This window comes from Oncorhynchus kisutch, linkage group LG8 (assembly GCF_002021735.2).
Source record: "Oncorhynchus kisutch isolate 150728-3 linkage group LG8, Okis_V2, whole genome shotgun sequence".
Taxonomy (NCBI): Eukaryota; Metazoa; Chordata; class Actinopteri; order Salmoniformes; family Salmonidae; genus Oncorhynchus; species Oncorhynchus kisutch.
In genome coordinates this window covers 16,697,926-16,769,795 of record NC_034181.2, presented here as the reverse complement: position 1 = coordinate 16,769,795, position 71,870 = coordinate 16,697,926, and the positions used below count along the sequence as shown (strand labels likewise).

Here is a 71,870-nt window from a genome sequence, read left to right as displayed (position 1 = left end):
TTAATGCCCCTGGGATAATGTACATTTTATAAAGCATTATAAAACTCAGCAACACAATGGTAGGGATTAACTGAGCTGGGCTTCATAATGGCTTCATAAACTCATCCTCATAATGCTTTGAAAGGATACAGGAACCCATTTATTTTGAGTGGATCCCATCCTCCTTATAAAACAAGCTTTGTTTCCAGAAGGTATATCAAAATTGTCATTAAATGTTACACCCACAGAGCTGCAATAGTCTTGTAGTCAGTTATGGAGGGATAAAAGTCTGCTGAAACATTCAATGCCACGTTTGTTGGCGTCAAGCAGAGACCCAATCAGTTCTTTAAAATCCATCTTTAGCTGTTCTGAGCTGCCCTTCATAATGTCATTGAAGTCCACATGAACTATGATAGACTCAATTTCCTGTTGCAGGTCTAAAATGTTTGGGAGCAGCTAATTGATGTCCTGTTGCAGGTTTAAAATGTTTGGGAGCAGCTTATTGATGTCCTGTTGTAGGTCTAAAATGTTTGGGAGCAGCTTATCGATGTCCTGTTGCAGGTTTAAAATGTTTGGGAGCATCTTATTGATGTTCTGTTGCAGGTTTAAAATGTTTGGGAGCAGCTTATTGATGTCCTGTTGCAGGTTTAAAATGTTTGGGAGCAGCTTATTGATGTCCTGTTGCAGGTCTAAAATGTTTGGGAGCTGCTTATTGATATCCTGTTGCAGGTCTAAAATGTTTGGGAGCAGCTTATTGATGTCCTGTTGCAGGTCTAAAATGTTTGGGAGCAGCTTATTGATGTCCTGTACTCGTGATCCTGGATAGCACAAAGTTTTTGCTCCAGTGACAGGCATTTCTCATCATTGAACTGCCCAATACAATGGCCGGAGAACAGAATGGAGAAATCCGCATATTTCTAACCCTCACACAATTCGTTGAACCCTTCACATGCCAATGAGAAGAAGGACAGCATATGTCCTCTGCTCCTGACAATAGGTCTACAGCAGGCATTTGATCACAAATAAGGATGAAACAGCCTATAGAGAGGAGGTCAGAGACCTGACCGCAAGGCACTACAGAGGGTAGTTACTATGGCCCAGTTCATCACTTTTGCCAAGCCTCCTGCCATCCGTGGACTTCTATACCAGGCGGTGTCAGAAGAAGGACCTAAAACTTGTTAAAGACTCCAGCCACCCTAGTCATAGACTGTTCTTTCTGCTACCGCACAGCAAGCTGTAACGGAGCGTCAAGTCTAGGTCGAAAAGGCTTCTTAACAGCTTCTACCCCCAAGCCATAAGACTCCTGAACAGTTAATCAAAGGGCTACCCAGACCCATCTATGTATAGTCACTTTGTCTCTATCTACATGTACATATTACCTTAATTACCTTGACTAACAGGTGCCCCCGCACATTGACTCTGTACCGGTGCCCCCTGTATATTGCCTCGCTATTGTTATTTTACTGCTGATGTTTAATTATTTGTAATTAAACTTTAATTAATTTTAATTTTAACATTTTTTACTTATCAATTTTTCCTTCAATTTTTTTTTTCTTAAAACTTCTTAAAGCATTGTTGGTTAAGGGCTTGTAAGTAACCATTTCCCTGTAAGGTCTACACTTGTATTCAGTGCGTGACAAATACAATTAGATTTGATTTAAAAAGAATGTAACCTTTATTTAACTAGGCAAGTCAGTTTTTGATTTGATTTGATTCAAGTTCAAATCTTATTCTGATCAGCTCTTCACCCCATCCTACGGGGACGGGAACTGGGTTTAAAAATTAAAGATAATATATAAATATAGGACAAAACACACATCACGACTAGAGAGACAACACAACACTACATAAAGAGAGACCTAAGGCAACAACGTAGCAAGGCAGCAACACATGACAACACAGCATGGTAGCAACACAACATGACAACAACATGGTAGCAACACAACATGGTAGCAGCACAAAACATGGTACAGACATTATTGGGCACAGACCTCAGCACAAAGGGAAGGAAGGTAGAGACAACAATACATCACGCAAAGCAGCCACAACTGTCAGTAAGAGTGTCCATGATTGAGTCTTTCTGATCCTAACTGATCAAACTCCTCTATCCTCTGAAGGTGTTTCATATGATTGTTCTAATCAAGTCTGCTGGGTTATTGTTCACGTCCTTTGTTCTTTATCTGGAATGTTCACAGAGATATGGTCATTCTGATGGTGTGGATGACCACTTGTGTCTGTCTAGTCTATATCTCTACGTTCATTTGTCAGTAATGCTTTATTTTACAGTCCTGATTCAGATGGAATTTACCTTATTGTTTTTGTGGATACTTTCTGAGACTTACTTCAAGCCTGGCAGTGCCAGTATAATAAAAGTAATAATACTGTAGTTTCTGAACATGTATACCAGGTGTATGCTATTTGTCTTTACTTGGTCACATTTACATAGCCTATGGATGATCTGTTCTGTTGACAAACAGTAAAAACAGCACTGATAACACCCCAGGCCTCGTGTACCTCACAAGGCCTGGAGAAATGCCCATATAATGTTGCTTTGGCCGGGATTCCGTGACTCAGAGCAAAGTGGTGGGGATTAGAACATTGTATGTGTGTATAACCCCAAGAGGTGTGTGTCTTTAACCCCAATAGAAGGGGTCATAGCAGTAGGGGGATTGGGGTCAGTCCTTTTTGGAAATGTGAAATATTTGTCCAACAGATTCCAGAGAGGCCTGTCTGTCTGTTCCTCGGGCCCACAGCCCCTATTGTCCCTGTCCTTTCACCACTCAGCTCTTTATTCTCCACTACTGTGCGTCTCAATTAACACACAGTGGAGCTTTGTGTGGCCAGAGTGCTGTGTGTGTGCGTATGTGTCTGTTAGTGTGTGTTTGTGTGTGTGTGCGTGCGTGTGTGTCTGTGTGTGTGTGTGTGTGTGTGTGTGTGTGTGTGTGTGTGTGTGTGTGTGTGTGTGTGTGTGTGTGTGTGTGTGTGTGTGTGTGTGTGTGTGTGTGTGTGTGTGTGTGTGTGTGTGTGTGTGTGTGTGTGTGTGAAAGAGATAAAATGACAGTGAAAATTACAGACATACACAGGCAGACCAAGAGAGAGAATGCAGAGAGGGAGTGAGAGATAACTCAGAGAGAGAGAGAGAGAGATAAAAAGAAAGAGAAAGTGAGGGAGAAGAGAGAGTGAGAGAGACATGGAAAGAAAGAGAAAGTGAGAGAGAAGAGAATTTTACCCAGAGGAAGAGGAGGATCCCTTTCATAAAGAGCATTTCCCCATAGCTACCTGGCGTTGTGAGCTGCAGTACCAGTGTCCCTCTCAAGTAAAGGACATCCTCTCATACAACTGGTAGCCTACATGTAGGTAGAGTGCAGTGCACTTCAGATCTGTGTTACGTGCTCTGTATCGATTCTTATGTTATGGTTATCATCATTGTTATTGCAGAATAAAGGAAGAGGATGTGATGCTAGGAGCCTGATCAGCAGAGGTTGGACCAGCTCTCTACCACTGATCACCTTAAAGGATCCTTAGCCACTGTCTGCTGCTATTGGACTGGTGAGTTGACATGTAGCCTCCTCTCCACATGGCTTGTGAATGTCTATTGCCGTGCTGATTTCATCCGATGTAGGTAGTACCATAAAAAAAGGTAGCATCATTTAGCTAGGCAGTTCTCTCTCTCTCTCTCTCTCTCTCTCTCTCTCTCTCTCTCTCTCTCTCTCTCTCTCTCTCTCTCTCTCTCTCTCTCTCACTCTACATAACAGTGGATGGTTCATTATCATGGTCCAGTCAACAAAGTTGTTGTGCAGTAGGGGGATTGGGGTCAGTCCTTTTTGGAAATGTGAAATGTTTGTCCAACTGGTTGAGGGTTGACAAAAGATAAACTGCTTCTCTTCTATTTTTTCATGAGTATTTTCAGAGTGTCTGCATAATCAAACAACTTACAGCTCAGACACCCATACGTACCCCACAAGACATGCCACCAGGGGTCTCTTCACAGTCCGAATTCACGATCAACGAACAATATTATACAGAGCCATGATCACATGGAACTCCCTTCCATCTCGAATACTCAAGCAAACCTCAAAATTACTTTTCATTTTCAATTTAAAGTTTGATTCAGTTTTCTTGTTTTTAAAACAACAAACTAAACACATTCCACATTCCCAGAGGTGGCAGACATAAATAATATAATCCAATAAAAACAATCAAACAAACTTGCAGCAGCACTCTCTGTGATCATGTTATCTATGTCCAGCTTTAGCTGAGACAATGAGCAAATAATTCATTTTACAGCACCTTACACAACATGCATGTACACACATATTTCCTTAGTCACCCCATTCACTCTGTCGTTTGAAATATACTTGAGTAGTGGAGACCAGAGTCTATCAAACCTGGGATGTCTGTTGTGGAGGTCATAACTGAGCTTTTCAAACGAAGAAAGTCAACAATCTGTTCAATCCACATTTTAAATGTAGGAGAGGAATTAGAAGTATGTGATAGTCATAAACAAATGTTCTCTGTCTGAATCAAGAACAAAGTCCTGCTGGGCATTAAGAAGATAGATACACAGGGTCATATCAAACTGTACATTCAATATTTTCTGTGCAGAAGTATGTATAGATTGCCAAAATCTGGTAATCGCTCTACAACTCCAAAATACATGCATATAGGTTCCACTTTCAGAGGTACATTTTTTACAAGCAGGATAAATGTCTGTATTCATTCTATGGAATCTCACTGGGGTATGATAACATTTTTACAAAAATGTGTAATTATAATCATTTTTATATTAGTAGAGGAGCAGTATATCTTGTCGCAAAAACATCCGCCCATAGCTCATCACTGACAAAGGTCCTTTTCCCAGATTACTTTCAAAGGAGTAAAGGAGTAGCCCACATTCTCAGAAAGGAGTCTGTATAATTTGCCTTTGATGGATTGTGCTGTAGCAAGAAGGGTCTTCAACTTCATTCAGCTGAGCTCTAAACCTCCCCTTGGAAGTGAATGAGGAAATTACATGTGTAATTTGAAGATATATATTTTAAAAATGTATCTTGGCACATTGAATTCACTGCAGAGCTCTTGAGAGTATTTCAGTGTAGTTATGTTCTGATGAAACAGGTCTGAAAAGGTCCTGATCCCTAGAGAATGCCAAAGATGAAAGTTGGCATCACTCAGGGCTTTTGGCAAGTCTGGCTTGCATACTATAGGCGAGTGAGAGCATATCTGGGAGGAAATGCCAAGGTATTTCCTGCAGTCCTTGTCTCTCGAGTGAGCCATGTTTCCGTGAATTGATTTGATTTGATTTACAGTCCTTCCATGCTACTAGGGTTTTGTAAATCACAAAGATTTTGGGTATGTTTCCCACTTCACTAAAGTTATTAATGAATATAATTGAGCATAGGGGCAATGAACCACAGGATTGGGTTCTGAATCTACTTTGAATCTTGCAGCCGAAACGTGTCAGTTTTAAGTTTTGTTTCCATTGAACATGCCATACAAATAAATGCATGTTAATTAAATATATAAAGAGTGCTTTGGTCCTCCTTTCTTTTTGATGACCACATTGAATCTTGTCTGTTTGTGATCCTTGTTGCGGATTTGGGCAGACCTGTAGTACAATTGAAGGCAGGGAATGGCAAGACCAACCTTAGATTCAGGTTTCGATAGAGTGGAGAACTTGATCCTAGGTTTTTTATTGCCCCATATAAATTTGGTGATACTTTGGTTGTTTGTTTTGAAAAAAGAAACTGGGAGATACCATGGGAGCATCTGAAATAAATAGTTAAATCTAGGGAGGATGTTCATATGGATGACATTGATTCTTTCCGACTAAGCTAATTGGGAGGAAGATCCAGGTTCGGAGATCATTCTTGATTCGATCCAGGAGTGAGAGAGATTTTTTCTTGAAAAGCCAATTCAGATCTGGTGCTACAAAAATTCCAAGGTATTGAAACCCCTGTGTCTTCCATTGGAACAGCTAAAGTGTCTTCATAGAGCTGGTGAGTGATAGGGCAAACAATGGACTTGTTAAAATGTATCTGAGCAATTGTGTCTGAATTGGGAGGGAGGGATTTCTCAGGATTGGATATGTAGAGCAAGACATCATCCTCGTTGAGCGACATCTTGTGCTGAAGGTTTCCTGCAGAAACCCCTCAACTCTGCTTAAGGCTCTGCCCCCAACAAGTAGAGCAGGGGGGACAGCGAGCATACTTGTCTTGTGCATGTCCCAAAGGGAATCTGTCAGAGTTCAGACCGTTAGTAGACACCATTGCATTTGGATGAGAATATAGGTACATAAACCATCTAATAAAGTTTGTGCCCATATTGAACTTTTCTAAGACTGAGAACAGAAAGCTCCACTCCATCCTGACAAACGACTTCTCAGTATCCAGGAAAGCCAAGAGGACAGGGGTCTTCTGTGCGTTTACTTGATCAATAATATCAAAAGACGGTAAATGTTTTCAGAAGAGTATCTGTCTCTAATAAATCCAGTCCACTTTTATTATTTTGGGATGAACAGTGTTTAGTCTTTTGGCAAGCAATTTGGTAATTATTTTGTAGTTGAAACCCAACAAGCTTATGGGCCGGAAGGACGAACAGGATAGAGGGTCCTTGTCTTTTTTGAGCAACACTGTAATGTGGGCTGTGTACATAGAGTCTGGGAGAGCTCCGGTTTAGCAAAAATCCTCCAACATTGGCATGAAGATAGGGCTGAGATGGGGCCAAAAAGCTGTGTAGAACACTCTGGGGAATCCATCTGGGCCTGGGGACTTATTAGGTGACATGGAGGTATTTGCCTCCAGGATCTCCTCAGGAGTGAAGGCGGAGTTGAGATTTTCTTGGTTGGTCTCTGATAGTTTGGTAGCGAGATTTCCTCTATGATTTCCTCTTCTGCATCTGTATGTTTTCTCTCAGAAGTATAGAATTTGCAGTAAAAATCATGAAAAGTTAAATGTAATTATTTGGATCAAATGTGACCTTGTCATCTGCTGTTTGGATTACCCATGATTGTACGCTTTGATTGCTCTTTTTTGAAACGGTATGCAAGCACTCTGCTAGGCCTACTGCTATACTTATGCTATTTCTGTTTCGTAAAGAAAACGTTTTATTTTATGTCTCGAGTATAGTCCAGGTTTAGTTTGGCTGGCTGCTTTAAGTTGACTCCAGGAGGCGCTGTCTGGGGATTGTTTATTTACTCCAGCTCCCTCTCAAGATCTAACCGGTGCTGTTATTGCTTTTTCTTAGAGGAAGCATATTGTGGCCAGAGAAACAGGAGAGTCTTTGTTGTTTTGTGTGTAGTTGTCTAACCATGTAGTGACCAATGTACAGAATGGTTCATTTGATTAATGAACCAAGCTCTTTGACCTTGGTTGTTTTTACAGTGGACAAAGGCATGTTCTGAAAGTGCTATGGGTCCAATTGTACAAGTGGCAGAATTTATGAAAATGTTTGGGATGAAAGTGTAATCTATACGAGAGTAGGTGTTATGGATATTTGAGTAGTGTTTGTAGTCCATAGATAAGCCATTAGTCTCTCTCCAGATATCTATCAGTCCCAACTTTTTAGTAAGAGAGTTCAACATCTTTGCCGATCTAGGGTTTGTGGTGGGGACTTGAGATGATTTGTCGAGAGTTGAGTTGAAGGTACAATTAAAATCTCTAGCCAGCACTCCAAAGGAAACACACAGGGCTATATTTTTTTTGACATGAAGGCAGCAGTATCTGTGTTAGGGGCATATATATTTAAGATAGTAATTTATTATTTGAGTAAATCTCCACTCTGGATCAGATATGTTTTTGTAAATTTTTAATGGAACATGCTTATGGTTAGGTGTAGCTGTGCCTCTACTATCAGATTTGAAATATTAGAAATACACCTGTCCCACCCAAGCTCTGCGGAGTCTAGTATGTTTGGCATCACAGATGTGTGTCTCTTGAAATAGCACAATGTCTGATTTTTCCTTTCTGAGAGCATATTTTATATTTTTCTGTTTAATTGCATGACCGAGCCCATGGAAGTTCCATGTCAGTAGATTTAAGGTACTAGTCAACGTCATCGTATTCAGCTCTGCGTATTCGTCGATAATAGTTACAGCTGCATTCACATCAAATTAAAATAAATGGTGTACATAAAATAGCAATCTCTGAACACCCCAGACGAGTTCCCAACAACTCAGTCACAATTCGGTGTTCCAAAAAACGGGAACAGCAACGCACAACGTCTCCCGAGAGAGAGAAAGAAAAAGTCTCATCCTCTCCATTAAATGAGTGACCATGTAGCCCCCGTCCAGACCACACGAAAAGAGAGAGGGAGGAATAAAGTACATCAAATCAATATCCTACAAATACATCCCCCATATGATGTAGGCCGAATCATTTGGACTTAAAACACAGAAATTTGTGAGCAAAGGTTTAATAGAACACAGTTATTCCTTCGCTCCTATATTCAAGGTCCTCTGTTTTCTCATCCAGATGCTCTATTTGCTATTGTTTCCATGGCATCTGCCAGTGAGCCTCATCCAGGTACTCCACGTGTATGGTTATCTTGTTGTTGATGTCAGGCAAGGCATTTTTCAGGGTTGTCACCTTGCCCCCAATCACACTGAGCTGAGAGTTAATGCCATCTAGTTTGATGTTGAGTTCTGTACGTTGGGATCTCAGCTCAGAAAGGATGACTTCAAGAGAGGATTTTTTTTTAAAGGCACACGTAGCCTACATCTCAATACATACACACAAACAATCTAGGTCAAATAGGGGAGAGGCGTTGTGCCGTGAGGTGTTGCTTTATCTGTTTTTTGAAACCAGGTGTGCTGTTTATTTGAGCAATATGATATTGAACGGAGTTCCATGCAATAATGACTCTATATAATAACTTAATCCAGAATAGAGACAAACATGCTCACTGTCCATCGCCAAGCAACCAAGTGGAGTTGTCAAACATACTCTAAACAGAAACATTTCCAATTGATTTACTGAGGTGACTTTTTTATATAATCTGTACTCTCCGGTGTATTAGCTGCTAAATAAAATGCATAAACAACTCATTTTCAGTGTGTGTGTGTGTGGGTGTGTGTGTGTGTGTTTGCGTGTCTGCCTATGTTTTGCACCACATGTGCCGTGTCTGCACGCTCACATAAAAGGCTAATTTGCAGAACAGTGTTCGCTTTGTGCTGTAAAAGCGGAGGCCTCTTCTCTCTTGGTGAGTCCTTTTAGCCTCCCTCAGATCAATGGCTAGATATTCATGCCAGAGAGACACAGGAAGGCAGGGAGGTGTTTGAAGGTTGGGCAGACGGGAGAGCTCACAAAGGGAATCACTTTGATTTGCTATGCTCCACCTCCATTACTCCCCTTCAGTAGAAACAAGTGATATCCTGTATTGCGATATCACTCATTATAATGAGGTGTTTATATAAGATTATTATTATTTAGATTTAGATTGGTTATGGCTGCGGAATTTTACGACAGTTGTATATCCTCAAAATTAAAACTAAGATAGTCAATGCCGAGGATTGGACTGAAAACCTTGATATACAGGCATCCCTCATCTATTGACTTAGTGATTCCGCTTTGTTTTGTCTGTGAAGGTGTATGGCTGGTCATGTCTGAGATACATCAGTGTTGTATTAGAGACCACCAGTCTGGTTGTGTGGTGCTTACGCTGATGATAGAGGAACTAACCCCCACCTATGGTGGAGAGCATCAGGCTGCATTACTTCAGGATGCGTTACTTCTGCTCATTTAGAAGCTATAGGGGTTATAGATAGTGATGGGGGAAAAATTGATTACATGACATATCACAATATTATTAGGGACAATATTATATTGATACTGTGACACCATGTATCAAAACATGTTTTGCAAAGCTTTGTTAGCTAGTGCTAATCAGATGTACCTGAATGAAATTTGAATGAGTTACATTTTTGAATGAATGAAATTGTATTTTCGTGTCAAATCTCCAATTGGCAACCCATCCCTTATGGGATTAATTTACACATAAACAAACATTACAATAATCCACTATGGTAATTAAATGATAATTCTTATTCCGGTGTTCTCTGCTTTCGCATAAAGAGTAAAACATTTAAAAATTAAATAAAGAAAAAGTAAGGTAAAAATCAATACATAATAGTAAATTACATCCCTAGAGCAGTGAAATAATATACTGTACATACATACATATAACGCAACGCAACGCAACGAAAAAAAAGAAACAGAAGTCACTTAGAGTGAATTAAATAATTTTGAAAAAGCAATTAAGGGAATAAACTGGAATGATCTCTTGTCCTATACAGACGTGGAAGATGATAGTCAGGTTTTTCTATCCACAATCCAGACTACAATAAATGGCTTCCTAAAGAAAATCAAATCCAAACCTGGCCAAAAGAGCACTCTTCCTTGGCTAAATGGAGAAATCTGGAAATTGATGAAAGAACGAGATTATGCTCTAAAAATAGCCCTAAAATCTAAATTAGAGCATGACAGACGTATGTTTACCATGTTGAGAAATAAGGTGATGAAAGAAATCAGACAGGCCAAGGCAAACTTTTTTATTAACATAATTGGTGAAGCAAAGGGAAATTCTAAATTGATATGGGAGAATCTAAAAAAGTTAACAGGGAAAGACCATAGTAACACTGCAAAAAGACTAGAAATCATGGTGAATAACAATCTAACACAGGATGCAGTCGAAATAGCAATAGCCTTCAATTCCTACTTTATTGACTCTGTCAGGGTACTGACACAGAACCCCTCCACTTGTTTCTTGGGCTCAGTGCTAGTGAATGACACTCAACCTGTCTTCATCATAAGGGAGGTTTCTGAGTCAAAGGTGAACAAGGTGATTAGCTCACTAAAGAACTCTAAAGCCAAAGATGTGTTTGGGATGGACTCTACCTTTCTTAAAAACTACAAAGAGTCACTCATTGGCCCCATTACTAAGGTCACCAACACATCTATTGGTCTCGGTGTGTTTCCAAGGGTATGGAAGTCGGCCATAATAACGGCCATCTTTAAATCAGGAGACCCTGCTAACGTGAGTAACTACAGGCCCATTAGTATATTACCTGTGGTGTCAAAGGTTGTTGAAAAGTGTGTAGCAGAACAACTGATTGCCCACCTCAACAACAGCCCCTTCACATTACACTCCATGCAGTTTGGCTTCAGAGCGAAACACTCCACAGAAACGGCCAACTGCTTTCTTCTGGAAAATGTGAAGTCCAAGATGGACAAAGGGGGTGCTGTTGGGGCTGTGTTTCTGGACCTAAGGAAGGCTTTTGATACTGTTAACCATGAGATTCTCATCACAAAATTGTCCAAGTTCAACTTTTCCCCTGATGCCTTGAGATGGATGAAATCATACCTTGAAGGCAGAACTCAGTGTGTCAGAGTGAGCAATGAGCTGTCGCCCACTCGTAGCTATGATGTGGGCGTGCCCCAAGGGTCAATACTGGGGCCCCTCCTGTTCAGCCTGTACATTAATGATCTGCCTTCTGTCTGTACTGGGTCTGAAGTTCAAATGTATGCAGATGATACAGTGATATATGTGCATGCAAAGAGCAAACAACAAGCTGCACAAGAACTCACTACTGTAATGGTCCAGGTTACAAAGTGGCTCAGTGACTCGTGTTTGCATCTCAATGTGAAAAAAACTGTTTGCATGTTCTTCACAAAGAGGGCAACAGATGCTACTGAGCCAGATGTCTATGTGTCAGGGGAGAAGCTCCAGGTGGTATCCGATTTTAAGTACCTTGGCATCATACTTGATTCCAACCTCTCTTTTAAAAAGCATGTGAAAAAGGTAATTCAAATAACCAAATTCAACCTAGCTAATTTCCAATTTATACGAAATTGTTTGACTACAGAGGTTGCAAAACTGTACTTCAAATCTATGATACTCCCCCACTTAACATACTGCTTGACTAGTTGGGCCCAAGCTTGCTGTACAACATTAAAACCTATTCAGTCTGTCTACAAACAGGCTCTCAAAGTGCTTGATAGGAAGCCCAATAGCCATCATCATTGTCACATCCTTAGAAAGCATGAGCTCTTGAGTTGGGAAAATCTTGTGCAATACACCGACGCATGTCTTGTATTCAAGATCCTCAATGGCCTGGCTCCCCCTCCACTCAATATTTTTGTTAAACAGAAAACCCAGACATATGGCAGCAGATCCACAAGGTCTGCCATGAGAGGTGACTGTATAGTTCACCTAAGGAAAAGCACCTTTAGTAAATCTGCATTCTCTGTGAGAGCTTCCCATGTCTGGAATACACTGCCATCAGACACACATAACTGCACCACATATCACACTTTCACAAAATGCTTGAAGACATGGCTAAAGGTCAATCAGATTTGTGAACATGGTCCCTAGCTGTGTGTTGCCACTCCATGTTGTCTGTTGTCTGTAGCTTGTGAGGTGTGGAAACACTTTGTTGCTTTTATGAATTTTGTCTTGCTGCTTTTTGTTTTATGCTGCTCTGTCTGTATGCTACGTCTTGCTTGTCCTATGTTGCTCTGTCTGTATGCTATGTCTTGCTTGTTCTATGTTGCTATTGTCTATATTGTAATTGTTTTTAATAACCTGCCCAGGGACTGCGGTTGAAAATTAGCCGGTTGGCTAAAACCGGCACTTTTACTGAAATGTTGATTAATGTGCACTGTCCCTGTAAAAATAAAAATAAATAAACTCAAAATAAACTTGAACCCAGTCTGGCACAAAGACAAGTTTCATGTGGGAAACAAGTCTAAACACATTCTATATACACATGCCATTAACTTCTTAGGGCTAGGTGTTCTGCTAGCGATGGGAAACAAGTCTAAACACATTCTATATACACATGCCATTAACTTCTTAGGGCTAGGTGTTCTGCTAGCGATGGGAAACAAGTCTAAACACATTCTATATACACATGCCATTAACTTCTGAGGGCTAGGTGTTCTGCTAGCGATGGGAAACAAGTCTAAACACATTCTATATACACATGCCATTAACTTCTTAGGGCTAGGTGTTCTGCTAGCGATGGGAAACAAGTCTAAACACATTCTATATACACATGCCATTAACTTCTGAGGGCTAGGTGTTCTGCTAGCGATGGGAAACAAGCCTATACACATTCTATATACACATGCCATTAACTTCTTAGGGCTAGGTGTTCTGCTAGCGATGGGAAACAAGCCTATACACATTCTATATACACATGCCATTAACTTCTTAGGGCTAGGTGTTCTGCTAGCGATGGGAAACAAGCCTATACACATTCTATATACACATGCCATTAACTTCTGAGGGCTAGGTGTTCTGCTAGCGATGGGAAACAAGCCTATACACATTCTATATACACATGCCATTAACTTCTTAGGGCTAGGTGTTCTGCTAGCGATGGGAAACAAGCCTATACACATTCTATATACACATGCCATTAACTTCTTAGGGCTAGGTGTTCTGCTAGCGATGGGAAACAAGCCTATACACATTCTATATACACATGCCATTAACTTCTTAGGGCTAGGTGTTCTGCTAGCGATGGGAAACAAGCCTATACACATTCTATATACACATGCCATTAACTTCTTAGGGCTAGGTGTTCTGCTAGCGATGGGAAACAAGCCTATACACATTCTATATACACATGCCATTAACTTCTGAGGGCTAGGTGTTCTGCTAGCGATGGGAAACAAGCCTATACACATTCTATATACACATGCCATTAACTTCTGAGGGCTAGGTGTTCTGCTAGCGATGGGAAACAAGCCTATACACATTCTATATACACATGCCATTAACCACGTAGAAGAAAGATATTTTTTACAATTGAATTACAGGTAGCCCTTTTCTTTTATTCCAGGCTTTATGTAAATATTAATCAAACAGAAATACACAATACATTTTCTCATGCTCTCTCTTGTCTCTTTGCAGTAAACATAATAAAATCGCAGTATCGAATCGCAATACATATAGAATTGTGAGAATCACAATACATAACAAATCAAATACATTTTTCACATGCGCCAAATACAACAGATGTAGACTTTATCATGAAATGCTAACGTACGAGCCCTTTCCCAACAATTCAGAGTTAAAAAGTAAGAACAATTAGCAAATAAGACAAAATAGTAACACAATAACATAACAATAATGAGGCAATATACATGCAGTACCAGTACCGAGTCAATGTGCAGGGGTATGAGGCAGTTGGGGTAATTGAGGTAATATGTCCATGTAGCACAGGAGGTTGGTGGCACCTTAATTGGGGAGGAAGGGCTCGTAATGGCTGGAGCAGAAAGAGAGTAATGGTATCAAGTACATCAAACACATGGTCTCCATGTGTTCGATTCCATTCCATTAGCTCCGTTCCAGCCATTATTATTAGCCGTCCTCCCCTCAGCAGCCTCCACTGACATTTAGGTAAGGGTAAAAGTGACTAGGCAATCATGATAGACAATAAACAGAATATCAGCAGAAAATAGTGAAAATAAAGAAAATCCCTTGAATGAGTAAGTGAGTCCAAACTTTTGACTGGTACTCTATGTACACCTAAACAAACAAATTATGCCCATGCACTTATACTGTTTTGTTTGCTCAAACACCCCACCCCTGCTCACACACATGATTAACAAAGCCGGGATTTAAAGATGTAGTAATTGTCTTCATTAATCCCTACAGTAAGTGTGTCAGAGAGAAGAGAGGAGAGAGTGGGAGAAAAGTTCATTATTCGACTGACTTCATTGTTCAAGAGAGGGACAACCTCATGGGGCATTTAAGGCAGTACCCCATGACAGTACCTTAACGTCAGTCATATCCCCTTACTCCATCCTCCCCCCTCCTTCCCCTGCCTCCCCACTACTCCCCCAAAAGTGGGCTATATATAGAATCAAAGAGCCAATTAAAATGCAGCAGCACTGATGTGAGGGCCAGTGGACTGAGAAACTGTTGCTCGCTCTCGACCAACTAACAGTCTTTATTAAGCCATCCTCTGTTTCAAGGAACTGTCAGGGGTTCACCTTGGGGTCATGATAAGGGCTGTACCAAATGTTTGATGTATTATAATAATTGATTATGCTTATCTTGTATTGATAGAAGGGGAGGGGGTAAAAGACCCCTCCCTCCTTACATTTATAGGGTCCTAGACTACAGATTAACAATATATATATTCATTATAAAGGTTTAATATTGTTCCACAGTCTTTTCTAATCTCTGCCTCTTATAAAGAAACGGTCTGAGAAATGTGTGACTGTGAGACAGGACTCTGCAGGGAGTGTAAGAGATAAGAGCCTAGTCAGACATTCACTATAAATCAACTTGGACATTTACTGCTGAGCTTTTAGATAACACTAAAACTCTTGTTTATATAGCTGTGTAGGCATGATTTTGGTCTCATGAGTGGAAGGTAATGACATAGGCAGTGACATCACTGCCTCATAATAAAACAACTCGGACCCTTTTCTATTTTGCAGAACTTACTCGGAAACATGCGTGCTATGTTCCTGTTCTGTCTGCAATTGCATTAATAAAGGTTTTTGAATGATTTAATTAAAGATATTGTCTGAATGCTAATTTCACCAATGAGCCAATGATTGACAAGGAACAAGGAACGAACCCCAAAAGAATGATATTGAGGAACAAGCTGTGCTTACAAACATTCTGGAGATACCTTCCTTGAACATACTTGAGCTACGGATCAAAAACCAACATAAACTGTTAACGGTTAAGGCAGTATTTTCATACTGCAGTCCATTGAAGGTCTGGAGAAAGAGACTAGTAGCCTCTGTTTTGGACCCTGGCTGTGACCCCATTCACCCTAGGGTTTCTTCGGGAGAGTTGGGATATGCAAGAAACACATTTCCAATTCACACATGCATGAAATAGGACAAATATAAGCACCCGCCAAATTATCATAAATTATTTCTTATCTGTCATTGTATGGACACTTGGTGAAGCAGCAAAGCTCTCTACATGGACCCTATGTATAAAGGTGAGATTCCCACATTTAACATGTTTTTGGTGCGATTGTGAATACAATACAAGAAATTTGCATTTTGCAGCGCAGATAATGGGTTTGACAGGATGAATTGAACAGGGCTCTGGGTAGTTCCCTCATCAACACAACAAGTTATTGTCTGTGTCTTCATCCATAGGTGGTGCCTTGCACCAGAACCCCTTCCAGCCATGAGCTAAGCCTTCCCTATCCTAGGCATCCTGGGTAGGATGACGGCTGTGTGCCCCGCTGGGGTGGGACCTGCTGGGGCTACAGTGGGGTGCTCCAGGGGGTCTGGGGCTGGGGTTTTGACTGGGAGCACAGCGGGTCAGGACAAGAGATACGCACGCTGGAGCCGCTTGGAGAGCTCGGACATCACTACAGATGACGAGGGGGTCCCTGGCCACCGCATCACCCCCCTGGAGAGGCTAAACCTGGACATGTGCCAGGATGACAGGTAGGGCAAGGATGACAGGTAGGGCCAGGACGACAGGTAGGGCCAGGACGACAGGTAGGAGCAGGATGACAGGTAGGAGAAGAATGACAGGTAGGAGAAGGACGACAGGTAGGAGAAGAATGACAGGTAGGAGCAGGATGACAGGTAGAGGAAGGATGACAGGTAGGAGCAGGATGACAGGAGCAAGACAATGCTCTCTAAGAAAAAAACATGAAAGAAGATTAATTCCCACATGTATTGTTATTCTGGATCATTTGTAAGGGCTGTTTATTTTATTAACAGGGTGGTCCGTGAGCTTACCTTGGGCCGGCGTATCAGCTTCTACAAGGTCCGTGGAGAGATCGGCTGTGGAAACTTTTCCCACGTCAAACTGGGGATCCACGCCCTCACAAAAGGTAAGGAAGACACCTGCCAGGCAGGAAACACATTAACTGATATTTAACATAACACACACAGCCCTGCTGTACTGCAGATGCTCACCAAACCTTTGAATCTTTGAATTATGCATTCATGGACAATAAAAAAGTGAAAAGATATGTAGGCCGCCTGGCCAATCTTCACTAAATATGCTGGCTTGAGTTAAATATTTATTGGAAAACCCAGCTCCTCTGCTCCAGCAAAATCTCAAAGCGTAGTGATGACTGACAAGCTGTTTTCATCAAGGAGCTAATAATACATTTCCTTGGATAGCTGTTTGCTATTGAGCCAGTGGTTTGCCACTGGGCACAGACATCATTTCAACATCTAGTTTTGATTTAGTTTTGGTTGAGTTGTCTACTAACGTGTATTCAATGTGAAATCAACAAAAAAAAGCTATGGATTTGGGTTAAAAAAGTTTTTTTTAAATACTAAATTCCCTTACGTTGATAACGTTTTTGAATACAATCAGTTTTCCACATTGATTCCATGTCATAACATTGATTTTCTTATGATGTGGAAACACTTGATTCAACCAGTTTTTGGCCCAGTGGCCTGTAGTCTGAATCTGCCACAGAAAGACAGCCTGTCTGACTGCTGCCCTGGAAAATATGGATTGATTAGAGATCTTGTGTTTGCCTAGGGATGGATGGAATTCCTGCATGCTTCATCAAAGACTGAAGTGTGTTTTGTGTGTGTGCATGTCACGACTTCCGCCGAAGTCAGTTCCTCTCCTTGTTTGGGCGGTGTTCGGTGGTCGACGTCACCGGTCTTCTAGCCATCACCGATCCACCTTTCATTTTCCATTTGTTTTCCCACACACCTGGTTTACATTCCCTCATTACTTGTCATGCATTTAACCCTCTGTTCCCCCCATGTCTGTGTGTGAAATTGTTTGTTATATAGTGCTTGTGCACTCTGACTGGTTATTTTGTACCCATATTTTGTTGTTCTGGGTGCTGTTGGTTTTGCTTATTAACTTCTTGGATATAGGGGGCGCTCTTTTAATTTATGGATAAAAAAACGTTCCCGTTTTAAACAAGATATTTTGTCACGAAAAGATGCTCGACTGTGCATATAATTGACAGCTTTGGAAAGAAAACACTCTGACGTTTCCAAATCTGCAAAGATATTATCTGTGAGTGCCACAGAACTGATGCTACAGGTGAAACCAAGATGAAATTTCAAACAGGAAATGCCCCAGATTTTGAATGCGCTTTGTTCCAATGTCTCCTTATGTGGCTGTGAATGCGCAAGGGATGAGTCTACACTTTCTGTCGTTTCCCCAAGGTGTCTGCAGCATTGTGACGTGTTTGTAGGCATATCATTGGAAGATTGACCATAAGAGACTACATTTACCAGGTGCTCCGGTTGGTGTCCTCCGTTGCAATTATTGCGTAATCTCCAGCTGCGTGTATTTTACCATTTGCTTCAGAGGAGAAACCAAACTGCCACGAATGACTTATCATCGAATAGATATGTGAAAAACACCTTGAGGATTGATTCTAAACAATGTTTGCCATGTTTCTGTCGATATTATGGAGTTAATTTGGAAAAAAGTATGGCGTTGTAATGACTGAATTTTCAGTTTTTTTTCTTAGCCAAATGTGAGGAACAAAACGGAACAATTTCTCCTACACAAATAATCTTTTTGGAAAAACGGAACATTTGCTATCTAACTGAGAGTCTCCTCATTGAAAACATCCAAAGTTCTTCAAAGGTAAATTATTTTATTTGAATGCTTTTCTTGTTTTTGTGAAAATGTTGCCTGCTGAATGCTAGGCTTAATGCTATGCTAGCTATCAATACTCTTACACAAATGCTTGTGTAGCTATGGTTGAAAAGCATATTTTGAAAATCTGAGATGACAGTGTTGTTAACAAAAGGCTAAGCTTGTGAGCCAATATATTTATTTCATTTCATTTGCGATTTTCATGAATAGTTAACGTTGCGTTATGGTAATGAGCTTGAGGCTATAATTACGCTCCCGGATACGGGATTGCTCGAAGCAACAGGTTAAACTGCTCCGGTTATTGCCCAGTTCTGCTCTCCTGCGCCTGACTTCCCTGAAGCCAGTCACGCACCCCTTACAGAATTTCACACCCGAATATGGAGTCAGCAGGAGCTAACTACCCACAAAACCCATGTGGGCAAGAGCTACCTAAGTATGGTTCCCAATCAGAGACAACGATAGACAGCTGTCCCTGATTGGGAACCATACCCGGCCAAAAACAAATAAATACAAAAACATAGAAAAAAGAACATAGAATGCCCACACTAGTCGCACCCTGGCCTAACCAAAATAGAGAATAAAAGCCTCTCTATGGCCAGGTTCGTGACAGTACCCCCCCCCCAAAGGTGCGGACTCCGGCCGCAAAACCTGAGTCTCAAGGGGAGGGTCCGGGTGGGCCCTCTTTACGGCGGCGGCTCTGGTGAGGGACGGAGACCCTCGCAGCGGGCCCCGGACAGAAGGGCGACTCTGGCTGCTCCGGACAGGAGGGCGACTCTGGCAGCTCCGGACAGGAGGGCGACTCTGGCAGCTCCGGACAGGAGGGCGACTCTGGCAGCTCCGGACAGGACACAGACACAGGACTCACCAGGCTGGGGAGACCTACTGGAGGCCTGGTCTGTGGAGGAGGCACAGGATAGACCGGGCTGTGGGGGAGCACTGGAAATCTGGTGCGTAGCCTTGACACCACTCTTCCAGGCTGAATGCCCACTCTAGCCCGGCAAGTACAGGGAGCTGGAACAGGCTGCTCTGGGATCTCCTGTCGAGCTAGGGAAACCGTGTCCAGAGTCGGTGCTGGATATCCTGGCCCGAGGAGACGCACTGGAGGTCTGGAGAGCAGGGCTGGCACCATCCGTCCTGGCTGGATCCTCACCCTAGCCCGGCAGATGCAGGGAGCTGGAATGTAGCACACCGGGCTAAGAACGCGAACTGGAGATCTGTAGAGCCAAGCTGGCACAAGACTTGCAGGGCTGGGGAGGCGCACAGGAGGCCTGGTGTGTGGGGCTGGCACAGTCTTCACCAGACGGCTAGCACGCACCTCAGGACGAGTATGGAGAGCTGACATCAAATCGAGGACACGCTCCGTCGGGTGGATGTCGTGCCTCATGCACCAACACAGCAACTCTCTCATTACTCTCTCCTCCAATCTCCCCATCAATTCCTTCACTGTCTCTGCTTCGCTTCCTTCGCTCACCTCCAATTTCACCCTGACTGGCTCTGGTTCCATCCTCGGCTCCTCCACCTGTCCCGTGTGCCCCCGCCAGTTTTTTATATTGGGGCTGCCTCTCCTGGCCACGCTGCGTGGTCCTTTGGTGGTGGGTAGTTCTGTTCGAAGAAGAGGACCAAGGTGCAGCATGGTACATGTTCATGATTTTTTATTAAACTAAAGCCTCTCTATGGCCAGGGCGTGGCACAGTTCGACACATACAACAACACAGAGTTACACATGGAATAAACAAACATACAATCAATAATACAGTAGAAAATTATATATACAGCATTTGCAAATTAGGTAGGATAAGGGAGGTAAGGCAATAAATAGGCCATGGTGGCGAAGTAATTACAATATAGCAATTAAACACTGGAATGGTAGGATGTGCAAAGGGGCAAGATAAATGAATAAATACAGTATGGGGATGAGGTAGTTTGGATGGGCTATTTACAGATGGACTATGTACAGGTGCAGTGATCTGTGAGCTGCTCTGACAGCTGGTGCTTAAAGCTAATGAGGGAGGTAAGAGTCTCCAGCTTTAGTGATTTTTGCAGTTTGTTCCAGTCATTGGTAGCAGAGAACTGGAAGGAGAGGCGGCCAAAGGAAGAATTGGATTTGGGGGTGACCAGAAGAACATACCTGCTGGAGCGAGTGCTACGGGTGGGTGCTGCTATGGTGACCAGTGAGCTGAGATAAGGCTGGACTTTACCTAGCAGAGACTTGTAGATGACCTGGAGCCAGTGGGTTTGGCGACGAGTATGAAGTGTGGGACATCCAACGAGAGCGTACAGGTCGCAGTAGTGGGTAGTATATGGGGTTTTGGTGACAAAACGGATGGCACTGTGATAGACTGCATCCAATTTGTTGAGTAGAGTGTTGGAGGCTATTTTGTAAATGACATCACCGAAGTCAAGGATCTTTAGGATGGTCAGTTTTACTAGGGTATGTTTGGCAGCATGAGTGAAGGATGCTTTGTGGCAAAATATGAAGCCGATTCTAGATTTCATTTTGGATTGAAGATGCTTAATGTGAGTCTGGAAGGAGAGTTTACAGTCTAACCAGACACCTAGGTATTTGAGATTGTCAACATATTCTAAGTCAGAACCGTCCAGAGTAGTGATGCTGGATGGGCGGGCAGGTGCGGGCAGCGATCAGTTGAAGAGCATGTATTTAGTTTTACTTGCATTTAAGAGGCCACAGAAGGAGAGTTGTATGGCATTGAAGCTTGTCTGGAGGTTAGTTAACACAGTGTCCAAAGAAGGGCCAGAGGTAATCAGAATGGTATCCTTTGCGTAGAGGTGGATCAAATAATCACCAGCAGCAAGAGTGACATCATTGATGTATACAGAGCCTGAGAATTGAACCCTGTGGCACCCCCAATGCTGATGGCAAATGCAACAGGGACAACTTCAACCAGAGAAAAATCTACAGATACAGTGCCTTGCGAAAGTATTCGGCCCCCTTGAACTTTGCGAACTTTTGCCACATTTCAGGCTTCAAACATAAAGATATAAAACTGTATTTTTTTGTGAAGAATCAACAACAAGTGGGACACAATCATGAAGTGGAACGACATTTATTGGATATTTCAAACTTTTTTAACAAATCAAAAACTGAAAAATTGGGCGTGCAAAATTATTCAGCCCCTTTACTTTCAGTGCAGCAAACTCTCTCCAGAAGTTCAGTGAGAATCTCTAAATGATCCAATGTTGACCTAAATGACTAATGATGATAAATACAATCCACCTGTGTGTAATCAAGTCTCCGTATAAATGCACCTGCACTGTGATAGTCTCAGAGGTCCGTTAAAAGTGCAGAGAGCATCATGAAGAACAAGGAACACACCAGGCAGGTCCGAGATACTGTTGTGAAGAAGTTTAAAGCCGGATTTGGATACAAAAAGATTTCCCAAGCTTTAAACATCCCAAGGAGCACTGTGCAAGCGATAATATTGAAATGGAAGGAGTATCAGACCACTGCAAATCTACCAAGACCTGGCCGTCCCTCTAAACTTTCAGCTCATACAAGGAGAAGACTGATCAGAGATGCAGCCAAGAGGCCCATGATCACTCTGGATGAACTGCGGAGATCTACAGCTGAGGTGGGAGACTCTGTCCATAGGACAACAATCAGTCATATATTGCACAAATCTGGCCTTTATGGAAGAGTGGCAAGAAGAAAGACATTTCGTAAAGATATCCATAAAAAGTGTCATTTAAAGTTTGCCACAAACCACCTGGGAGACACACCAAACATGTGGAAGAAGGTGCTCTGGTCAGATGAAACCAAAATTGAACCTTTTGGCAACAATGCAAAACGTTATGTTTGGCGTAAAAGTAACACAGCTCATCACCCTGCACACACCATCCCCACTGTCAAACATGGTGGTGGCAGCATCATAGTTTGGGCCTGCTTTTCTTCAGCAGGGACAGGGAAGATGGTTCAAATTGATGGGAAGATGGATGGAGCCAAATACAGGACCATTCTGGAAGAAAACCTGATGGAGTCTGCAAAAGACCTGAGACTGGGACGGAGATTTGTCTTCCAACAAGACAATGATCCAAAACATAAAGCAAAATCTACAATGGAATGGTTCAAAAATAAACATATCCAGGTGTTAGAATGGTCAAGTCAAAGTCCAGACCTGAATCCAATCGAGAATCTGTGGAAAGAACTGAAAACTGCTGCTCTCCATCCAACCTCACTGAGCTCGAGCTGTTTTGCAAGGAGGAATGGGAAAAAATGTCAGTCTCTCGATGTGCAAAACTGATAGAGACATACCCCTAGCTACTTACAGCTGTAATCGCAGCAAAAGGTTGGCGCTACAAAGTATTAACTTAAGGGGGCTGAATAATTTTGCACGCCCAATTTTTCAGTTTTTGATTTGTTAAAAAAGTTAGAAATATCCAATAAATGTCATTCCACTTCATGATTGTGTCCCACTTGTTGTTGATTCTTCACAAAAAAATACAGTTTTATATCTTTATGTTTGAAGCCTGAAATGTGGCAAAAGGTCGCAAAGTTCAAGGGGGCCGAATACTTTCGCAAGGCACTGTACTCTCCATTGCATAGGCTTGCTACTAGCTATGTTAATCAGGGTCTGAACATTTCCCAGGATATTGAACAACATTCCACATCAACTGAATATTGAATATAAACATTCCATTACCATAGTGACAGAATGAAACAGAAGTTTGGAAAGTTTCAGTCACTTATTTTTTATTTTTTTATTTAATTTAACCTTTAACTAGGCAAGTCAGTTAAGAACAAATTCTTATTTAGAATGCTGGCCTACCAAAAGGCAAAAGGCCTCCTGCGAGCACGGGCTGGGATAAAAGAAAAGCATATAAATATAGGACAAAACACACATCACGACAAGAGATACAGAAGACAACAACATAGCAAGGCAGCAACACATGACAACACAGCATTGTAGTAACACAACATGACAACAATATGGTAGCAACACAACATGGTAGCAGCACAAACATGGTACAAACATTATTGGGCACAGACAACAGCACAAAGGACAAGAAGGTAAAGACAACAATACATCACACAAAGCAGCCACAACTGTCAGTAAGTGTCCATGATTGAGTCTTTGAATGAGGAGATTGAAATAAAATGGTCCATTTTGAATGTTTGTTGCAGCTCTTTCCAGTTGCTAGCTGCAGCGAACTGAAAAGATCAGCAGCCCAGGGTTGTGTGTGCTTTGGGGACCTTTGACAGAAAGTGACTGGCAGAACAGGTGTTGTATGTGGATGATGAGCGCTGCTGTAGATATCTCAGATAGGGGGGAGTGAGGCCAAAGAGTTTTTTTTAAATAAGCATCAACCAGTGGGTCTTGCGACGGGTATACAGAGATGATTAGTTTACAGAGGAGTATAGAGTACAGTGATGTGTCCAATAAGGAGCATTGGTGGCAAATCTGATGGCCGAATGGTAAAGAACATCTTTCCGCACCCTTACCTGCCAATCTATAAATTATGTCTCCGTAATCTAGCATGGGTTGGATGGTCATCTGAATGGCGCCAGAAGAAATGGTAGCCATTTTACTAACCAATTGTGCTATTATGTGTTATTTTTTTGCGTTATTTATAACTTATTTTGTACATAATGTTTCTGCCACCTTATCTTACAGCAAAAAAGAGCTTCTGGATATCAGGACAGTGATCACTCACCTCGGATTAGACAAAGATATTTTCTTCAACAAGCAGGACGCACAGGATGTACTTCAAACACTCGACAAGGCCAAAATCCCTGTCATTGGCAAGAGAAAGAGACACAGGTATAGAGGACACAGGGCGGGGTGCCTCGTAAGGATCCATCGACGGTGAGTGGGAAATCTGCCTTTACCATCAATATTCCTTGCCAACGTACAATCATTGGACAATAAATTAGACGAGGTACGATCACGAATATGCTAACAATGGGACATCAAAAACTGTAATATCTTATGTTTCACCGAATCATGGCTGAATGACGACATGGAAAACATTCAGCTAGCAGCACAGGCTAGACAGAACAGCACACTCTGGTAAGACGAGGGTTGGCTGTCTGTGCATATTTGTTAACAACAGCTGGTGCACAAAATCTAAGGAAGTCTCTAGATTCTGCTCGCATGAAGTAGAGTATGTCATGATAAGCTGTAGACCATGCTATTTGCCAAGAGTTTTCATCAATTTTTTTTCGTTGATGTTTTTTTACTACCACAGATGGACGCTGGCACTAAAACGGCTCTGAGTCAGCTGTATAAGGAAATAAGCAAACAGGAAACTGCTCACCCAGAGGCGATGCTCCTTTTGGCCGGGGACTTTAATGCAGGGAAACTTAAATCAGTTTTACCTCATTTCTATCAGTATGTTAAATGCGCAACCAGAGGGAAAGAAATTCTAGATCACCTTTACTCCACACACAAAGATGCGTACTAAGCTCTCCCTCGCCCTCCATTTGGCAATTCTGACCATAATTCTATCCTCCTGATTCCTGCAAAAATTAAAGCAGCAAGCACTAGTGACTCAGTCTGTAAAAAAAGTGATCAGATGAAGCAGATGTTAAACTACAGGACTGTTTTGCTAGCGCAGACTGGAGTATGTTAAAGGATTTTTCCAATGGCATGGAGGAGTACACCACTCAGTCACTGGCTTTATCAATAAGTGCATCGTGGACGTTGTCACCACAGTGACTGTATGTACATACCCCAACCAGAAGCCATGGATTACAGGGTAGAGGGTAGAGGGTATAGCTGCCACTTTCAAGGTGCGTCACTCTAACCTGGAAGCTTATAAGAAATCCTGCTATACCCTCCGATGAACCATCAAACAGGCAAAGCGCCAATACTGGACTAAGATTAAATGGTACTACACCGACTCCGACGCTCGTTGGATGTGGTAGGGCCTGTAAACTATTTCAGACTACAAAGGGAAGCACGGCCGTGAGCTGCCCAGTGACACGAGCCTAACAGATGAGCTAAATCACTTCTATGCTCGCTTCGAGGCAAGCAACACTGAGGCATGCATTGGAGCATCAGCTGTTCTGGACGACTGTGTGATCACGCTCCCCGTCGTGAGTAAGACCTTTAAACAAGTCAACATTCACAAGGCTGCTGGGCCAGACGTATAACCAGGACATGTGCTCCGGGCATGTGCTGACCAACTGGAAAGTGTCTTCACTAACATTTTCAACATGTCCCTGATTGAATCTGTAATACCAACATGCTTCAGGCAGAGCACCATAGTCCCTGTGCCCAAGAGCACTAAGGTAACCTGCATGAATGACTACAGACCCGTAGCACTCACGTCCATAGCCATGAAGTACTTTGAAAGGCAGGTAATTGCCCACATGAACACCATTATCCCAGAAACCCTAGACCCACTCCAGTTTGCATACCGCTCAAACAGATCCACAACTGATGCAATCTCTATTGCACTCCACATGGCCCTTTCCCACCTGAACAAAAGGAACACCTATGTGAGAATGCTATTCATTGACTACAGCTCAGTGTTCAACACTATAGTGCCCTCAAAGCTCAGCACTAAGCTAAGGATCCTGGGATTAAACACCTCCCTCAGCCACTGGATCCTGGACTTCCTGACGAGCCACCCTCAGGTGGTGAGGGTAGGTAGCAACACATCTACCACGCTGATCCTCAACACTGGAGGCCCTCAGGGGTGCGTGTTCAGGCCCCTCCTGTACTCCCTGTTCACCCACGAGTGCATGGCCAGGCACGACTCCAACACCATCATTACGTTTGCGGACGACACAAAAGTGGTAGGCCTGATCACCGACAACGACGAGACAGCCAATAGGGAGGAGGTCAGAGACCTGGCCGGGTGGTGCCAGAATAACAACCTTTCCCTCAAAGTAATCAAGACAAAGGATACGATTGTGGACTACAGGAAAAGGAGGACCGAGCACGCCCCCATTCTTATCGACGGGGCTGTAGTGGAGCAGGTTGAGAGCTTAAAGTTCCTTGGTGTCCACATTACCAACCAACTAGAATGGTCCAAACACACCAAGACAGTCGTGAAGAGGGCACGACAAAATATATTCCCCATCAGGAGACTGAAAAGATTTGGCATGGGTGCCCCTGCACATTGACTCTGTACCGGTACTACCTGTATATAGCCTCGCTATTGTTGTTTTCACTGTCATTTAAAAAAAAAGTGTTGTTGTTTTCATTACTTATCTATTGCTTACGTAATACCTATTTTTTACTTTTGCACTGTTGGTTAGGGCTTGTAAGTAAGCATTTCACTGTATGGTCTACAGCTGTTGTATTCTGCGCACATGACAAATAAACTTTGATTTGATTTTATCTGAATCTGGGTTAGTTTGGCAGCTGGGGTGAAAAAGGTGTGATTACGATAGAGGAAACCAAGTCTAGATATAACTTTAGCCTGCATCTTTGATATGTGCTGAGAGAAGGACACTACCATCTAGCCATACTCCCAAGTACTTGTATGAGGTGACTACCTCAAGCTGTAAACCCTCAGAGGTAGTAATCACACCTGTGGGGAGAGGGGCATTCTTCTTACCAAACCATAGGACCTTTATTTTGGAGGTGTTCAGAACAAGGTTACGAGTAGAGAAAGCTTGTTGGACTCTAAGAAAGCTTTGTTGTAGAGCATTTAACACAATATCCGGACAGGGGCCAGCTGAGTATAAGACTGTATCATCTGCATATAAATGGATGAGAGCTTCTTACTGCCTGAGAGCTTCTTACTGCCTGAGCTATGTTGTTGATGTAAACTGAGAAGAACGTGGGGCCTAGGATTGAGCCTTAGGTTACTCCCTTGGTGACAGACAGTAGCTGAGACAGCAGATTTTCTGACTTTATACACGGCACTCTTTGAGAGACGTAGTTAGCAAACCAGGGCAAAGACCCCTCAGAGACACCAATACTCCATAGCCAGCCCATAAGAATGGAATGGTCTACCATATCAAAAGCTTTGGCCAAGTCAATAAAAATAGCAGCACAACATTGTTTAGAATCAAGGGCAATGGTGACATCATTGAGGACCTTTAAGGTTTCCATAACCTGAACGGAAACCAGATTGCACACCAGAGAGAATACTATAGACATCAATAATGCCAGTCAGTTGATTATTGACGTTGAAGTTTTTCCTATACTTGATAAACAGGGCAAAATAGAAATAGGCCTATAACAGTTAGGATCAGCTTGATCTCCCCTATAAATTATTGATGAACCGTGGCTTCCTTCCAAGCAATGGGAACCTCCCCATAAAGGAGAGACAGGTTAAACAGTTTGGAGATAGGCTTGGAGAGGATATTGGCAGCAACCTTAAAGAAGAAAGGGTCTAAACCATCTGACCCAGATGTTTTTTTAGGGTCAAGATTCAGGAGCTCCTTTAGCACCTCGGAGTCAGTGACTGCCTGCAGGGAGAAACTTTGTAGCGGGGCAGGGGAAAAAGAGGGAGAAGCATCGGTTGATAGTCGCAGTAGAAGGGGTGGGAGATGAGGGAATGTTGGACAAGCAAGGAGGCATGGCTGAGTCAAATAGGAATCCTGACTTAATGAAGTGGTGATTAAAGAGCTTAGCAATGTGCTTCTTGTCAGTAACAACCACATCATCAACATTAAGGGACATGGGCAGCTGTGAGGAGGAGGGTTTATTGTCCAGGTCTTTAACCGTTTTTCTGAACTTCTTGGGGTTAGACCCACAGAGGGAACTGCTCCTTAAAGTAACTAACTTTGGCCTTCCGGATAGCCTGAGTGCACTTATTTCTCACTTGCCTGAACGAGAGCCTGTCAGCCAGAGTATGTGTGTGCCGAGCCAAGCGTCTTCGACAGAGGGGATCAAGCTGATTCTATACCATTTTACAGAAGCCAGTTCATGAATGAAGGGTTTCTCATTCAAGTTTTTTAACAAATCAGGACAGGTCGTTTCACTGAGCAGCCATTACGAACACAGGCTAAAACAGTGAGCACTATGATCATTACAGAAAACACCAGACTGATATATATCAGGATTATTTGTGAGGATAACATCATAGGCTCCCGAGTGGTGCAGTGGTCAGAGGCACTGCATCTCAGTACATAGAGGTAGGTGTCACTACAGTACCTGGTTTGAATCCAGACTGTATCACATCGGGCTGTGATTGGGAGTCTCATAGGGCAGCGCACACTTGGCCCAGGTTTGGCTGGGGTAGGCTGTCATTGTAAATAGTTAGTTAGTAAATAGTTAGAATTAGTTCTTAACTGGCTTGCCTGGTTAAATAAAAAAAGGAGATTATAATATTTGGAGTTATATTTTGTGGGATTGGTAATAATCTGAGAAAGATTTTAGGGAGTCCCATTGCTCTAGGACTTGGTCAGGTGGTTTAAGCATGTCCCAGTTTAGGTTACCTAGCAGGACAAATTCAGACTTAGTGTAAGGGTTCAGGAGAGAGCTTAAGGCAGGTAGGGTACAGACCAAAGGTGATGGAGGACGATGGCACCCAGCAACAGTCAACAAAGAGCTATTTGAAAGTTTAATGCTTAAAAAGAGCAAATCAAATTGTTTGAGGACAGACTTGGTGGAGATAACCAAGCACTAAAGCTGATCCTTGGGAAAGATTGACACCTTTGGAAGATCTGTCTTGTCAAAAAAGTTTATAACCAGAAAGGTTAAAGTCAGTATTCAAAACACTCTACCACGGCTCAGTAATGACCAACACATCTGGATTGTAGCTGTGAACCCACACTTTCAATTGATGCATTTTAGGTAATAAGCTTCTAGTGTTATAACATGCAGAAAATCCAGGTTTTTACGAGAGGAAAAATCAGTGAAGCAGATATGATAACAAGTCAGAATTGGGGCTAGCAACAGTAGATGGGCTAGGGTGTACATGCACGTTTCCAGATATCATCAACAGTAATATTATGGCATGTGTTTATTTATGTTTGGCTTGAAATGTTATAGAATGGACATGTTTTATCAGCCACATAGCTTGCTAATGCATAGAGATATATAAATATGAAGTGTGTGTTGACATCCACAAAATATTGCACCGTTTTATCTATAGAGAATAAAACACCATACGATAAAACAGGAATATCTCTTTATTTTTGCCTAACTCTTCTCTCAAGGCCTGCCTTTTATTTCTACATTTTATGTTGACCTTAGGTATATAACAAAGGCTTAACGCTGACCCCAGGGAGAGTAGCTGCTGCATCAGGAACAGCTAATGGGAATCCTAATAAATAAATAAACATTTCCCTTTGTCCTCCCTCAGACAAGGTGGCCATTAAAATCCTGGATAAGACCAAGCTGGACCAAAAGACCCAGAGGTTACTATCCAGAGAGATATCCAGCATGGAGAGACTGCAACACCCCAACATCATACGCCTTTACGAGGTGGGTCACACGCACGCACGCATGCACACACACACACACACACAGACAAACACACACACACACACACACACACACACACACACACACACACACACACACACACACACACACACACACACACACACACACACACACACACACACACACACACACACACACACACACACACACACACACACAGCCTCCCAGGCCTTGTTAAACATCTATTACTGATAAGTAATGAGTTACACAAAGCATGGTCAGAAATTAATGTCATCAGTGCAGTGCACTTTTAAACAGAATAGTGTCATTAAACAGAATAGTGTAATTAAACAGAGTAGTGTAATTATCAGTAGATGCCTTGACCATCCTCTCTGTTTCTTCCTGGTGGGTGGCAGGTGGTGGAGACATTGTCACGGTTACATCTGGTGATGGAGTATGCAGGCGGAGGCGAGCTCTACACCAAGATCAGCTCAGAGGGGAAACTGTCCGACATAGACAGCAAGATCGTCTTCTCTCAGATCCTCTCAGCTGTCAAACACATGGTATTTTCCTGGCCCAGGGTTACAGTCCTGCTCACATACGCTTTAATATAGCTTATTATGTGTCCATACTGTATGTGTTTGAGTCAGTAATATCACAAGGCTTCCTGACCTCATTTGCTTTCTTTGAAACGTGTGTCATCGTTTCCCAAATAAATATTATGCTGGGGTCATAAGAACAATTCAGACTCCACATCCGTAGATGAAAAGTGCTTAAAAACATTGTCTATTTTCTGTGGTGCAACATTGAATGCAGTGGAGGCTGCTGAGGGGAGATCGGCTCATGATAATGGCTGGAATGGCGCAAATGGTAAAGCATCAAACACCTGGAAACCACGTGTTTGATACCATTCCACTGATTACGCTCCAGTTATTACCACAAACCTGTTGTCACGACTTCCACCGAAGTCGGTTCCTCTCCTTGTTCGTGCGGCGTTTGGCGGTCGGCGTCACCGGTCTTCTAGCCATCGTCAATCCACTTTTAATTTTCCATTTGTTTTGTCTTGTTTTCCTACACACCTGGTTTTCATTTCCCTCATTAATTGTTGTGTATTTAACCCTCTGTTCCCATGTCTTTGTGTGGAATTGTTTGTTGTAAGTGCTTGTGCACATGTTTACTGGTGGGCGTCGAGTTTTGTACCCATGTTATCTATTTCTTTATGCCATTGGTTTTGCGATTAAACTGCTCCGGCTATTACCTAGTTCTGCTCTCCTGCGTCTGACTTCCCTGCCACCGGTTACGCACCCCTTACACCTGTTCTCCCAAATTAAGGTGCCACCAACCTCCTGTGATTGAATGTCATTTAAAGAGTCTGACATGTATTTACAGTATATACCGGTGTATTAACCAGATACAACTTTGACCTGCCCCACAGCATGACAACAGCATCATCCACCGTGACTTGAAGGCAGAGAACGTCTTCTACACCTGCAGCACCTGTGTCAAGGTGGGAGACTTCGGATTCAGCACGCTAAGCCGCCGCGACGAGACTCTCAACACCTTCTGCGGCTCCCCGCCCTACGCCGCGCCAGAGCTCTTCCGGGACGAACACTATCTGGGCATCTTCGTAGACATCTGGGCCCTGGGCGTCATGCTGTTCTTCATGGTGACAGGAAGCATGCCCTTCAGGGCGGACACGGTTGCCAAGTTGAAGCGCTGTATTCTGGAGGGGGCCTATGTGCTGCCCTCCTGGATACTGGAGCCCTGCCAGAGGCTGATCAGAGGCATCCTCCAGCCTCAGCCCTTAGATCGCTGCAGTGTAGAGCAGATAATGGGCTGTGAGTGGCTGCTGAGTGTAGACTTCCCCCGGGCCATGGAGCCCTTTAAACTGGACCCGTCCTATCTGGCCGAGAGCACACCTTCAGAGTTGGAGGAGGATGAGGCTGAGGTGAGGGGGGCACTGGAGACACTAGGGATCACCACGGAGCATATCTTGAATAATCAGGGGAAGGACTGTAGGAGTTCTATAACAGGTGTTTATAGGATTCTGTTGCACCGTGCGCACAAGAGGCGGGCAGTGGAGAGCATGCCTGCGGTTACGCATGTGGTCGGGGCCAGAGTGAGTAAAAAGGACCGGCTAAAGGCGTACCGCAGCTTACGGCACACCTCCAAGCTCTGTGTGATACTGTGATGAAAAGCCTTAAGTCCTATAGTTGAACTTTATTGTATTTTTTTGTCAAACGATTAGAATATATGTTACTGTGAATGAGGAATGAGATGGTGAATTTGAAATCAGTTTGATTTCTGCCTTGAATGTTGATCGGGAAAACATTCATCGCAGATACGCTAAGAAAAAAGAAAGAAAGAAAAAGCTAAGAAAAAGTTTTAAAGTTCAGATTCAAGTGAGTATTTGTCTTTGTGAGAATATACTTTAGCCTGGGTGCCAGTCTTTCCCTAATTTATCTCACCAGAAAAGGAAAACATGTAACATATGGTTATCCAGCAGACATTTTTCTCCAAAGGAACCTGGGCGATTCCAGCATTATGTTCATAATACTTGCTCACAAAATCACAACTTAAATGTCTCACAGAATGGACAAACTAAATATAAATACAATTTTGATGTGTGTGTCTATAGTACCCACCAGGGGGAATGTAATCCCCCAAAAATTGACTTCTAAATATTAGCATGTTGGAGAAATAAAGCAAATAAGAAGTGTTCTGGATGTTACATGAAATGCACAACCCACTGGGTACAGACATCAATTCAACATTTATTCCATGTTGGTTCAAAACCATTTCTTTGAAATGATGTGGAAACAACATTGATTCAACCAGTGTGTGCCCAGTGGTAAACTTCTTGGAAAGATTAAACACATTAGCAAAATTCTGTGAGTTTGTAAGTCTTAGGTCAAAACATGGATGGCCATTTTGAAGGAAAGGTTTGGCTGAACATAAAAACAATAATTTTTAAAAGATTGCAATTTTCATGATTACCTTAGGGTGGAAAACGTATCATTGTGGATGTTACAGAGTCTGAAGAAGACATTCAAATCTTAAAGATTTCTTGATCAAAATCTATCCCAACACATTTGTTGTAATTTGGAATGTTTTTAAAATGTCAGCAGAAGGCATAGTACATTGGGATTGCGTAATTACAGGTAGCTTGAATAGTATAGGCAGCACCACACCCTAAAGGTAATTATTTTAAGGTAGTTTAAAATAATTACCAGAACTACCTTAAAATAATTACCAGAAAGGTAATTGTATATATATATATATACATACAGTACCAACCAAAAGTTTGGACACACCTACTCATTCCAGGGTTTTTCTTTAGTTCGACTATTTTCTACATTGTAGAATTATCATGAAAACTATGAAATAACACATACGTATTGACTCATGTCGTATGTTAAAACAATTTTAACAAATCAAAATATATTTTACATTTAAGATTCTTCAAAGTAGCCGCCATTTGCCTTGATGACTGCTTTGCACACTCTTGGCATTCTCTCAACTTGCTTCATGAGGTAGTCACTTGGAATGCATTTCAATTAACAGCTGTGCCTTGTTTAAAGTTAATTTGTGGAATATCTTTCCTTCTTAATGTGTTTGAGCCAATCAGTTGTGTTGTGAGAAGGTAGAGGTGGTATACAGCAGATAGCCCTATTTGGTAAAAGACCAAGTCCATTATGGCAAGAACAGCTCAAATAAGCAAAGAGAAACGACCGTCCATTATTACTTTAAGACATGAAGGTCAGTCAATCTGGGAAATGTCAAAAACGTAGAAAGTTTTTTCAAGTGCAGTCTCAAAAACCATCAAGCGCTATGATGAAACTGGTTCTCATGAGGACCGCCACAGAAAAGGAAGACCCAGAGTTACCTCTGCTGCAGAGGATACGTTCATTAGAGTTACTAGCCTCAGAAAATGCAGCCCAACTAAATGCTTCACGGAGTTCAAGTAACAGACACATCTCAACATCAATTGTTCAAAGGATACTGCATGAATCAGGCCTTCATGCTTGAATTGATGCAAATAAACCACTACTAAAGGACACCAATAATAAGAAGAGACTTGCTTAGGCCAAGAAACACAAGCAATGGACATTAGACCGGTGGAAATATGTCCTTTCATCTGATGAGTCAAAATTTGAGAGTTTTGGTTCCAACCGCCGTGTCTTTCTGAGTAGGTGAACGGATGATCTTTGCGGGTGTGGTTCCCACCGTGAAGCATGGAGATGGAGGTGTTATGATGTGGGTGTGCTTTGCTGGTGACACTGTCATGATTTATTTAGAATTCAAGGCACACTTAACCAGCATGGCTACCACAGCATTCTGTAGCGATACACCATCCTATCTGGTTTGCGCTTAGTGGGACTATCATTTGTTTTTCTACAGGACAATGACCCAACACACCTCTAGGCTGAGTAAGGGTTATTTGACCAAGAAGGAGCGTGATGGAGTGCTGCATCAGATGACCTGGCCTCCACAATCACCCGACCTCAACCCAATTGAGATGGTTTAGGATGAGTTGGACCACAGAGTGAATGAAAAACAGCCAACAAGTGCTCAGCATATGTGGGAACTCCTTCAAGATTTCTCTCCTTTGAGAAAAGCATTCCAGGTGAAGCTGGTTGAGAGAATGCCAAGAGTGTGCAAAGCTGTCAACAAGGCTACATTGAAGAATTTCAAATATAAAATATATTTTGAGTTGTTTAACACTTTTTTGGTTACTACGTGATTCCATATGTGTCCAAACTTTTGACTGGTACTATATATATATATATATATATATATATATATATATATATATATATATACATATATATACACACACACACTACTGGTCAAAAGTTTTAGAACACCTACATTAGGTTACTACCTAATTCCATATGTGTTATTTCATAGTTTTGATGTCTTCACTATTATTCAACAATGTAGAAAATAGTAAAAATAAAGAAAATCCCTAGAATGAGTTGGTGTTTTTGACCGGTAGTGCATATCATAAGTAACCTTTACCAGTTGAATGTAGAATATTTTCTGAAATATTGCAATACAATATGCAAATGTAACAATATACATGTGCCAATCCACTTTTCTGAACACTTGATAAAGTCAGTATTTTTGGGTGACTTTCATTTGAAAAAGACACTTCAAGACTTTTCATAGATTTTTGCTAAATACTTCTCATCTTTCTATCTAGAAAACAGTACTGAAATGTATGAGAAATGCACTTTAGAATATATTTTCAGAGAGAATCTTAGCTAGAACACATCATTTTCAAGATAATTTTCGACAACAATTGCTTCAGTAAAAATCTGAAGAACACATCTTAGAACAAGCACACAAAATGTGGGATTTTCACAAGCTTCTGAAGCTAAGACAATGTACATCAATATTCATCACATCCACAACAGTTACGTATATCACATAATGCTAAAAAAAGGATACTGACAATGATGCAGCAATCAACCCCATAAATCTGATGCTGCAATTTCATGAATATATATTTTTACTTAACTAGGCAAGTCAGTTAAGAACCACCTCTTATTTACAATGACAGCCTACCCCAGCCAAACCCAGACTCCCAATCACAGACAGATGTCATACAGCCTGGATTTGAATCAGGGACGGTAGTTACACCTCTTACACTGAGATACAGTGCCTAAGACCACTGCGCCAATCGGATAACTACATGAAGTGACTGAGCCTTGGTAACCCAGATGTAGCATTGTTGAATGCAGAGAGTCCAAGCTAATGAGAATGAAGAATGTGATGATTTCTGTCTTGAATGTTCTATTGCACTTTTCCATGCCTTTGTTTTTCTATCCAGTTACATTAAGCCAGCACCATGACTCAATAGAAAATGTGATCTTCTATTTCATAAATGCATGTCAATATAATGCTTTGCACTCATTTTCCAAGAATCACGATATAGCCTGAGTGCCGGTCTGTTTGCGCTAAAATGCTTTGGCTTGTTGATGAATAATGTAGTTGCCAAGAGCACAAACAGATCTGGGACCAGGCTAGAACTCCAGGTCAATGGTTGAAATGAACACATTGGCCTATTGGCCTGGTTGGGTTGAAAGTTACTTCGTACACCATACCTGTCAACTCCCAAGGATTAGATTTTTTTATTGTCATTATGCCATATTTTTGCCCTATATGTCTTGTTAAAATATTAAATACATTTATGAAATGCTACGTTTGTTCTCTTGTAATGTTTTGATAAACTTTACTTGTGTTTTTTACTCAACTTTTTGTAAAGTTCCTCTGGGGTTAATGGGTTTATATTATGGAAAATAAAACTGCTGAACGTACCGAGATAAGAAACGACCCTTGTCTTACTTTCACTTTAATAACCACAACAGGCCTTAGTCGAATTATGTCGACTGTAACCTGTGAATGAAACTGAGGAGGACATGAAGCGTAAGCCTAATTTGTATGCCCTCTTCACACATTTCAATCTTTTCTGAAGAAACTAAAATGTCGAACATGAGAAATGGCATTGTGTCATATCAACATCAAATTCATGAGCAGCACACTTCGTCCCAGCAGCACACACCATACTACATTTCCCATAAGGACAAGGGCGAAATTTTACACACGCTAATTTGTCTTTACTGATGACGCAATATCTGTCTTGTTGGAAGGTGATTTTATCTGGAAGAGTGTACGAGACAGAAATTTGGAAGAGACAACAAGAAAAATAATTGCACTGACTCACACGAATGCTATCCTACCTTATTAGGCTGTATATTGAGAAAGGTAAGAACATTTGAGGCATGAGAAATTAATGCTTTTTATTTGATTCGTAAACATACAACGACCACGCCCTCTCAGCAACATTTGTTCATAGGAATCTATCGTGTTTGCTATCTAGCTAAATTAACGCATTAGCTGCAGTCTGATTTTTTTATTTTCAAACAAACCATCTCATTGTTATATATGTGGCGGAGGTGTGCAGTTAATTATGACCATCGATTCTTCATATTTAATGGAGATGTAATTTATCGAATTGGTTGGCCATGGAGCATGTATTGCATTGGCTGGTCAGCTAAGCAGAAAACCATATTTTTTCAAACAAACTCTTGATTAGCTACATTAGCTATCTTGCTAGCTAATCTGATTGCCCAGTGCCTACCTACTAGCTAACTACTCATCCTTGTTTCTGTCACTGCATCGTGTCTATGCAAACAATGCTCTTGTAGCTAGCTAGGTAACGTTAGCAAGATAAACTACCAGGACAATGACAATGTAACGTAAACTGGATACCCAGCTAGCTAACTTGCTAAGCTCCAGCCTACTGAGCACAGAAACTGGTGTTACAATAGTTTACTTGCTCGATTGACAGCATTATGGTATGTAGCTAATTAACTTGAAATGTAACTACTTTATCTATATTTGAAGTGCAATGTTTGTCTTCTATACTAACATTTGTGAGCTCACTCGGGCTTGTTTTGTTGATTCTCGTGTGACAAAAGGGGAAAGTGGGCGGGGCGAAGTATAGGTATGAGCTCGTTCATGGCGTGATGTCTAGAAGGGATACAGTTTTTGTCAAAATGTACTTTTCGTAGCAGGTTTAGGAGAATTTACGCAGCAGGTTAGGAAAACGGTAAAGAGTTAGCTAAAATGTATAAAAACAAAGTTTGACGTAAAATTTGACAAAAGCTGTATCTCATCTAGACATGACCCCTTCATTCATCTGCTGTATACTGTGTGGTAACTGCCAAACGCTAGGACGTGGCAACTCTCAATGCAATCTCTCTTAAGAATACCTCCTGACCAGAAATTACATGTAACGATAGTTATAATTCATTTATATGGTTTAGGGTTATTACTTTAACAAATAAATTAGTTCTGTCTCACATTGTTTTTCCAGAATGTATTTATTTATTGCTGGTTGTGTTTGCCAGATGTCAGTCACTGAGGATGTTCCTGATATGGATGGGGCGGATCTTCTGGGGATCCTGTTCCAGGAAGGAGAGACGGGAGCTAATGACCCCTTCTTCCCATATGGAAGTGGGCTAGAAAACTGGCTCTCTAAGCAAGATGTATGTCTCCCACTCAGGAATAACACTGTTTTATGTTTACTAACCGATAATAGTTTGATGATTGGCAGGAAACAAACCTTTTAATTTAATTGCATGTTGTACTAGTAAAGCAGAAGTAGTTTATTATCGAATTACATCAAAATGTGACATACTTCCTTATTTTATAGCAGGTAAACTCTATTTCACAATTGTTCTTTGTGGGATAAACAAGTAATCTTGAATAGAATGGACACTAACTTCCTGCTGTATTGTAGATGCTGACAGGCATGGACACTGAGGACTTCCTGTCCAGCTTGCTTGAGGGAGAAAACAACATTGCCACCTCCTGTCCCTCCCAATCTCCACTGGGCAGCGATAGCGGCATCTCTGACGACAGCAGCACTGGCGGCATAGTCGGACAGAATTTACTGGCCTTCACCAGCTCCCAGGGGAGTGACGGTGACCCTGCGCCCAGCCCAGGGTACTCCCTGTCCAGCCCAGACTACTCCAACAATCCCCTGATGGCCCTGGAGCTCCAGGCTGAGTACCCTCAGGCCCTGACCGTGCAGACAGACCACAGCTACTATCTGCTCCAGGAAGAGGACGTGGATGCTCTACAGAGCGTGAGGGCAGAGAAGTTGGATATGGATGTCTTTATTGATCTGGGTAAGTGTTGATCTAGACCTTTACACTTGGCTAACAGGTTCATAGCTTTGGGTGGTATGAAGGAGTAGTTGCATGACAATAAAATGTCTGTTCACAGTTCAATTAATTGAATAGTTTGTTGGTAGTTTGAGCATCTTTAGACTAACTCTAGGGGGCTACACATGACATATGAAGGGGTTCCCAGCTGTCTAACCTTACACCGCCCCCAGCCCAGCTGGTCATGAATCCTGAAGAATGTAGCACGCCAGCCAATCAGCAATCAGATTTTCAGTTAGGTGGAATTAGGTGGTGCGGTCTTTATTTTCCCCATGCTTTTGAGATTAAGTTCAGACGATTTGAGTTCAGAGTCACTTGACTCATCCTTGGATTAGAACATTTCACAGAAATATCCTTGTAAGGTTCCATAACTTTACTGTTCATGTGAGACCATAAAGATCTGGTGGTGTTCTCTCGTGTTCATCAGACGACCTGGACAGTGAGGGGATGGAAATGGAACAGGATTATTCCAGTGAAGAACTACCCTGCGCTTTTTCCATAGAGGACTCTACACAGGACAACCAAGCGGATCTGGTGAGTTTCACATCATCAAATGGGTATTATAGATGAGAAAAGCAGAAGCACTATTGTCAAACCCAAAGATCAAACAAGTATTTAATAGGCTTGTCAAACTTATTATCATTGTTTTAATAAGAACGGCATTAACTGTGCTTGAGTTCATGAACAATTAAAATTTCACAAGACATAATCTTAGTTTTGTCGGCACCCAGTGGCAAAGTTATGTAACTGTGCTGAAGATCTGTTGAAGGCCTCGTCTCTTAAAAATGTCTGTTTTCTTCCCTTCAGTTCCAGTTCAAGAAGGTCGTCCTGACTGATGAGGAAAAGAGACTTCTTGCTAAAGAAGGAGCAGCCATACCGTCTTGCATGCCTCTTACTAAGGTAATTTCCTCCAGTTATTACAAGTGGATGTTTACACTGTGGAGACCACCGAAACCATTGAGAACTTTGGTCCAAATGCCATACACTCCTTAAGAATGACAATGCCAGATTCTGGTGTTATCCAAGGACAGGGCAGACAATGACTAATGAGGTTCACAAGGGAGATGTGACACTAGCTACTTTGTAGCTACCTTAGTACTGAGGCTGCTAATATCAAGGGATAGCCAATGACTAGTGAACAGAAGATGTCTTTTAAATTATTCAACTGACTCCTGTCTCCTGCAGAATCAATTCCAATCACACTAAATGAGAAACCTTCCCAGACAACTTGTTTGTCTCTAGCAGTGAGACCGCAGACTGCTCCTCAGCACTGTGTACATTACCATGTCAAGTGAGTAGTCTGTCTCTCGCTGTCTCAGACTGAGGAGAGGACACTGAAGAGGGTGAGGAGAAAGATCCGCAACAAGCAGTCGGCCCAGGAGAGTAGGAAGAAGAAGAAGGTGTATGTGGATGGCCTGGAGAACAGGTCAGAGAGAATGGATGGAGAGATCTCTGAAAATGAAATCAAAGGCACACACAGTGCATTAGTCATTATATGATTTATACTATTTCACTTCACCAATGCTGTGTCTTCATTGGGTCAAAAGGTGTTTGTTTTAAATACAGTTTGGTTGGTTGGTTGACTGGGTGTATTGCTGATTGGTCCCTAGGGTTTCCATCTGCACTGCTCACAACCAGGATCTGCAGAAGAAGGTCCAACTGCTGCAGAAGCAAAACATGTAAGACGCCACTACTGCCATTACCATGATTATGGAACCACTATTCCTTTGTAGGATGCGCATCTGAGGATGAATGAATGACGTTTGTAGACGTTTCTGATGGTTATTATTATTCCCCCCCTGTCTAGGTCTCTAATAGAGCAGCTGATGAAGCTGCAGGGCATGATGAAGATGTCTACCATGAAGACAACCACCACCAGCACATGTGTCATGGTAAGAGGACTAACACACAGAGTAGAGCTTAACCCTCACACCACTTCATGGCCCCTGTTTTGCATGCTTGGAATTAGAGCTTGTAGTAATTTACTGGTACTGAAAGAATCTCACACAAGTTTGTCTGCAGATGTATTTGGTTGTCAATCTTTTCCAAATTGAAGTTTAACCTTGTTAACACGGTGTGTGCTGAGGCGGCTTGCTACATCCTGTTCTTTCAGGGTGCCAGCCCAGCCTGTATGTTGACATTATTATAACTGATTTGGACATTATAGTAATATCAACCCTGATTGAGGCTTGATTATGTTTTCATATGGTGCTCCAGATGGTTGTAAGTGTCTCCCTCTTTAGGACCAGGAGAGCCTGTACTGTACTAGTGTACTATTGAGGCTAAAGCCATTATTGTCCCACTGCCAAATAATGGTATGTTGGAACAATAAACCAACATGTACTTATGCTTTAGTTAATAAAGACTGGAGCCCTGCTTGGGTCTCTAATCAGAAGAATGATATTCTTATACAAGACAATGTTATTTTAGCATAAAAAAAACGAATGGAAGATATATAAAAAAGTTACGCAAATACTTCTTGCATAATTCTTTGTAGACGGATGTATCTCATGTATTGGGTTTGTAAGCCTAGGTTGCACACACATTTGTCAGCTTTCTTACAGTTTTCTCTCTGCTCAGGTGTTCCTGCTGTCTTTCTGCCTCATCGTCTTCCCCTCTGTCAACCCGTTTGGCCGCAGCCCTGGACAGAAGGAGATATACACCCCCTCCTCCGGTAAGTAAAAAAAACAAGGATGGTCTGAAATGATAAAGCTATTTAAAAATAATCATAATAATATGAACAAAATGTTATTCTGTTCAAAATAGCTCTTCTTTTTTAAAGTAATGTTATGTATACAACAATAAATAACATCTAAAATTCATCAAATATTCCCTGTCTCTTCCCGTTGTTAAGACGAGTACTGTATTTAAGATTCGAGCCGATGTTAAACCTTTCCCCTCTGTAGTTGTCTCCAGGACCCTGCGCTCTGTTGCTGTTGATGACACCCCAGACCCTCTGCCCCTGGATTACTCTGAGCCTGGGGAGGAAGTAGATGACGCTGAGCCTCACAGTCTCCTCCTAGTGGCCAAGGTGGAGAACACCAAGGCCATGTTCACTGGTGGGCAGAACCACACACCAGACTACCAGAAAGTGGAGCAGTCTGAGTCTGAGAGTGGGTTCAACAGCAACTCGTCTGCAGACGTCCCCAGTCCTGGTCAGGCCGAGCTGAAGCCGGGGGCCGGACCCGTGGCTGGGGGCCTGCAGGAGGGATCCAGGGATCCAGTGGGAACGGCTGTGGCTTATGAGGTTCCAGGGACCAAGGAGAACTGGACTGACAGGAAGCCTACATCTATCATTCTGCAGCAACACCGCTCGGACGAGATGTAAACAGAAGAGCTGGGGGTGAATGAACTAAAAAAGGGAATGGTTGGAGAGGGTTATTTTAAAGGTTTCAGTTCTTGTTCATGTTAATTGAAAGTTGGTGGATGAAGAGAAAAGGGTATTGGGACGTTTTGTTATTACAGTATCCTCTGTCTACCTGATTGTCCTCCTTCTCCTTGTGATACTACTGTTCTTCTTGAAGCACTTTGTTCTAATGCCTTGTTCAAGTGCTAAAATGGACTACTGAGATTTCCATTGTTATGCATAGTCATCCTCTCATCGAGGGGGAAAAAGCGCACTATGAGAATGAGTAGTAATGTGTAGACATCCCATGATTGCTGAAGACTTTCTAAAACCTGAATTCTCTATTGAAAAACAAAACAAACTGACAACAGTTAATTCTGTCCACCTGTATGGTGCATCTCCAGTAGGTGTATGATATGTACCTTGCTAGCGATTTACCAGTTCCTTTCATAGTGTAGTTAAGTTCTCTGTTAGTTTGAACAGTCAGCATCCATAGTATAAATGCATTCTCATGATTCTAGATCAAAACTGTTGATCTGTATACACTGCTTTAGCCATTGCAGGACATTTGGCCATTTTAGATTTTGTGTTAAAAAATATGTATGTATTTCCCTTGTAACAAGGGTATTTGTGCTTTCTTTGATTTGTTTTGCGTACAAATTTAAATATGACAGTGCTCTGTAATTAATCCCCATTTTCAGGAGCCAGTTGCTGAACCATTTTTCACTAGTTTAGACCTTTTTAGTTACGAGCTGTTTCAGTCCTTTATCCAGTGGTTCATAGTCTGGACCTGGATGTCAAGTCTGTGTCATATGGAGAGGTGAACATTTAACATGTTAATTCAGTGTTGCAGTTTAACTATACTCAAATGTAATGACCTGTCAGTCCATTCAGTGAGGAATTTATGTTAGTGTTAGGGTACATTGTGTATTTTCTGGGTTATCAGTAATTTATGAACTCTAAATGGTATTGGAACATTTGGTTATTTTTGTACCTATCAAAGATTTCATTTGGTTTAATCGGTTTAAAATAAATCACTAATCCCGGTTTGAAATGTAAATCGGACAGAATGATTGTAATGTACGTTTTCAACTCTTATTGTTTGACACTGATTGTCATTAAAAGTCCCTTTTTAACTCATGATCTCCAGTTTCATGCTGAGTTGGGTGCTGTTCAGTGGCAGTGGTGCTGAAACTGCCGATCAGGTAGGCCTACTGTCCGTGGTGCTGCAACGTTGTTTAGCCTGTGTGTGCCGTTTTGTAGGGGAGAACTGGGTTACCACAGGTTAGAGATTTTGTTTTAATTAACTTGGGGCTTCCCCCAATGCCTAGTTGATTTTGTTGGATCTCTTCCTCAGGAGCTATGGTTTCTGCACAGGAGGACACGAACCGGAGTCCCCAGAGAGGAGTTTTGTTAAAATGTAGCTACAATAATTACGTTATGTACATGTTACGATGTCACACCCACCGAAAGCTTTAAAAGGTGAGCGCACCGCTCCATTTGGTATATGAAGATGCTCCTCAGCCTGTGCCGTCCACAGAAGGCACAGGGCTGCAGGGCAGGCACCAGGTCTGCAGGGCTCTTGCCTTTTTTTATGCAACCCACCCCACCTCTCAGTAAAAACAAATATAGTGGCCCCCTTTAACGGTGGAGAGAAATTTACATTTGACAGTTAATTTCCTGCAATTCTACACATTTTGGCATGGGGTTTAGAGAAAGCTTTGCAGTTATAAAGCCAGTTTCCTGAAATTCTACACATTTTGTAATGACTCATGCCAATATATGTGTGAGAATGTTTAACAAAATCAATGAGGGCCCTCTGGAAGTCAGGGCCCCTGGGCATGTGCAGTATGGTATTCGGCCATAATTACTACAAGTTTACATAGCTGGCTAGACTAACTACCAATCCCCCAAAACATGTTAGCTGAAATGGCTAATTGACTATCAGTTACTGACATAAGATAAGTGCTGATGCAATACCACATTTTGAAATTGCACCTGGTGTATACTTCTTACACTCAAAAGTAAATTGAGATTAAGCCAACTGAACTCCATAAGTGACTGCTTATGCCTGGAACCAGGTGTGGAGGCAGGAGGAGATGTTATGTTTAACCTTCAGGCTACCTATCACCACCTGGCTTCTATTTGCTTTTTGGGCTGCTAATCTCAAATATGAGGGCTTTGAATTGACATTGACAAATTGTTATTATTTGATGGTTCCATTTTTGTTTTAGTCAATTGGGAAATAAGAGTTATTGGGCCAACTATGTTTTTAAGTTAGACATTCAATTCCATTTTTTAAACACAGTATACATGTAGAAATTCTTCGAACAAATAGACGGATATTGAGGCTATCATGTCAACGGCTGCCATTCATCATGCCAAACATTTTCAAGTTTGGTTTGACCATGTCAGCAAGGAATTGCAAGAGCACAAACAGATTTTGGAACGCTAAAGCCGCCCCATTTTCGGCTACTTCACTTGAAAGGTGATGGTGATGAAAGGATCTATGATGGTGGATGGAGGGATGAAAGGATGTATGATGGTTGATGAAAGGATGTATGATGGTGGATGGAGGGAATTAAGGATAGTGTGTGGTAGCATCATTGATTCAACACTCATAACAAAAGAGAGAATAACAGCACCTGATTATCCCTTTCTGTAAGGAATATGACTTACAATGGAGTGTCATCTTGACTGGTTTTATAGGGGAATGGTCATTCTCATGTACTACCACCAAGGGGCGACTTCTGCACAGTTTTAGCATTATGCATCCTTTGACTAATACCCAACACCGTGTAAAGGGTGGCCTGCCCATGTTAGCTTATATTGTATATCAGATCTGATAATAGTTACTGTGTTATAATAACACTTTATTATAATAACCATAAAATAATCCTATGTATTATCTAACTTTCTATTGGTGTGCGTTTGAGAAGCCTAATCAGACTAAATGTGCGTAGGCCTGTAGCCTCTGGTAGACTACGCGTTTGGAGGCAATCGCAGAGACAACTGACGATGCACTCTATGAATAGGTTAGGCTAAATTAATATTTATAAAGAAAACATAAAAATAGTCCTAGTGGAGTCCCGAAAGGATTAGCCCTAAATTGCATTCCAATTGCAGTGTGCGGTAGGCCAGAGGTACTAGTTAGGGGTCGATTCAATCCACAATGCTGATTATCAGCTTTGTGGCGTGATTGACATTTACAGGAAATGTTCCCGCATTAGCGGAGACTGCATTCACGGTAAATGCTGCATATTTCGGAAATTACCTTTAAATTTCAAGCATGCTATTAATGCTGAACTTTGGCGAGCCAGTGAGATTGGCCTGTCAAGTCTTTATTCATGCTCTGACAGATTACTGAAAAGAGTGTGGATAGGTAACACGTATCAATCAAACAATCATTCAGAATGATAAAAAGTGAAGGGCGGCCGCACCACTCTTTATGAGCGCATGCATCTGTCCGCATCGGTTTCAGTTGCCTCCCACCACACACACAACACACACCCTGCCTCCACCGAGCCCCCGTCCTCATCTTGAAAGAACAGGAGGCAGGTGGGGCACGCGCCTACTATACTGTCAGAGCCGCCTTTGTCTTGGCGATAAATCGCCACGCGCCAAGAAGGGCAATTATATGCTTGCTCCCTCAGACGCGAAACAAAACACAGGCGTGTGCCGGGTGCAAGCTGTTGTCTTCGGCTTGTCATTGTCCAGTGAAAAAAAACCTACAAAATACATTTTATATTTGAAGTTGCTGTAAGTAGCCTATATCAACATCTTTACAACGTTTGGTTTTAGTGCAATCGTTAAAAAAAATCGTCCATGACCATTTGCAGAAGTAAAAGCATTGCACATATAAAACAAGGTGGAGAGGCACTCAAATGCACACATGTCCAAGGAGTGCATAACAATTATACAACTCAACAAAATATAACAGGTTAGATAGAAGGTTGATTCAGTTACAGCTCATCAAGGCTAGTTGCTCTTTGCGGTGATATGTTTTCAAATCGACAGAAAATGGGGACTTTTAGTTTTTCACAGTACTGATGTTGACATCAAGCCAAGAGTGAGGTGGGGGAGATTTCTTGTAATCCTACCCCCACTTGGGGTCGTCAAGAAACGCTACTGTAACACGTTGGAGTCGTCACATACCCAAAGCACATCACTACAGTCAGGAGGGGAAAACCACGCCTCTTGCCGAGAAATTCCGCTGACCTGATATATAAGCATTGAAGCACTGCCATACCTCAGAATAACGCAAGAACTACTGGTGAATAACGAATCTGTATATATCTGTCTATTCTTTAACAATCACGATACACACTTGGATTACAATCATGACACTGGAACTAGAAGAGATTTTTGGACAGGAGAGCGCACTCGACGCCACAGATAGGTAAATACACATTTTAACATTCTTAATACGAATGCAAACCTAGGCTACTGTAGTCGGAAATGTTTGATAATGTGTTACTTACTATGTAATGACTTTATAATAACACCGGTGTCTTTTTTTCGTCTTCAGAGTGCAAAGTGCAGGCACAGCCCTGGAGGAGTTGTTGGTGTCTGCAAAGAAGCAGGACTACCTTACCGTTGGAGTCTATGAGTCTGCCAAAATTATGAATGTGTAAGTACACTCCTTTTGTTTTATATGTCATGCAGAATAATTATTCATGCACAGATATGCTACATAGCCAAGTCTACAATTGCATAGGACCGGCTTCTAAACAGCTAATATTGTTTATGCCAACAGTGATCCAGACAATGTGGCATTCTGCGTTCTGGCGACAGACGAGGAGTACGAATGCGACATCGCTCTCCAGATCCACTTCACCCTCATCCAGGCTTTCTGCTTCGATAACGACATAAACGTGGTACGCGTTAACGATATCGAGCGCCTGGCTGAACTCGTGGGCACAGAAGAGGCTGGCGAACCCAAGGACGCACATTGCATTCTTGTCACGGTACGTCCTGATCTACCGGTTTGATCACGAGTCATCCAGTCAGCATATTTTCCCCATGCGCATAGTTATTGCATATAACAGTCGCCCTGTGCGCTGTCAACGCAATCTGTCAATGCAATCATAATGTCAATCATTCAATCTAATTCGATATTATATAGTTTAGCTGTCTATCTGATGTCATTGTCATGATTCTAATCATCTCTCTTTCTCACAGAGCCCTGGTGCTGAGTCATGGAAAGACCCTGCTCTGGACAAACTGCATCTGTTTTGTGAGGAGAGCCGCAGTGTGTATGACTGGGTTCCCACCATCACTCTCCCTGAACGCTGAACAACCAACCCTCTGCATGCTTCATTTGTTGATGATGAAGATGATGAAGAGAGCATAAAATGACCGGAACCTCATGGTTTGAAGTCTGCCTATTGGAATACACGGCTGTGGCTGTAACCCAGGACTCAATGTGCAGTCTGGGATGGCAGTGCAGTTTCTGGATTACCCCGTGGAGGGGTCAGGGCTCACATGTGGACTGGCTCAGGTGTATGTGGACTGGGCCCATGTCATGTCATTAAAGCCTGGACCAGGGTGAGGAGTTGAACTGGACTGGACTCTGCAGTACATAGATCATGATCCTATAGCTGCTCTGACAAGGGCCAATGGTAAGGGGTGAACTGAGGAGATGGTCAGAGAAAGAAAGAGAAGGGAGAAGAAACGGATGAGTGAAAATGTGTAACATGATTGGATATAAGGTGGTGGCAGAAAGACACGTGAAAGAAGGTGAATAACACAAGAGAAAGGAACATATTGGACTTTTCCAAAGCCAATGGGCAATGCTCGGATTGAAACTCAAACATTCATTTTCTTAACAGTATTATTTTCTTAATTATTTTTGCTGTCAAATGATGGAAAAACACATGCAACTTTGTTCTGTTTGTTATGAAACTGTAAAAGCATTTTACACAATTTCTTAATAAATGCTTTAAACTTTACTCAAGTTCTGTGCAAAAGTTATTGTCCTGTGCAGTCATCACCAGGGATGAGCAGTTTGCACTCATTGAACCCAGTCTCTGATAGAGTGGAATCTGATAGGATGAACCTGCTGCAGAGTGGCTTCTGATTGGACAGAGATAGCTGAGGCAGGAAGTGTGGCACAAAGAACCCCAGGCTGCAGCAAAGAAAGCAAGAAAGAGAGAGAGAGGGGAAGGGGGTGGGGTGACAGAGAGAGAGAGTAACAGAAGGAGAGGGTAAGAATGGTAGAGGGAGGGAGTAAGGGAGCACGGTTGCAACACAATAGCAGTTCAGATATGTGCTTTTTCAGACAGACTTTCAGACTTTCCCATCCCATATACCAGCTGCTTACTGCGACAGCTTGCACAACCGCCAGAGCCAGGAACCAGGGCTGGGGGCCAGCGGGCTGGGGGGCTAGAGGGCTGGGGGAAAGGGGCTTGGGCCCGGGCCTCTCTTTTGTCTCTAGAGCATGGCTTCTGCACTGTCAGCGAGGGGCTGGTGGTGCGTATGTGTGTGGCTGGGGAGTATTGTGTGTCCAGGAAAGTGTGCAAACTGGGTTTTGTGAAGAAATCATGTAGTTAACTTGCAAACACTATTTATAACTGACAGGGATTGAATGCTTTTAGGAAATAGCAACGCACACTTGTACATCCTGAGTGACAGGTTTCACAGACGCTGTAGCTATTGCAAAAGAAAAATGAAATCAAGGAAAGATTCAAACTTTTTCAAGAGGGAAAGTGAGTGTAGCTCTGAGTAATCAGCACGTTGTTCCAGTTAAACACACACCTTGACATGACAGGAAATGGTATTTAGAGTCACGATTGGGGCTTGTTACTTGGAAAGCAGGCCAGGCGGTCACAGGAAAGGTAGTTGAGGTGTGGGCTTGAGCTGACGCTAAACAATGTTCCACATCAAAGAGTCTGGCTATTTCGCATTATATGCTAGGTAAACAGAATTGCCTTGGCTAGTAGCATTTCATTGATTACTGTTGGAAAGCTCCCTGACCCAGTTTAGATGGGGCCGTATACGATTGCCTTTAATGAAATGTTAGATCCAAGGAGAATAAGCTACCTTTCTTGGAAATTAGACAGTATCTTAACAAGACCTATCAAGTTGAAATGAAAACAAAGGATCACTGCTACTGTTGTTGGCTGAGTGGAGAAACGGCTCCTTTGTGCCAAGAAGAAAAATGTGTCTGTTTACCTCCTCTTTTTACAGGTGCATCATGTGGCCAGTGTGGGGAAGAAGTTGGCTGGAATATAGAGCTCCAGCTGGAGAACAGACAGACAGGCTGTTTTTGTGGTTTACTAAAAGGTTCCCTCCTCGTGCTGCTTTCCGTTTTGTTCCACTAAACCCCCTGCAGCAACAGGCACCCGTTAAGATAGACACATACTGACTGTCTATGCTAAAATCTGTGCTAGATGGAGAGGGAAAATGAAGAGAAAGTAAAACAGAAATGGAGAGTTATCAGCCAATTGGTTATTCCAGACACTGTTCTCCCTCCCTGTGTGAAAGCTTAAAGGTCTCTAAACAATAACTATCTAAGGATGTACTATCTATCTATCTATCTATCTATCTATCTATCTATCTATCTATCTATCTATCTATCTATCTATCTATCTATCTATCTATCTATCTATCTATCTATCTATCTATCTATCTATCTATCTATCTATCTATCTATCTATCTATCTATCTATCTATCTATCTATCTATCTATCTATCTATCTATCTATCTATCTATCTATCTATCTATCTATCTATCTATCTATCTATCTATCTATCTATCTATCTATCTATCTATCTATCTATCTATCTATCTATCTATCTATCTATCTATCTATCTATCTATCTATCTATCTATCTATCTATCTATCTATCTATCTATCTATCTATCTATCTATCTATCTATCTATCTATCTATCTATCTATCTATCTATCTGCATGCTCTGGATATACAACATGCTCCAGTTTAGAATTCAGAAAACCCCCAAACCATTGTACATATCAGGGGTCAACTGTAATACTGGTATGTATTCTTGGCTAGGTAGAGCACCCTAGTTCTTCTCATATGTGCTTTAGCCAACTTTACTGACTATTGTTGTCATGCCATTCTTGTGAGATTGGTTAGGCTAAAGTACATAGACATCTGGGAGCAGGTAGGCAGACAGGTTAGAGGAAAGAGTGGCTTCCCACTCCCTGCTCCTCCTTCCCGACATTAAACACCAAGCCAGTGGCATTCCAACTGTCCCCTGATTTAATGCCATGAGGCTGAGCTCATGCTGGCTGGTTATGTGCTGCTAATCTACGCAGGTGTCACATACTGTAGAGAAGGGGCTGTACTCTGGAGCTCTGCTTACTGACATACAGGCCCTGGTTCACTCCCCTGCTCCTTGTTTTGGATAGGGAATAATGATTTCACTGTTAACATGGTGGGGACTGGGGAGTCTACTTACTTTTCACTGTCTGGTTCTAAGTTGATATTTTCTTATTTAATACTTATTTTACCGGGTAAGTTTACTGAGAACACATTCTCATTTACAGCAACAACCAATTGGAAGCTGTGGAAGATGTCCAGATTGGGAATTTAGCCAGGATATTAGGGTTAGCACTCCTACAATAAGTGCCATTGGCTCTTCAGTGACCACAGAGTGTCAGAACACCCATTTATCAGACAGCTCTTTACACAAGGCAATATCCCCATTCACTGCCCTCCAACACCAGAAGAAAGATTGCCTCCTACTGGCTCTCCAGCACCACCTGGTATCCCAGCAAGGACCAACCCTGCTTAGTTTTAGAGGCAAACCATGAGTGGTATGCAGGGTGGTATGCTGCTGGTCAGATTTAAGGTAGAGGTATAGGTAGAGGTAGAGTTAAATGTATAGATAGAGGTAGAGAAAGAGGAGGAGTTATAGGTATAGTTGGAGGTATAGATATATGTAGAGATATAGGTAGAGGTATACGGTAGTTAGAGGTGTATATATAGAGGTAGAGGTATAGGTAGAGGTAGATGTATCATTAGTGGTAGAGGTATAGTTAGAGATAGAGGTAGAGGTATACAGAAGTTAGAGGTGTATATAGAGGTAGAGGTTCAGGTAGAGATATAGGAAGAGGTATATGTAGAGGTGTAGGAATAAATAGTGGTAGAGGTTTAGATAGAGTTATAGATAGAGGTAGGGGTATAGTTAGAGGTATATATAGAGGTAGAGTTAGAGGTAGATGTATAGTTAGAGGTATATATAGAGGTAGAGGAATAGATAGAGGTAGGGGGGGCATATGAGAATGGACTCATTGTAATGGCTGAAATTGAATTAATGAAATGTAGGCAAACGTGGTTTCCATATGTTTGATGTGTTTGGTACCATTCCATTTATGCCATTCCAGCCATTACAAGGAGCCCACCCTCCTATAGCTCATCCCTCCAGCCTCCTCTGGATGACACATACTGAAGGTCTTGTATTAGATCATGGTCTTTGGTCTAGTCTTCATTAGTGGTCACCAACTGCGGGACAAGTAAACAACAAAATGTATGAAGAATGCACACAGCATAACACAACCTCAAACAATCTCACTAGCAACTAAACAGTACACATTCACATTTGAAGTTTGTTGTAGTGCATTTTATACATGGTCCCAACCCATTTAACAATTGTACAAATCGAAAACATTTAAAACAACTAAAACATAATGGTATGAAACACAATAAAATGTGAAGCATTGAGATAGATATGTCTTACTGTGAACCAAACCCAGCGTAGGCCAGGTCCTAGTACCTTGAGGTGCTGTCAGGCCAAACACATTCCCCTCCTGATGATCACATTAGTCTGGGGGTCAAGGCCTCTTCCCTAACGTATGCTGACATGAGATAATTGTAAATGAGAGAGCGCTCCTTAAATATCTAGGGAGGCCACACCGCCAAGCCACAGCCTGGTTTAGCCTGCCTCTCCTGGTATGGGCACACAGCTTGGCAGTGGAAGCATGGAGAGGTTCGGGGAAATGGAGACATAACTGAGATATTCCGTATAGTTTTGCTAACTGAGTTTTACACTGTTCATGGGTGCTAATGGAGTTGGGTGGTGCAAACACGTAGTTGTGGGCAAGCAGTTATACTCGTGAAGGAGAAAGCGCCAGCCACAATGCAGAAAACAGCAGCCTTTTCCTTAACCCCACCCTACACCTCTCCCCACATGCAACCCATATTTGTCAGTTTATCGTGGATGCCAGTCATGCCTTGGCAGGGATATGCTAAGCATTCTCCCAGATATGGGATGCAGAGCAACACTTAGCATAAATCCTCACACATTACTGACATAGTTGACCTTAGCCCATCAGGAACACATGTCTCTAGGACATGCCAGGAATCCCTAGTCCCCAGCCACTCATGGCCATAGGTGTAGGTCCTGGGGTGTAATGCCATAGACTGCTGTTGTAACGGTTGAACATGAAATTGGCTCATCCACATACTGTAGAAGACAGCTGCCCTGCCCTGCAGATGCAGTCTGTTGATTCATTTACATATTCATTTGATGACAGGTTCTGGTGTCTGGGTATTCAGACTTACAGGCAGGCAGATTGGCTAGTTTAAAAACTGGGATGGACACATTGCATTCGGAAACTATTCAAATCCGTTGACTTTTTCCACATTTTGTTACGTTGTTACGTCTTATCAATCTACCCCATAATGACATTTTTGCTAATTCATTTAAATTTAAAACTGAAATATTACATTTACATAAGTATTCAGACCCTTTACTCAATACTTTGTTGAAGCATATTTGGCAGCAATTATAGCCTTGCGTCTTCTAGGGTATGACGCTACGAGCTTGGCACACATTTATTTAGGGAGTTTCTCACATTCTCCTCTGCAGATCCTTTCAAGCTCTGTCAGGTTGGTTAGGGAGCATAGGGTCTCTCCAAAAATGTTCATCAGGTTCAAGTCTGGACTCTGGCTGGGCAACTCAGGAAAATTCAGAGACCTGTCCCGAAGCCACTCCTGCGTTGTCTTGGTTGTGTGCTTAGGGTTGTCCTGTTGGAAGGTAAACCTTCACCCCCAATCTGAGATCCTGAGCACTCTGGAGTAGGTTTTCATCAAGGATCTCTCTGTACTTTGCTCCGTTCATCTTTCCTTCGATCCTGACTATTCTCCCAGTCCCTGCTGCTGACAAACATACCAATAGCATGAGGCTGCCACCACCATGCTTCACCATAGGGATGGTATAAGGTTCCCTCCAAATGTGACGCTTGGCATTCAGGCCAAAGAGTTCTACCTTGGTTTCACCAGACCAGAGACTCTTGTTTCTCATGGTCTGAGTCTTTAGGTGCCTTTTGGCAAACTCCAAGTGGCATGTGCCTTTTACTGAGGAGTGGCTTCTGTCTGGCCGCTCTACCATGGTTGTCCTTCTGAAAGGTTCTCCCATCTCCACAGAGGAACTCTGGAGCTCTCTCAGAGTGACCATCGGGTTCTTGGTCACATCCCTAGGACCAAGGCCCTTCTCCACCAATTGCTCTGTTTGGACTGCTGGCCATCTCTAGGAAGAGTCTTGCTGGTTCCAAACCTCTTTCATTTAAGAATGATGGAGGCCACTGTGTTCTTGGGGACCTTCAATGCTGCAGACATTTATTGGTACCCTTCCCCAGATCTGTGCCTCGACACAATCCTGTCTCTGAGCTCTACGGACATTTCCTTCGACCTCATGGCTTGATTTTTGCACTGACATGCACTGTCAACTGTGGGACCTTATATACATGTAGACAGGTCTGTGCCTTTCCAAATCATGTCCAATAAATTGAATTTACCACAGGTGGACTCCAATCAAGTTGTCGAAACATCTCAAGGATGATCAATGGAAATACGATGCCCCTGACCTCAATGTTGAGTCTCATAGCAAAGGGTCTGAATACTTAAGTAAATAAGGCATTTCTGTTTTTAATTTTTAAGAAAATTGCACAAATTGCTAAAAACTTGTTTTTGCTTTGTCATCATGGGATATTGTGTGTAGATTGATGCTACGTTTTTATTTATTTAATCCAATTCATAATAAGGCTGTAACTTAACAAAATGTGGAAAAAGTCAAGGGGACAATCATGCTACTCACAACTGCTATCCAGGAGTTTCATCCTGTGGGCTACATTTTCATGATCAGTGGTTTTAAGTTTGTGTCGGTAAATTGAATAGTGAAAGAGAAAATACTTCTGCATTTCCCGCTGTGTAAACACATTGCAAATAGGCTCAGGATAACTCCTCCTGATAAAGTTGGGAAGCTGATATTCAGAGCTTAAATAGTGAAATTGAGTAGTCACAGGAATCAAGACTAATTAAACCAACAGCCTGTTTAACAAACAGTGGGCTTACCACGCGGGCCAACATGGTTGGCTCCACCCCAGTAAGGACGTATCAACACAGATGTCTTTTGGATGTCTTTTTTTGGTCCTGTCCGGACCGGCCATCTTAGTTTTTTTTTGTGTTTTACTAACGGTAGGCCTACCACATAGATGGGCATTCCTAAAATATAATTTCAGCTGACACTGTAGTCCAGGGATGGGCAATTCCAGTCCTCTAGGGCCTGGTTGGTGTCACACTTTTGCCCCAGCCCCACCTAACACATCTGACACCAACAATCAACTAATCACGATATTCAGGTTAGAATGCAGTTTGTTTCATCAGGTGTATTAACTAGGGATGGGGGAAAAAGTGTGACACCACTCCGCCCCCGAGGACTGGAGTTGCCCATCCCTGCTGTAGGGAATTAGGGGAGCGATGATGCACTGGCTCCTCACACAAACAGCTTATTTTTCATCAAGAGTGTGACAAGAGTGGACTGTGAAAGCATGCAAAATAGATTGATGTAACACTGGGCCATCACATATTGTGTAACCAAGTGTGGAAGGGTGTATGATCTTTAGAAGATAACCAAAAAGGTGAAAACATTCCCTCCTGAACCATGGTTACATGATTACATTAATGATGCTAGGCCCCACTTGCCATGTGAACAACATCATCTCTACAAGTCAATCAACTTTCAGAACAGTCCGTGGACTAACACATAGTACTGTGAGAGGACAAGCAAACAGCTGTGTTCATACTCACACACTTCTTCCCTTTCTTCCCTCCTGAACGGAGAACAGTGGACTACAGTTATCACCACGAGCATGTGCACAGTGACATTTAACAAAAACAGTTAACTAGTGTTGGCGCCAAAGACAATATCAAGATACATAGAATAAGTGTTTTTATTTGATAATTTTCTCCCATGCATGACTTAATAACAAAGTGTTTAAGAGTCTGCATGAAGACGTGTGAAACATTTAGAATTCCATTATCCCCCAAAAGATAAACTGAGGATAACATTTGGGTTTTGCTTATAGGGTAAAGTATGGGAGAAATGTTTTTCAGGTTTTTGGAGGAAATGATGCAATTGCAATTGTCTTGGTTACACATGTGCTTTTTCCATAGCAACACATCACATTTGCCCTAGTAACACACCAAGGTGTCCCTAGCAACAGTGCTTCATCTTATTCTCTCTCTCTCTCTCTCTCTCTCTCTCTCTCTCTCTCTCTCTCTCTCTCTCTCTCTCTCTCTCTCTCTCTCTCTCTCTCTCTCTCGCCTTCATATAGCACAGCTAGTTCAAGCAAAACAAGCCCAGTGTTTATGGTTTCTCTGCTGCTAATGAAAAACAAAATAAGCTCTTTTTGTTTTGATGGTGTTACTTAATCTGTCGGGAAGGATAGAGAGGGGGAGGGGCTGAAGTGGTAGCAGCCAATCAGATCACAGAATCAGGCTCTGACAAGCTCAAACACTGGTTGTTTGCTGTTGGTAACAGAGATGCGATTGGCTCAAAATGGTCTTGCACAATTGGATAGGTGTCCCAAAGTGTGTGGGTATTTTGAGCACTGTTATGATTGTGTTTATCTAATGCACTGGTGTTTAACACAACAATGACTTGCATGGCCTATGGAGCCAGAATGTCCTGTCAATGGCAAAAGCATTGGGCAGTCTGGAGAAGATGTGACGTTAGTGGTCGTGTGGGAGAGAGTGTGTGTGTGTGCATCTCCTGCATACCTCAACTGACGCATGACCACTATTGACTTTTCATCTCTCTGCAACACAAGGTCATGTGGCATGGGGCCTCCCTCTAAATGTGAGCTCTCGTGTTCGTGTTCCAGTTCCCGTCAATATCCAACAACTTCGCACAGCCATTGAACAGGACTGGAACAACATTCCACAGGCCACAATCAACAGCCTGATCAACTCTATGCGAAGGAGATGTGTCAAATGGTGGACACACCAGACACTGACTGGTTTTCTGATCTACGCCACTACGTTTTTAAGGTATCTGTAAGCAACAGATGCATATCTGTATTCCCAGTCGTGAAATATATAGATTAGGGCTTAATTTATTTATTTTAATTGACTGATTTCCTTATATACAGTAGGAACTGTAACTCAGTTAAATAATTGGAATTGTTGCATGTTGCATTTATAATTTTTCTCAGTTTCAGGAAACTAGGCATATGTTGCGCATCACTACTTCACAGGAGAGGCATTTGAGCGTAAATGTCTTCTGTAACATTTTAACTTTCCTTTTCCTTAATAACAAACGTGTATGCCATCTGTAAATACAAATATAAATTACGAGTTGGTTTAGCCACGGAGAAAGTCAGGAACCTTCACACTAGCCATGATTGGCTGAGATCATGGGTGGGTTGGGGATGCCGAGAGATGAGTTTGGATTAGTCTGCTATGTAGGACGCTTCTGTCTATAACATAAGCTGCTCAGTATGTGTAGGTAATGCGGCTTTCTAACGCGGTTTCTTTGAAAGATATTATGAAGAACTGCAAAAAACACCTGTCTCCGGATTACATCTTCAAACTAAGAGCAGCTGTGGCATCCATGACAGAGAGAGAAAAGCATGTATACGGGTAAGATAATCTAGCTAGCTACATTTTCAGTTATTGTAAGTTTCTATTTTTGTCAGAAAGTCATTTACATTGCAAATTAAAGCGTACTGTTAGCTAGCTAGCTAACATTAGCTGGCTGGCTGGCTCGCTAGCTAACATTATGTGTATGATCTTGTGTAGTAATATTATTTGTATCTCAGAGCCATTTGCATTGCTAGTTTAGCCCAATGTCAGCTAGCTAGCTAATATTGAATCTAGTTGGTTAGCTTTAGCTTACTCTAGATTCATGCAGTCTAGTAACATTATGAATTGGTATTATAGTAATTTTTTTAGATAGCTAGCTAGCTTCATGTCTAAAAATACTCCACTAATAATTTCACTGTATCGTTTACACCTTCTGTATCCTGTGCATGTGACAACTTTGATTTTATATGATATAGTGTGTTTACCAGAGACGGTAATGTGAAGAATAACATGACGTTAGGCCAACGAGAATATAACGTTAGGCCAACGAGACAGTGTCTGTCACGGATGCCTCCAGAACTTTCATTACACACACCTGGCCCCTATTCCCACTGATTGTATTCGTATATATGTGCCCTTTGGTTTCCAATGGGGGGTCGATTATTGTTACTATGTCCGTTGGTGCGTGTGAGTACCTGTGCTGTGTGTTTTGGGCTTTCGTGCCCTTGTGGATTGTGCAGATGATTACGGGTCTTGTCCTGAGTGATAATCATTGTGCGCTAGTGTTATTTACTCCCATGTCTTTACACGGCACGCAATAATTTGTGCTTAATAAAAAAAACTATTACGCATTCCTGCGTCTGGCTCCCTATCCTTCATGCGAACGTGACAGTGTCCAAGTTCTAAAATTCTCCAGTAGAATGCCCTGCTTTTATTTCATCACACTCACAACCGTAAGCCATTTTCTGTAATTAGCTTGCCTTTAACTTGTAAATAATTATATTGTTGTGAGTTTCTTTTCCTGTAATAATCCATACAAATGAGCTAACGTTAAGATGCTGTCAGCTATATGAAATGGTTATTATTTGAACTGGCTAGTCAGCTAACTTAAAGTTAGCTAGCTAACTAGCAAGCTAGAAACAAATGCAAATCTTTGTTTAGAAAGTGTTGTGTTCATGTTTTTTGTGTTTATACAAGATTAATGACAATAGAATGTTCATGATGTAACTGGGACACCTGGATTCAGACATCTTGATAGACGTAGTATAAACCAACCTTTAATCTTGATATATCTGGTTGTTTAGTACACTACAGTACTCACTCTGTTTAGCACATGTCCTCACATGTGAATCTTTAAAGAGATGGGTGGGGCTAAGGCTTGTGAACAATGCTGAATGGGTGTAGACAAAGAAGAGCTCTCCAGTAGGTGTAGCAAAATATTCATCTGCATTTTCTCAAAAGCAGCATTACAGAACTGTAGTGTATTTATTTATTTCACCTTTATTTAACCAGGTAGGCAAGTTGAGAACAAGTTCTCATTTACAATTGCGACCTGGCAAAAAACATTGAAAAAACATCTACTTTTATCCAATGTACAAAACACAATTTCAAATGTTGCTACATAGTACTGAATTGAGCCAGTCAGTCACATATTTAATAGTGTCCATGGAAGTTTTTGTAGGTCAACTTTCTTTTGTTTTTATTCCGTTTTGATTTGTTTACAAATAAGGTATTGTTTTATCGTCATATTACATCTTGTCTTCCAAATCTTATGGTTCCCAATGCATATTATTATCCACCATAGATCTTTAGTATTGTCATCCATGTGAGTATCAAAAACATGTGAGTATCAAAAACACAGTAAAAGACTGATTTATACATACATCAAAATCAATACTTCTCATCAGGTCCCATATTTCTTTAGTTCTGGAGTAGTTCAATAAAACGTGTTCTAAATTCTCTTCATCACTACGATTTGGCATAGGACAAAATGGACTTTTAACAAAACAGCTCCAGCTTTACTCCAGAACGCTCTGGTAAACGTCATACAGAATGGTATTTTCTGACATTTTCTGACAATTGTGTACTTTTCTATACATTCTTTAGTTTCTGCTGGGGTCAGGTGCACACATGCGTTCGGCCGTCGACGTCACTGGCCTTCTAGCCATCGCCGATCCACTTTTCATTTTCCATTTGTTTTGTCTTTGTCTTACACACCTGATTTCAATCCCCCAATTACCTGTTCATTACTTAACCCTCTGTTCCCCCATGTTTGTTTGTGAGTGATTGTTTCTATGTAGGAAGGTCCGTTATTGTGGGCTCTGTTTTTGTATTGCATTTATTATGTTGAGTAAATACATTTATTTACTCATACCTGCTGTCCTGCGCATGACTCCTATACACCAGCTACACACAGACTTCGTTATAAGAACTTTGTGTCTGTTGGTGTGTCTGCTCTGTGTTTACGTTTTGAGAAGACTTCATGGCAGTTGTCTTGGTTGTGTTTTTCAGCTTTCTTAACAAGTGTAAACATGCAGTGTGTGAATATATCTGTATGTGTGTGTATATGTGTGTGTGTGACAGGAGAGCCCTGTGGTTTCAGCCACACAGGATGCAGCTGCAGATAGTTTGAGAGTATGTGCAACTACAGCATGTACTGTGTGTGTGTGTCTGTGTGTTTGTCAGCACGTCTTTATGGATTTTGCCTTTCTCCAAATGTTGCTGTCAATCAATGCCAATTGTTTTGTCTTGTCTCTCTATGCCCCATGCACTGTCTCCTCTCAATTGAATTCAATTCAAGGATTTTATTGGCATGAAACATATATTAACAATGCCAAAGCAAGTGAAGTAGAATTAACAAAAATGAAATACACAATAAAAATGTACTATAAATATTACACTATTACACAAAAATAAAGACATTTCAAATGTCATATGTCTATATATAGTGTTGTAATGATCTGCAAATAGTAAAAGTACAAAAGGGAACATAAATAAACATATGGGTTGTATTTACAATGGTCTTTGTTCTTCACTGGTTGCCCTTTTCTTCTGGCAACAGCTCACAAATCTTGCTGCTGTGATGGCACACTGTGGTATTTCACCCAGTAGATATGGGAGTTCATCAAAATTGGGTTTGTTTTCAAATTCTTTGTGGATCTGTGTAATCTCAGGGAAATATGTGTCTCTAATATGGTCATACATTTGGCAGGAGGTTAGGAAGCGCAGCTCAGTTTCCACCTCATTTTGTGGGCAGTGTGCACATAGCCTGTCTTCACTTGAGAGCTAGGTCTGCCTACGGCGGCCTTTCTCAATAGCAAGGCTATGCTCACTGAATCTATACATAGTCAAAGCTATTCTTTAGTTTGGGTCAGTCACAGTGGTCAGGTATTCTGCCATGGTGTACTCTCTGGCTAGGGCCAACTAGCATTCTAGTTTGCTCAGTTATTTTGTCAATTCTTTCCAATGTGTCAAGCAATTTTTATTTTTTTTCTGATGATTTGGTTGGGTCTAATTGTGCTGCTGTCCTGGCGTCTGTTTGTGTTTGTGAACAGAGCCCCAGGACCAGCTTGCTAGGGGACTCTTCTTCAAGTTCATCTCTCTGTAGGTGATGGCTTTGTTATGGAAGGTTTGGGATTCGCCTCCTTTTAGGTGGTTGTAGAATATTACAGTTATTTTCTGGATTTTGATAATTAGAGGGTATCGGCCTAATTCTGCTCTGCATGCATTATTCGGTGTTTTACATTGGACACGGGTGATTTTTTGCAGAATTCTGCGTGCATTCTCAAATTGGTGTTTGTCCCATTTAGTGAATTATTGGTTGGTGATCGGACCCCAGACCTCACAACCATAAAGGGCAATGGGTTCTATAACTGATTCAAGTATTTTTAGCAAATTTTATGTTCCTTTTGATGGCATAGAAGGCCCTTCTTTCCTTGTCTCTCAGCTCGTTCACATCTTTCACTCTCTCTCTCTATCGCTCTCTCTCTCTCTCTCTCTCTCTCTCTCTCTCAATTCAATTCAATTCAAGGGTTTTATTGGCATGGGAAACATGTGTTAACATTGCCAAAGCAAGTGAGGTAGATAATATATAAAGTGAATATATAAAGTGAAATAAACAATACAAATGAACAGTAAACACATTCAAAACAAGTTGAAAGAAGTTTCAAAACAATAAAGACATTACAAATGTCATATTATATATATACAGTGTTTTAACAATGTACAAATGGTTAAAGGACACAAGATAAAATAAATAAGCATAAATATGGGTTGTATTTACAATGGTGTTTGTTCTTCACTGGTTGCCCTTTTCTCGTGGCAACAGGTCACAAATCTTGCTGCTCTCTCTCTCTCTCTCTCTCTCTCTTGCTCAGTCTTTCTCTCTCTCTCTCTCTCTCTCTCTCTTTCTCTCTCTCTTGTAATTTGGCCCTAACTTACTTCGATGTGTGCCTGACAGAGAGAGAGAGAAACAGCAGAAGGAGCGTAAAAAAGAGAGGGCAGTAGTAATCTAATAAGTAAGTTTGCAGCTTGGTTTGGCTCTCTGTCCTCTGACAGTCCTCTGAAACAAAAAAGTAACCACTAGCTGAGTGACTCCTGGGCTACTTAGTCTACCCAGCAACCACACTCTACTCCTCTCCATCTGCTGAACCACACAAAGGAACAGAGAAAAAAATGTGTGTGAGTCTGTGCATGTGTGTGTGTGTGTGTGTGTGTGTGTGTGTGTGTGTGTGTAGATGGGCAGTGTGATGCTTATTTATGATGATCAGTATGTGTACTTGGATTAAATGTGTAGTTTGTGTATGTGTGTGTGCCCATGTGGCTGAATGGATAGGTCTAACAGGACAAAGACTCCTTTAGTGAAATGGTCAGGGCAAATTGGCTTCTGACCTTCTGACCTGCCCCTGACCTATCTCCCTCTCTCTCTCTTTCTTGCTTTCATATATTATGTCTCTTTCTCTTTACCCTTCTCAAAATCTCTCCATCTATCCATGCACCATTCAGCCAGGGAGGCGGCCCAAGCCCTCACCAACCTCCTGACAAACCCACCAATGCCTTGACACCCTCACCAACCCCCAGACACCCCTAACAACCCCCAGACACCCCCACCAAACTCCTGATACCCCCACCAACCCCAAGACACCCCCACCAATCTCCATGACACCTTCACCAACCTATTGACACCCCCACCAACCTCTTGACACCCCCAACAAACCCCATAGACCCCCACCAAACTCCTGATACCCTCAACAACCCCCAGAGACCCCCACCAACTCCCGGACACCTCCACCAACCTCCTGACATCCCCACCAACCCCCAAATACCCCCATCAACCTCCTGACACCCTCACAACCTACCCCCTGACTCCCCCACCAACCTCCAGATACCTTCAACAACCCCCTGACACCCCCACCAACCTCCTGACACCCTCATCAACCCCCTGACACCACTGTCAACTACCTGACACCCGCACCAATCTCCTGACACCCCCACCAACCTCCTGACACCCTCACCAACCTCCTGACACCCTCACCAACCACGTGACACCCTCACCAATCTCCTGACAACCCCACCAACCTCCTGACACCCTCACCAACCGTCTGACACCCTCACTAACCCCCCGACACACTCATTGCATATTCACTCTTCAACTCACTCACCGCAACCCAATGAAATTGCTCCCCCTCCATCGTTTGTACCACATCTCCTGAACACCCCCATCACCACCCAGTCACAATTCATGACTGACTATCTATGTAAGTATTCCAGATGGATTTGGGTTTCTGTCTCCAACTGGAGTGTGTCTGTCAGTCTGTCTGGAGCCTGGGGCAGCCACATCCGATGTCTCAATGCTTAACATGCTCCTGTTCTTAAAGAGACCTCAACCAGAGATGTGCCCCCTACAAAGAGACATACACACACACGTGCATGCACACGCACACACACACACACACACACAAATTAACGCACACACACAGGCTGAGTTTACACAGGCAGCCCAATTCCACCAATTGGCCTTTTGACAAATCATATCAGCTCTGAAAAAGATCTGATATGAAAAGACCTGATGTGATGGGTCAAAAGACCAACGCAGCCAAGGAGACACAACTGGCTGGGATACAGAGGCATTGAGCATCTCAAAGGTTGCGTTTACACAGGCAGCCCAATTCTGATATTTTACACACAACCACACACAACCACACACTCACACAACCACACAATCAGCCATAAGCCCACAGCACACAAACACACGCTCACACTTTCATCAGCCACTCTTCCAGTCTCCATAGCTGCTGTTGTGTGCAGGACTTAGTATTCAGCTCCTCTACTATTCAGAATATACACACTCTACCAGAGACAAAACTAAATAACCAATCACAGACACAGCCTATTGGAAGTTAAGCCAATAAGAGAGCAATAGAGCTAACCAATGACGGAGCCAGCAACAGACCTAGGCAGCTAGAGATTGAGGCACAGCACGCTTTGAGCCAATCTGAGATAGCGAACAGCGGAAAGAGCTAGCCAATCAGAGAGGATTTCTTTGCTGTTGCAGCATGAGTATGTGACCAGACAGAGAGAGAGGGATTAAGAGAAAGAGAGGAGTGAGTGTTATTGTGTACCTTATAGTTAGAATGGTGAGCGTACTTTACCACTTCCAAAATGTGTATCTTTCTTCAAAACACCCAAATACTGCTTTCAAAATTATTCTGAGTGTAAATGTGATTGATAATGTCAAGGCACGCATGCGCATGTGTGTAAATGCACGAGTGGATATGTCTGTGTGTGTGTGCGTGTGTGTATATATATGTGTATGTGAATGTGTATGTGATGGTGTGTTTGTTTCATGGTGTCCATGTCGCCCGGTGACCTCAAACCCCGTCTGGTGAACAATAACAGAGGGAAGCGTATCATTGAGACACGTGCTGCCAACTGTTGCTGAAACTCAGTTAACATAAAACCACTTTACTGACTGTGAAATGAACCCCCCCACCACCCCCGGCACACTCCAACAGCCCCTCCTCTCTCGACCCCTGTCCTGCCTCCATTGTCCCTCATTGATAGGATGAGGTGGTGGAGGGGTGTGTGTATGTTGTGTTGTGTTATGTGTTGTGTTGTGCGTGTGTGTGTGTAAGGACAGCTGGGTGTCTGGCAGCGTCTGTAGCAGCTGCCCCAGACCTGAACAGTGCAGATTAGAGGGCTGAGAGCACGTGCTGCCTGCTTTGGAGACCAACAATGGATGAACGGAAGGGGAGTCCTTATCCCTCCCTCTGCCTCTCTCTCTGTCTCTCTGTCTCTCTGTCTCTCTGTCTCTCTCTTGCTCTGCCCCTCTCCCCCTGTCTCTCTCTGCCCCTCTGTCTCACTGTCTCTCTCTTTGCAGAAGAGAAGAGTTAGGAATAGAAAGAAGATTGATAGATAGACAGAAGAATAGACAGAGACAGAAAGGGAGATAGACAGAAGACACAGAGGGTTTGGAGGATAGAGGGATGTAGACAGAGAGGAGAGTTGGGCCCCTATAAGGTGCTGAGAGGGCCATGGTGGCTTAGTGACGGCTGTTACTCCTGCAGAGAGATGTTTGAGCAGGTTCCTTTCACAAATAAAGAGTCTGAAAAATAAAGAGGGGCGAGGCGTGCATGTGTGTAATGGGGCTAAGGGTTTTGGGTGGGTCTGCACAGACATGAAGAGCGGCACACTTCAACCAAAACGTCTCTTTTGCTAATGAAAAGAGTGTTCTGGATGAGGTAGTGATTTAGGGGTGGAGAAAGGAAGGGGGGAGGAAGACTTTCACCACCTAGAGAACATATCACGTGGCTGTTTTGTCCATGCCAATCTATTACAACACAAAAGGAGTACTGAGTCATGAAGGAGTCATCATGTTCTTCAAAAGAGACTGATATTTACCCTGCAATACAGTGCATTAGGCTGCATGCTCATCTGGCTGGCTCATCCTGAAATCTCACAATAGAAAGCTATTCTGACCATCTGGCATAATCAAACACAATCAGTTTGATTTTCTAGCACTGTTTCATGCTAGAAAACCCCAGTAGTCTATGATGCAAATGGAGCATGGAAAATGCAATGAGAAATTGTAAACGCATTGGAGCCGTGAAAGTGTTTGCAATTTGAGTCATCCTAAAGGTTATATGCAATCTATGATACAGTAACTCGAAATGGAACTTCCTGGAAAATGTCACACTCACTTAAATGTTGACTGATGCGAAACATTTGTGCTTCTCAGGTTAGACACATAGTCACTCATACAGGGTCATCCAGGGTAACTCAAGGATTTGGCCTTCAGTGTTGGTGTGTGGTGTATGTGGTTGGACGCATGCAAACAAACATTCTGCTCTCCACCTCCTACTTCTCCTTCTTCTCCTCCCACTTCATCTCATCCCTTCTTCCTCATCCTATTCCAGAGCCTTCTTCCCTCTCCTCTTCCTCCTCCTCTTTCATCTCAACGTTCCTCCAAAATCCCGCTCTCTAGGCCTCGCCTTGTTGTCTGATGCACAGTGACAGACCCATTGCGGTTGACATTGTCTCCCGTGACTACTAACGAGCAAATCTCTAATTAGGGCAAATTATGCTCCAATGACTCAAATGACGGTTGATTCTGTCAGCCAATTTGTCTCTCTTCCTCTCTCTTTTAATCAGTGGATTTGTGCTGCAGTATGTAAACTGGTATTTCTTAAAGATTGTTTTATACATCTTTATGATGCTAATTCTGTGACTGACTGTTCTGTTTTGCACAGTCACAGAGGGACACACATACAATGCATCAGTTGGGGTCTTGATAGTATTTGACCCTACAATAGTAGCAGTATAAACTTGAATTTAGCCAACTGGAAAGAGCCAAGAATGGTCAGATAACCCCCCCACCCCCTTTCAAGCCATGGGTAAATTAGGAGCATGGAAACTTACAGCGGTTTGATGGAGTGGTTGTGGTCCTAGAAACCCCCAGGGGATTCTGCCTGGCTGTCCAGTAAGGATGTTTCTGCCTGGCTGTCCAGTAAGGATGTTTCTGCCTGGTTGTCCAGTAAGGATGTTTCAGCTAGGATGTCCAGTAAGGATGTTTCTGCCTGGCTGTCCAGTAAGGATGTTTCTGCCTGGTTGTCCAGTAAGGATGTTTCTGCCTGGTTGTCCAGTAAGGATATTTCTGCCTGGTTGTCCAGTAAGGATGTTTATGCCTGGCTGTCCAGTAAGGATGTTTATGCCTGGCTGTCCAGTAAGGATGTTTATGCCTGGCTGTCCAGTAAGGATGTTTATGCCTGGCTGTCCAGTAAGGATGTTTATGCCTGGCTGTCCAGTAAGGATGTTTATGCCTGGCTGTCCAGTAAAGATGTTTCTGTTTTGCTGTCCAGTAAGGATGTGTCTGCCCAGTACGGATGTTTCTGCCTGGCTATCAAGTAAGGATGTTTCAGCCTGGCTGTCCAAAAGGATGTTTCAGCCTGGATGTCCAGTAAGGATGTTTCTGTCTGGCTGTCCAGTAAGGATGTTTCTGCCTGGCTGTCCAGTAAGGATGTTTCTGCCTGGCTGTCCAGTAAGGATGTTTCTGCCTGGCTGTCCAGTAAGGATGTTTCTGCCTGGCTGTCCAGTAAGGATGTTTCTGCCTGGCTGTCCAGTAAGGATGTTTCTGCCTGGTTGTCCAGTAAGGATGTTTCTGCCTGGTTGTCCAGTAAGGATATTTCTGCCTGGTTGTCCAGTAAGGATGTTTATGCCTGGCTGTCCAGTAAGGATGTTTATGCCTGGCTGTCCAGTAAGGATGTTTCTGCCTGGCTGTCCAGTAAGGATGTTTATGCCTGGCTGTCCAGTAAGGATGTTTCTGTTTTGCTGTCCAGTAAGGATGTTTATGCCTGGCTGTCCAGTAAGGATGTTTATGCCTGGTTGTCCAGTAAGGATGTTTATGCCTGGCTGTCCAGTAAGGATGTTTATGCCTGGCTGTCCAGTAAGGATGTTTCTGTTTCGCTGTCCAGTAAGGATGTGTCTGCCTGTCCAATAAGGATGTTTATGCCTGACTGTCCAGTAAGGATGTTTCTGCCTGGCTGTCCAATAAGGATGTTTATGCCTGGCTGTCCAGTAAGGATGTTTATGCCTGGCTGTCCAGTAAGGATGTTTCTGTTTCGCTGTCCAGTAAGGATGTGTCTGCCCAGTACGGATGTTTCTGCCTGGTTGTCCAGTAAGGATGTTTATGCCTGGCTGTCCAGTAAGGATGTTTATGCCTGGTTGTCCAGTAAGGATGTTTCTGCCTGGCTGTCCAGTAAGGATGTTTCTGCCTGGCTGTCCAGTAAGGATGTTCCTGCCTGGCTGTCCAGTAAGGATGTTTCTGCCTGGCTGTCCAGTTAGGATGTTTATGCCTGGTTGTCCAGTAAGGATGTTTATGCCTGGCTGTCCAGTAAGGATGTTTATGCCTGGCTGTCCAGTAAGGATGTTTCTGTTTCGCTGTCCAGTAAGGATGTGTCTGCCCAGTACGGATGTTTCTGCCTGGCTATCAAGTAAGGATGTTTCAGCCTGGCTGTCCAGTAAGGATGTTTCTGCCTGGTTGTCCAGTAAGGATGTTTATGCCTGGCTGTCTAGTAAGAATGTTTCTGCCTGGCTGTCCAGTAAGGATGTTTCTGCCTGGCTGTCCAGTAAGGATGTTTCAGCCTGGCTGTCCAGTAAGGATGTTTCTGTCTGGCTGTCCAGTAAGGATGTTTCTGCCTGGCTATCCAGTAAGGATGTTTATGCCTGGTTGTCCAGTAAGGATGTTTATGCCTGGCTGCCCAGTAAGGATGTTTATGCCTGGCTGTCCAGTAAGGATGTTTCTGTTTCGCTGTCCAGTAAGGATGTGTCTGCCCAGTACGGATGTTTCTGCCTGGCTATCAAGTAAGGATGTTTCAGCCTGGCTGTCCAGTAAGGATGTTTATGCCTGGCTGTCCAGTAAGGATGTTTCTGCCTGGCTGTCCAGTAAGGATGTTTATGCCTGGCTGTCCAGTAAGGATGTTTCTGTTTTGCTGTCCAGTAAGGATGTTTATGCCTGGCTGTCCAGTAAGGATGTTTATGCCTGGTTGTCCAGTAAGGATGTTTATGCCTGGCTGTCCAGTAAGGATGTTTATGCCTGGCTGTCCAGTAAGGATGTTTCTGTTTCGCTGTCCAGTAAGGATGTGTCTGCCTGTCCAATAAGGATGTTTATGCCTGACTGTCCAGTAAGGATGTTTCTGCCTGGCTGTCCAATAAGGATGTTTATGCCTGGCTGTCCAGTAAGGATGTTTATGCCTGGCTGTCCAGTAAGGATGTTTCTGTTTCGCTGTCCAGTAAGGATGTGTCTGCCCAGTACGGATGTTTCTGCCTGGTTGTCCAGTAAGGATGTTTATGCCTGGCTGTCCAGTAAGGATGTTTATGCCTGGTTGTCCAGTAAGGATGTTTCTGCCTGGCTGTCCAGTAAGGATGTTTCTGCCTGGCTGTCCAGTAAGGATGTTCCTGCCTGGCTGTCCAGTAAGGATGTTTCTGCCTGGCTGTCCAGTTAGGATGTTTATGCCTGGTTGTCCAGTAAGGATGTTTATGCCTGGCTGTCCAGTAAGGATGTTTATGCCTGGCTGTCCAGTAAGGATGTTTCTGTTTCGCTGTCCAGTAAGGATGTGTCTGCCCAGTACGGATGTTTCTGCCTGGCTATCAAGTAAGGATGTTTCAGCCTGGCTGTCCAGTAAGGATGTTTCTGCCTGGTTGTCCAGTAAGGATGTTTATGCCTGGCTGTCTAGTAAGAATGTTTCTGCCTGGCTGTCCAGTAAGGATGTTTCTGCCTGGCTGTCCAGTAAGGATGTTTCAGCCTGGCTGTCCAGTAAGGATGTTTCTGTCTGGCTGTCCAGTAAGGATGTTTCTGCCTGGCTGTCCAGTAAGGATGTTTATGCCTGGTTGTCCAGTAAGGATGTTTATGCCTGGCTGCCCAGTAAGGATGTTTATGCCTGGCTGTCCAGTAAGGATGTTTCTGTTTCGCTGTCCAGTAAGGATGTGTCTGCCCAGTACGGATGTTTCTGCCTGGCTATCAAGTAAGGATGTTTCAGCCTGGCTGTCCAAAATGATGTTTCAGCCTGGATGTCCAGTAAGGATGTTTCTGCCTGGCTGTCCAGTAAGGATGTTTCTGCCTGGTTGTCCAGTAAGGATATTTATGCCTGGCTGTCCAGTAAGGTTGTTTCTGTTTCGCTGTCCAGTAAGGATGTGTCTGCCCAGTACGGATGTTTCTGCCTGGCTATCAAGTGAGGATGTTTCAGCCTGGCTGTCCAGTAAGGATGTTTATGCCTGGCTGTCCAGTAAGGATGTTTCTGCCTGGCTGTCCAGTAAGGATGTTTATGCCTGGCTGTCCAGTAAGGATGTTTCTGTTTTGCTGTCCAGTAAGGATGTTTATGCCTGGCTGTCCAGTAAGGATGTTTATGCCTGGTTGTCCAGTAAGGATGTTTATGCCTGGCTGTCCAGTAAGGATGTTTCTGCCTGGCTGTCCAGTAAGGATGTTTATGCCTGGCTGTCCAGTAAGGATGTTTACGTTTTGCTGTCCAGTAAGGATGTTTATGCCTGGCTGTCCAGTAAGGATGTTTATGCCTGGTTGTCCAGTAAGGATGTTTATGCCTGGCTGTCCAGTAAGGATGTTTATGCCTGGCTGTCCAGTAAGGATGTTTCTGTTTCGCTGTCCAGTAAGGATGTGTCTGCCTGTCCAATAAGGATGTTTATGCCTGACTGTCCAGTAAGGATGTTTCTGCCTGGCTGTCCAATAAGGATGTTTATGCCTGGCTGTCCAGTAAGGATGTTTATGCCTGGCTGTCCAGTAAGGATGTTTCTGTTTCGCTGTCCAGTAAGGATGTGTCTGCCCAGTACGGATGTTTCTGCCTGGTTGTCCAGTAAGGATGTTTATGCCTGGCTGTCCAGTAAGGATGTTTATGCCTGGTTGTCCAGTAAGGATGTTTCTGCCTGGCTGTCCAGTAAGGATGTTTCTGCCTGGCTGTCCAGTAAGGATGTTCCTGCCTGGCTGTCCAGTAAGGATGTTTCTGCCTGGCTGTCCAGTTAGGATGTTTATGCCTGGTTGTCCAGTAAGGATGTTTATGCCTGGCTGTCCAGTAAGGATGTTTATGCCTGGCTGTCCAGTAAGGATGTTTCTGTTTCGCTGTCCAGTAAGGATGTGTCTGCCCAGTACGGATGTTTCTGCCTGGCTATCAAGTAAGGATGTTTCAGCCTGGCTGTCCAGTAAGGATGTTTCTGCCTGGTTGTCCAGTAAGGATGTTTATGCCTGGCTGTCTAGTAAGAATGTTTCTGCCTGGCTGTCCAGTAAGGATGTTTCTGCCTGGCTGTCCAGTAAGGATGTTTCAGCCTGGCTGTCCAGTAAGGATGTTTCTGTCTGGCTGTCCAGTAAGGATGTTTCTGCCTGGCTGTCCAGTAAGGATGTTTATGCCTGGTTGTCCAGTAAGGATGTTTATGCCTGGCTGCCCAGTAAGGATGTTTATGCCTGGCTGTCCAGTAAGGATGTTTCTGTTTCGCTGTCCAGTAAGGATGTGTCTGCCCAGTACGGATGTTTCTGCCTGGCTATCAAGTAAGGATGTTTCAGCCTGGCTGTCCAAAAGGATGTTTCAGCCTGGATGTCCAGTAAGGATGTTTCTGCCTGGCTGTCCAGTAAGGATGTTCCTGCCTGGCTGTCCAGTAAGGATGTTTCTGCCTGGCTGTCCAGTAAGGATGTTTCTGCCTGGTTGTCCAGTAAGGATATTTATGCCTGGCTGTCCAGTAAGGTTGTTTCTGTTTCGCTGTCCAGTAAGGATGTGTCTGCCCAGTACGGATGTTTCTGCCTGGCTATCAAGTGAGGATGTTTCAGCCTGGCTGTCCAAAAGGATGTTTCAGCCTGGATGTCCAGTAAGGATATTTCAGCCTGGATGTCTAGTAAGGATGTTTCTGCCTGGCTGTCCAGTAAGGATGTTTCTGCCTGGCTGTCCAGTAAGGCTGTTTCTGCCTGGCTGTCCAGTAAGGATGTTTCAGCCTGGCTGTCCAGTAAGGATGTTTCTGTCTGGCTGTCCAGTAAGGATGTTTCTGCCTGGCTGTCCAGTAAGGATGTTTCTGCCTGGCTGTCCAGTAAGGATGTTTCTGCCTGGCTGTCCAGTAAGGATGTTTCTGCCTGGCTGTCCAGTAAGGATGTTTCTGCCTGGCTGTCCAGTAAGGATGTTTCTGCCTGGATGTCCAGTAAGGATGTTTCAGCTAGGATGTCCAGTAAGAATGTTTCAGCCAGGATGTCCAGTAAGGATGTTTCTGCCTGGCTGTCCAGTAAGGATGTTTCTGCCTGGATGTCCAGTAAGGATGTTTCAGCTAGGATGTCCAGTAAGAATGTTTCAGCCAGGATGTCCAGTAAGGATGTTTCAGCCTGGCTGTCCAGTAAGGATGTTTCAGCCTGGCTGTCCAAAATGATGTTTCTGCTTGTCTGTCCAGTAAGGATGTTTCTGCCTGGCTGTCCAGTAAGTGTGTGGTTTGCTGCACCTGGTCAGAGTGTGAAATGCCAAACTTCATTGCACCTGTAATATGTCTGTAGATCTATTTGAATGTTGCTTAACAGTAAAAACATGAGATCTGTTTTTTTTCACTCTGTTTGCTCTTTCAAAAAAAGTGTACTTAACACTCCTTGCTTGGCTGAAAATGATCAAAGTGGCTTTGATTTTGTCATTATTTTTAACAAGCTACATTTCTAGCGCCTTTGCACTGTTTTAAGTCTTGGTAACTCACCTAATCCACTACCAATGAGATATACACTATATGTACACAAGTATGTGGACACCCCTTCAAATTAGTGGATTTGGCTATTTCAGCCACATCATGGAGTGATGAATTACATTTCACCATCTGGAAGTCCGACTGACGAATCTGGGTTTGGCGGAAGACAGGAGAATGCTACCTATGCATAGTGCCAACTGAAAACTTTGGTGGAGGAGGAATATTGGTCTGATGCTGTTTTTCACGGTTCGGGGTAGGCCCCTTAGTTCCAGAAAAGGGAAATCTTAATGCTACAGCATACAATGACATTCTAGACGATTCTTTCCCCAAACTGGCAACAGTTTGGGAAGGCCATTTCCTGTTTCAGCATGACAATGCCCCCG

The 71,870-nt window shown here is 42.7% G+C and overlaps 3 protein-coding genes and 1 long non-coding RNA gene across 4 annotated transcripts; 3 read left to right on the top strand and 1 right to left on the bottom strand.

Annotated features, from left to right (window-relative positions):
* The first annotated feature begins 15,273 nt into the window (after positions 1-15,273).
* LOC109894942 (serine/threonine-protein kinase NIM1-like) lies at positions 15,274-33,338 on the top strand. The gene is made up of 4 exons (XM_031829722.1): positions 15,274-16,801; positions 29,782-29,903; positions 30,281-30,427; positions 31,300-33,338. The coding sequence occupies exons 1-4, from the start codon at positions 16,639-16,641 to the stop codon at positions 32,053-32,055; spliced, it is 1,188 nt and encodes a 395-aa protein (XP_031685582.1). The 5' UTR covers positions 15,274-16,638; the 3' UTR covers positions 32,056-33,338.
* Positions 33,339-36,494: 3,156 nt separating this feature from the next.
* On the top strand, positions 36,495-43,084 carry LOC109896150 (cyclic AMP-responsive element-binding protein 3-like protein 3). Its single transcript, XM_020490418.2, has 10 exons — positions 36,495-36,635; positions 37,784-37,921; positions 38,176-38,566; positions 39,030-39,136; positions 39,410-39,502; positions 39,922-40,028; positions 40,213-40,281; positions 40,410-40,494; positions 41,183-41,276; positions 41,509-43,084. The coding sequence occupies exons 2-10, from the start codon at positions 37,784-37,786 to the stop codon at positions 41,928-41,930; spliced, it is 1,506 nt and encodes a 501-aa protein (XP_020346007.1). The 5' UTR covers positions 36,495-36,635; the 3' UTR covers positions 41,931-43,084.
* On the bottom strand, positions 37,806-46,711 carry LOC116374814 (uncharacterized). The gene is made up of 3 exons (XR_004210745.1): positions 46,430-46,711; positions 39,886-40,054; positions 37,806-39,034 (listed from the first exon to the last, which is right to left on the bottom strand). It is a non-coding gene; the product is annotated as an uncharacterized LOC116374814 (long non-coding RNA).
* LOC109896151 (growth arrest and DNA damage-inducible protein GADD45 gamma-like) lies at positions 46,131-47,899 on the top strand. The gene is made up of 4 exons (XM_020490419.2): positions 46,131-46,347; positions 46,477-46,578; positions 46,705-46,915; positions 47,130-47,899. The coding sequence occupies exons 1-4, from the start codon at positions 46,289-46,291 to the stop codon at positions 47,241-47,243; spliced, it is 486 nt and encodes a 161-aa protein (XP_020346008.1). The 5' UTR covers positions 46,131-46,288; the 3' UTR covers positions 47,244-47,899.
* Positions 47,900-71,870: the final 23,971 nt, after the last annotated feature.

Coding starts and splice junctions, on each gene's coding strand:
- LOC109894942 (XM_031829722.1), top strand. CDS start 16,639: ATGTATTGTTATTCTGGATCATTTGTAAGGGCTGTTTATTTTATTAAC. Junction 29,904..30,280: donor ACATCATACGCCTTTACGAG/GTGGGTCACACG, acceptor GGTGGGTGGCAG/GTGGTGGAGACATTGTCACG. Junction 30,428..31,299: donor TCTCAGCTGTCAAACACATG/GTATTTTCCTGG, acceptor CCTGCCCCACAG/CATGACAACAGCATCATCCA.
- LOC109896151 (XM_020490419.2), top strand. CDS start 46,289: ATGACACTGGAACTAGAAGAGATTTTTGGACAGGAGAGCGCACTCGAC. Junction 46,348..46,476: donor GCACTCGACGCCACAGATAG/GTAAATACACAT, acceptor TTTCGTCTTCAG/AGTGCAAAGTGCAGGCACAG. Junction 46,579..46,704: donor TCTGCCAAAATTATGAATGT/GTAAGTACACTC, acceptor TTATGCCAACAG/TGATCCAGACAATGTGGCAT.
- LOC109896150 (XM_020490418.2), top strand. CDS start 37,784: ATGTCAGTCACTGAGGATGTTCCTGATATGGATGGGGCGGATCTTCTG. Junction 38,567..39,029: donor GGATGTCTTTATTGATCTGG/GTAAGTGTTGAT, acceptor CGTGTTCATCAG/ACGACCTGGACAGTGAGGGG. Junction 40,029..40,212: donor GTGGATGGCCTGGAGAACAG/GTCAGAGAGAAT, acceptor ATTGGTCCCTAG/GGTTTCCATCTGCACTGCTC.